Source organism: Lates calcarifer, unplaced genomic scaffold, assembly GCF_001640805.2.
Source record: "Lates calcarifer isolate ASB-BC8 unplaced genomic scaffold, TLL_Latcal_v3 _unitig_4509_quiver_412, whole genome shotgun sequence".
Taxonomy (NCBI): Eukaryota; Metazoa; Chordata; class Actinopteri; family Centropomidae; genus Lates; species Lates calcarifer.
Window position 1 is genome coordinate 26,164 of NW_026116942.1, and position 57,332 is coordinate 83,495.

The 57,332-nt window shown below is 39.0% G+C and overlaps 1 protein-coding gene across 1 annotated transcript; it reads left to right on the top strand.

The window, feature by feature from the left end:
• Positions 1-2,813: 2,813 nt before the first annotated feature.
• Positions 2,814-51,030, top strand: hlcs (holocarboxylase synthetase (biotin-(proprionyl-CoA-carboxylase (ATP-hydrolysing)) ligase)). The gene is made up of 11 exons (XM_018700887.2): positions 2,814-3,223; positions 10,485-10,625; positions 11,944-12,106; positions 12,908-13,947; positions 16,818-16,991; positions 24,141-24,421; positions 44,855-44,922; positions 45,105-45,265; positions 45,462-45,576; positions 46,422-46,635; positions 47,495-51,030. The coding sequence occupies exons 1-11, from the start codon at positions 2,960-2,962 to the stop codon at positions 47,664-47,666; spliced, it is 2,793 nt and encodes a 930-aa protein (XP_018556403.1). The 5' UTR covers positions 2,814-2,959; the 3' UTR covers positions 47,667-51,030.
• The last annotated feature ends 6,302 nt before the right edge of the window (positions 51,031-57,332 follow it).

Consider the following 57,332-nt stretch of genomic DNA (forward strand, 5'->3'; position numbering starts at 1 on the left):
AAAAGCTCACAAAATAAATATACATGAAACAAAAATATACAAAGAAAATAATAACTAAACAAGAAAAGGGATGGATTGTTGGTGAAATATAAACCTATGACAAACAAATGCTGCAATTACATTGTCTTTTATAACACCAGACAGCACCTCTCCACTTTCTGTAAAGCGCTGGTCCTCCACACACACACACCGACATGTGTATTGTTGGAGGGTCCAATGACAAATACATATACACCTTGAATTACATAACACAACAGCAATAAACGGCAATTACAACCCGCACAAAGTTATTTTCCTCCCATAATTACTGTTTTTCCCACGCTTTTACACTACTGCCAGGCAAATTTGTACAGTCTTACCTCTCCTCAGCAGAGCCCAATGCCGAGGGAAGAGGCCAGTCTCCTGGGAATCTACCGTAAGTGAAAGGGAAGGGAGGGGGAAGGGAAGGGAAAAAACCCATTAGTAAAATAAAAGCTCACAAAATAAATATACATAAAATATATGTATAGGCCACAAAAGTGGCTGAAGTTTAGCCACCTAAGGAGCACTGAGACCATGTTTTCCTAGTTTTAGAAAGAAAAAAAAAGGAAATATTTTGTGAAAATATATCTTTACTCTGAGATAAATGGCACTGAATAATGACTTTACATTACACATCAAGCTTCACAGGATGAGCACAAATCAAAAATTTTCATTACATAAACTTTTGGCTTGTTTACTATTCTACTATAATATTTTGGTGATTTATGTTTATTCATTTATTAATATTTTTAAAGCCATTTTCAAATATTAATACCCTTTCTCCCATAAACATAGTCACTGTGCCTACATCATTTAGAAAATCATTTCACCTCTAAATTAATGCTAAATGCAGAATCAAAAGTAGGAAGTTAAATTGTAGAAGAGGTAGAAACAGTTGAAAGGTAAAATCAGCTGCTGTGGGTTTGACTAAGTTAAAATGGACAGAAAGAGGTATGAAGTCTTAAACACTGCTTAAAGATAATTTACCAATCAGTGATCTCTGTGTAAGAGGAATCCAACAGAATGTCCCATGTGTTAATATATAGATGATAGCTGTGTGTGTGTGTGTCTGTCTGTTTGTGAATGTAAATGGTACATGTTGTGTTAAAGTGTCCTCCTCTTTCTCTGTGTATTCCAGTATCTGGCCTGATGTTTTACTTTGAAAATCTGTGTGTTGGTGTGTTTTTGTGGAACAGAGCATGGAAGGTGAATGATCAACCTTGAGGGTCATGTCCTACTTGAGGGCATTCAGGCAACATTTGTGATGGGGCTTGCTGTTCTGTTTTCAGTGTACTACATCTTTAATCCACAGTACCAAGAGGAGGCTTCTTGTACACTTGAGTTCATTTAAAGATAAGGCTTATCTTGTCCCATAGACCTGTTTCATAGCAGTCATTTTACATGAAATTGTAGGGTAATCACAGGTGTTTGTGATTATATTAATTATGGTTCCATTTCATTAACAGAGCCAGGGTCCTGGTATTATAATACTAGCTCAATGGGAAGACTCTTTAACTCTAACAGATACAGTTACAGAAAATGAACAGAGCCGCAACTAATGTCAATAGCAACACCTGGCTATTGCGCTCTTTATATTAGGGTTGGGTAATATATTGAATATATTGATTCTAGATATTATATTATTTTGATATTGCATGAGTGGTAATTGTAGGAAAAAGTGTTGCACACTCTGGCTCCATATTAATTTCTCTTTTATGTTGATGATGTTTTGTCCCTCTTACCTTCTTCGTTGAATACACTTCAAGACAGGTAAGTATCTGGATATACTGCATATTTAGATTACGTGGTTTAGGATGTTCATCTAGAGCTAATGTTTAACTTTCTGTAGATCTGCTAGAAATATATTCCTAATAAATGTATTTTTGGATATACTTCAGAATTAATAATGATGAGACATGATCTGATTGACTGTAGTTCCTGTCACTCTTTGAGAGTTTAGATTTTTCTTAAATCAGGATGGTATATGATTGCCTACTCACCATCAGATGTGACTTACAGTATATAAGTAGCAGTGCTTGTCCTACTACTATTTATATTATTTATCTTGAAGAATGTCTGAGGACAAAACATCATCTAAATAAAAGAGAAATTAATATGGAGCCAGAATGTACAAACCTTTCCCCCCATATTCTCAAGTCTATTTCCAATTATCAGCACCACTACAACCCTTAGTGTACGTTACTTTTCCATTATGCCTGATATGTTGCCTTTACTTAGGTTTAAGGGCTACAATTTTGAGGGCTACAATTTTTTTGACCTGTTGTTTGAACTGGTCTAGCCAGTGTAATAGTTGTCTCTAGCTGCTTGGCTATCATATCCATTTTACTTATAATTGTTGAACAAAAATCTCCTGTGTAAATGTGAAAGCACAGTCATCTCTAAAATATCTCCACAACATCAATATTGTGGTATTCTGTTAAAAATAATTTGATATATCATTTTGTTCATATCATCCAGCCATACTTAATATAATAGCAGACTTTATTTCTATTCAACCTCTAATCTCAGATCTCGGTGTTTTTCAGACGATTCGGGAGCCGAGCCAAAAGAGCCGAATCTTTGAAAAGAGCCGGACCTCTATCACTCGCATGATACAAATATGCAACTAATGGGCACAGTCAGTGATATTTTTTGCTCATTCGGTTTCAGAACCATGTTGTACGACCTGAACAATGTTGCTGCCAGCTGCTGGCAGCTTTACTTTTTATTTTTATTTTTTTGTCTGCACTCCAACATATAGGGGGCGGTAATGGTCTTTGACGTTTGTTACTATCCTCCATTAAAAAGAAAGACGGAAAGCCATCGTCGTTAGCTTGACAGCTGACTTCGACTGTAGTGTTGTGTTAGCTGTGGATAACCTTAATTTATACACCAAGAAGTACAGACAAGATGTCCCCCTTACTATATACTGGCTAAGATGTTAATAACGTTGTGCTACGTCTACATGTGGGTGCGCTTTCACAAGTGCTACTCGGTCCTGATCCGCAACAGTCTGTCCAGACTTAATAGCAGCAGCTTCAGTTTCAGCTTCAGCGTCTGCTCCAGCTCGGACTCAGCAGCAGCCACAGCACCGCGAAGTGGACACCAGACAGTCTTACGTCGGTCTTCCAGCACGCTTGCATCCGAAGACATTGTATTCCTTCAGCTGGGGGACAAGGCCGTCTACGTCACGGAGCCTAAGGTTGGATACCGCACCTAGCGTTTAGTTAGATAACATGATGTCAGAGTCTGTGTTAAATGCATACTGTTTGGGCCCGTGCTGTCTACATGTCTGAGTTCGCTCCATAACTATTTTCCATAACTAGAGCTGTTAAAGCAAAGCAGTGCTGATAAAATATTTAATTTACACAGCTCACAATTGTGAAAACGGAATCTTTTTAAGCATAGCATAATAAGATCATATTATGATCATATCACCATGACATAACTCCACTTAAAGACTTAGACCTTAAAAAGTAGTCAGTTGATTACTGGCGTGCGCACCCTGAAGAAGAACCCTTAGAGACAGACACAGCTGAGAAAAACTTTATGGGATTTTTCCCAGTATTGTGAAAATCGATATTTTGGTCAATTCTAAGTTAATGTTAAAGCTGATATCGTCTCTTCCCTGTTCTCATTCTCTCTCTCTGTCTCTCAACTCAACCAGACATAAAGTTGGTGTCTTGGTCATAACTGTCCATCTATCCTGCTGGACCTGACAGTGTGGTCAGCCGCGATGACACCATTAGTTTCCACTTTAGCTGTGTGCATTCCTGCAATGTGCATGCAGCTCTTGGCTGACAGGCAGAATTCATCTGACCCCAGAGCTGAGAGTATTGGAGCGACCAACAGATACAAGTCGCTCTGCCCTCCCTCACCCTGTTTGGTGCTGCTCCTCCTTCGTTTCCATTAAGTCTCTACTTCCATCACACTTTTGTTTTTTTTGGTGCAGGCATTTTAAGAGAAGATTTGGTTGTGGAGTTTAAAGCCTGCCACTCTGCTGCTCCTGTAGTGTTCTGTGTGTGAACTATAAAGGAGCTTGAGTTGCCGACTGACATTTTGTGAGTTGAATCAGGGTCGTCTCAACAGATGCATTGAATATTTGTCTTTTAGGAGGCAGCCTTTCTGTAAAGTAATGTGCAGCAGATAGAAATTGCTGTAAATGAGCTAAGACATGCAAAAAAAAAAAACCCTCTGACATGGTCCTTAACAATATTTCCCAGGTGACTTTCCAGTGAAAGATGAGACTCATCGTTCACCCCACACTCACACACAAAGTCCTGTCACACACAGTTCATTTATTCTACACTCTCTTCTATTGTCTTTTGCATTTTTGCTGTACTTTGCCCAGTGGTATTGTAAGTAGCCAACAATAGCAGTCGTGTGAGTTTGATATGTCTCTCACTGTCTTTCACCTCTGTGTATGGAGAAAAAGAAGGGTGGAAGGAACAGGGTTGTGGATAGATCCTACAACAGGACAAACTTTAATTTTAAAAAATGTAATCAATATGTTTGTATCAGCAAGGTTGTGTCTTGAGGCAATGTAATGTTTTTCACTATGTGGCAGCAACCAGCAGGAGGAGCAATTAGACTACAACAGAGAAAACAGAGCGGCCTTCAAGCTATCATTGGTCAAATCAAATCAAAGGTGAACATGAAGAGAGCAAGAGAGGTTTGGTTGAGAAATAACAAAGCTCAATTTACATTGCAATAACTGTGATCACTTTTTTGTGTTGTGTCTAAAAGGCACTCAGTTGACAAGCACCATAGCTTTGGTTTGTTAATTTGCTACTAGGGATAGGCATTGTAATTACTTTATAAAATTGATTAATCAAGCCAATTTAAATCAATTGGTCGATGGGTTGTTAGTTGTGACATCGTGCCTTCCACCCAAACCAAATGAATATGTTGTCATGTCGAGTCATGTCTTTTACACTGTAGCGTAAAGATGCACTAAGTTTACCTCCCAAGCCCCACCCATCAACAATGGACGTCAGACTAGCAGCAGTGTTCTCAATGCTGTGTGTCTCATCTGTACTGCGAATCTAAAGCACAGAACCTGAAATATTCCAGTCACCACCAATGTAATGGCACGGGACAGTGACCAAAAAAATCCAGTGTGAGAGCTGTCCATGCATTATTGCTACTTTCTTGGCTTCCGTAGCTGCATATTGTCTGAAATCAAAAGTCACCAAAGCTACTTGTTAAAGTTATTTGTGGCAGAAACAGAACCTTAACATTAGTTCTGCATCTCTGTGAAGTAAAACATATATCTCCTTCTACCTCCACCTGATTTAAAATTAGATAAAAATTTGTCAACTCTTAAAAATGGATGCTGATTATGTCAATCAACTAATTAATTATTCATGCCCATCCCTATTTGCTACAACTATGATTGAAAAGAAAACTGTAAACAACTATTAAAGTATAGAAAACACATGAAAAACACACAAGATGATGAAGAGTGACTCTGGCTGCCTGGGAAGAGGATTACTTTAATTTATAAGTAGTATTTTTCATTTCAGTGCCCATGTTAATGAGGTAGAGTATCCACAATCCCATGTGAGACTTGTGTGGCTCTAGAGCAGCACATCATCCCATCTCCACATAGGATCTCTGGAGCTCAGCCAGAGTGATCATCAGGTTCTTGGTCACCTCTGATATTAAGCTTTCTCCCCTGATTACTGTGTTTGGCCAGGCAACCAGCTCGGGGCAGAATCTTGGTTGTTTCAAACTTCTTCCATTTAAGAATTATGGGGATCGCTGTGCTCTTGGGAACCTTCAATAGAGCAGAAATATTTTAATAGCCTTCTGCAGATCTGTGCCTTGACACAGTCCTATCTCTAAGCTCTGCAGGTAGTTCTTTCTTCCTCATGGCTTGGTTTTTCTCAGATTATGAGTCCAGATCACAGATGATGAAGAGAAATTGGAGGAACCTGAGCTTGTGTCTGAGCAAGTGTCTTCTTACATAAAGCCCACTTTTATTCAGTGACGTATGGTCCTTGGCTCTTGTGCCACCACTTGAGCTCTCCTTGTAATAATCGGGGGCCACTTTTCCTCTCGCCACCACATCTACCTGCTGAGAGCTGCATGCCCATTGCGAGAATAGACACAGCTAAAGCGGAAACTGTTGGTGTTATGATGAGTTAAAACTGGCTGACGGTGTTAGCAGGCTGGCAAGAAAGATAACTGAGATATGACCAAGATTAGCAAAATTTTCAAATTAAAATGAAAATGGCCGACTTCCTGTAGGTTTGTTACATCATGTCTCCGAATCTCGTTCATGTCTGACAAATTAAGCCCAATGGCAAGGTGGTTTTGAGTGTGTCCAAGGGGGCGCTATGGAGCCATTTTATGGCCCTATCAGATGCGTGTGCAAAGTTTCGTGATAAATGTAAAAATGTGTAAATACAGAAATAAATAAGTAAATGTAGAAATAAATATATGTAGAAAATAAATAAATAAGTAAATTAAGAAATAAATACCAAATTTATTATTTATTTTTATTTATTTATTTATACTTCTGTAATTTTTTTTTTTACTTCATACAAGACGTGCTTGCAAAGAGTTGCTGCAAAAGGAGGCAATACTTCAAACTTGATTTTGCATCCACAGGAGCACCACCTATGTGCCAAATTCAAGGTACGGCTGTCTTGAAATGACCGTATGCAACAGCTACGAGAGTTAGCATGTCTAGCATTGATGAAGTAAAAATACTACAGGCTTGCTACTGCGGCAGATAACAATTAACTAGCTAGCATCAGCTAGTTTCCACAATAACATTACTTTACGAAGTTCAAAATCACAACACGTTTTTTGAAACAGTGTTGCGCTTGTGACTCAGGTAAACCTGTCATTGTGTTCAATGGAAAAAGAAATTGTTTCTCTTTCCTCCTAAATAACTAATTTTAGAGGTTTAAGTACAATACTGTGATACTGTGAAACCATATTTTTGCTCATGGTTATCATACCTTCAGAATCTCAGAATCTGGCCCATGCCTATTTTAGACTGATGAAGAGAGACCAAAAAGCAGAGAGCTAACTTTGCACAGGGAAAATATGACAGACTTGTATTAATTTTAAGCATATGAAGTAGTGAACACACCCGTATTGAATAGGCAATTCATGATGAAACACTGCTTCTCCTAATCAGCCGTAAGGAGTCATGTAATAGTAAACATTTTCATTAAAATTAGAGACTTAGAGACTAATTAATCTGTTCCTGCACTCTTACTTTGATCTTAAAAAATCTGATAATTTGGTCTGACTTTTGGACATTTAGGGTTGATGTCTGTCCATCTATGATTTACAGATTTGATTTACATTTACTTGCAATGCTTGCTGGAGCTTTTCTTACACTTAATGGCGAGCTGTCCACCTGTCTCTTCTGTGGCTCTTCTGCTCCTTTGCGTGGACGCATATGCAGAGATGTGAAATAGGAAATGGGGAGAAAAACGCAAACTTAAATGATCTTTTAATTTATGCATTTTTTTTTTCTTAGCTTTTCTTGGGATGGCGGTGGGTCCCATTGGGGGGGGTGGGCTGTCCTGCAAAGACGCTGGGGAGAGACTGACTGCTGTATGTCAGCCCTGTGATAGACTAGCGGCCTGTCAAGGGATGGATAGATGGCTTGCTAGACATTGTGACATATTGACATTCTTTATTTACTATGGTCCATGGTCTGATTTGCTGATTTAATTGCCAAATCTGGAAAACATATTTGGTGTTGTTTGATAATGTTTACTGGGGGTGTGCAAGAATAATTGATAAGTTGAAACAGTAACCATAGCTGACACCTTTTTTTTTTAAGAATCAACAAATTTTTATTTGACTAACTTTTATTTGGTTGGGGGTGGGAGGAGATTTATGTTTTACTTCATAGAGACGCGGAACTAATGTTTATGGTTCTGTTTCTGCCGGAGTGTGCATCCTCTCTCTTTGGTGCAAGCAACAACGGACATCGGCAATAAAGAGCAAAGCAGGCTGTTAAGACGAGCTGCTGCTAACGTTATCTCAGGTTGTTGCTAAGTGCTTAGTTTGTTTTTTTAGATTAGGATTCTGTCAGTGTTCATCGTTCAGGAGGTTTTTACTGAGAGCCGAATTATCCACAGTGGTCCCATTAACTCCAAAACAAACAAACCAAGTAATTAAAGTCGGTAGAAACTCAGAATAAAGCAGTTTCATATAAGAAAACCCAATGTTTCTCTGCAACATGGACACGGGATGTTGAGAGTGGCTGTTTACTCAGCATGTTTCTCTGTCTACTAAAGATCCCTCATCTGGTGTAAGATTATAGTTCTAACGTTATAAAAAGTGACACTAATGTGACTTGAAACATAAGAAAGTAGCCTGCTGAAAATGTTTTAATGTCTGGCCATCCTGCCGACAGCTGGCGCGAAGGGGAAAACATTGTGGATTTGTTGTACCTAAATGCTCAGGTGACAGCAAACAACTGGAACAAATAACTGCTTTGGTTAAATAACTGCTACACAAGTTGATGTAGTCTGTGATACAGTCCGTGATGTTGTTGATGTCTTCCCCATTTGGACTGCAGAGCATATCGCAGTCTGTGGTCTCAAAGCAGTCCTGCAGGGCCTTGCTGGCCTCCTGTGTCCACCTTCTTACAGTCCTTCTGGACACAGGCTGCTTTTGAAATGCAGGAACACATGAAGGTGTTAAAGACACCAGGTTGTGGTCTGAATTGCAGAGTGGGGAAAGGCCAGTGGCGCTGTATGCATCTGCAACATTTGCATACAGAAGATCCAGTGTTTTGTTTTCCGTGTGGTGCAGTCTACAAACTGTTGCAATGTTGGAAGAGTTGAGTTGTTGAAAGAGTTGGTTAAAATCTCCAGCTATGGCCACAAATGCCTCTGGATGTTGACACAATAATCTACCAACATGTGTGTATGGCTTCACATGTTGTATTCTGGTCACCTGACTGTGAAATGTAAACACCAACCAGCATGGCAGAGGAGAATTCCTGCGGTAAATAGTATGGGCGCATACTCATGGCAAAAATTCAACATCTGGGGAGCAGAGACGTTCCTCCACAGTAACATGCCCAGGATTGCACCACCTTTCATTCACAAAGATGGTAATTCAGTTCAGTTTTATTTATATAGTGCTCAATCACAACAAAAGTTATTTCAAGGCACTTTTCATATAGAGCAGGTCTAGACCGTACTCTTTAGATATGATCATTACAGAGAGAGACCCAACAGTTTCCACCATAAGCACTCGGCAACACTGGCAAGGAAAAACTTCCTTTTAAGAGGCAGAAACCTCGAGCAGAACCAGACTCAGGGTAAGCGGCCATCTGCCTCGACTGGTTTGGTTGAGAGAGATAGTGGGGAAGGGGGAGAGAGTGGGGTAGAAAATAGTGACAGGAGAACATAGATTCCAATGAAAAAATGTAAAGTGGTGTCAGTAATACAAAAGAGGTAATAATAGTATTGACAATTAAAGTTGTAAATACAAGAAGCAGCTAATGATTTCTAAGTAAAATAGCAGGTGTTGAGTGGGGTTGTAGGAGCAGCAGGAAGCTTGTCATCCCAGATCAGATTCAGGAGAGAGAGAGAGAGACAAAACTACGGGAAAGGGAGGCTACCAAGTTAGTAACAGGTATTTATGGGATGTGAATCCATACTGAGAGAGAGAGAGAGAGAAAGAAGCTCAGTGCATCATGGAAAATCCTCCAGCAGTCTTGGCCTATATCAGCATAACTAAGGCATGGGTCAAGCAAGCCTGAGCCAACCCTAACTATAAGCTTTATCAAAGAGGAAAGTTTTAAGCCAGCTCTTAAAAGATGGTGTCTGCCTCCCGGACCAAAACTGGTAGAAGGTTCTAGAGTAGAGGAGCCTGATAGCTGAGGCTCTGCCTCCCATTCTACCCCTGGAAACTCTAGGAACCACCAGCAAACCAGCATTCTGGGAATGCAGTGTTCTAGTGGAATTGTAGGAAACTATAAGCTCTTTAAGAGAGGAGGGCTTTGTAGGTGAGGAGGATTTTAAATTCTATTCTGGATTTGACTGGGAGCCAATGTAGAGAGGCTAACACAGGAGAAATATGGTCTCTTTTTCTAGTTACAATCAGTAATCGTACAACAGTATTTTGGATTTAGAGACTTTCGAGATTCCCTCCACTCCTTCCACCTTCTTACCACTCAGTGTAACATTCCTGTCTTAAAGCCGGTATGGAAGCACTGTGGTCCGGGAAACCCATGTGCAACCAAGTCTCAGTGAAGCACAATAAATTGATACAATTTGTCTTACTAGATCAAAATGGCTGCAACCTGAATGTCATTGTGTCACACTAATCATGGTACATAGGTTCTACATGGCTTGATGTTATTCTGTGTCTCTAACCAAAGCATTTGATGACCCCTGTCACTAACTACTACTAAGTTTCTAACAGCCTTGTAGTGTTTTTGGTTATTTTTTATGTGTTGTCTGTACTATCCCTAGGTATGTGATGACCTCAGCAAATGGACTGTGCTGTTCGGGTCCTCTCTGGTTTGTGGGCCACAAATAGAGAATATTTCATTCATCATAGAAGCTGCAGGACACAGAGTGGGCTACCATTCTCGTCACACATCGAATAAGAAAGTAGGCATCACACATTGCTCAATACGTAATATTATCTGAACTATAATTCTAATTTAACAAAACTGGCTTTGTGGGGGCAGAGAATAGGTTAAGGACAACATAGCATAAAGGATATTCCATATAGAGTCCGTATGTAAAGTGGTACTAATAATAGTAACAGTATCAATAATAACAATGTCAATTGTAGTAATAACAATAGCAATAAGACTAGAAGTAATACTAATAATTTGTAAGTGCTTTACACACACTCGTGATCTTCGGGCCCTCAGGCGGCACTGCATTAAAAACAGGCATGATTCTCTACTGGAAATCACTGCATAGGCTCAGAAATACTTCTAGAAAGCACTGTCTGTGAACACAGTTTGCCATGCTATCCACAAATGCAGCTTACAGCTCTATCATGCAAAGAAGAAGCCAAATGTGAACATGATGCAGAATCCTGTTTTTAATGGAGTGCAGCCTGAGGGCCCAAAGATCACCAGCATCCAGTTTTGACCTTCGGCCTTTTCCCTTGCGCACAGAGATTCCTCCTGATTCTCTGAATCTTTTGATGATATTATACATCGTAGGTGGGATCTTAATGTCTCAGTTTCAACATCTGATATGTTATTCATGTTCTATTGGGAATAATATATGGGTTCATGAGATTTGCAAGTCATTGCATTCTGTTTCTATTTACACTTTACACAGCGTCCTAGCTTTTTGGGAATTGGGGTTGTGTATATATAATTTCACACGTAAACATTTAGCTGTTTTAGCTGTTCTATATTTAAAGCTTTTTGTTTCCCAAAGTCAGCTTAATTTAATGCTGTATCTTGTTAGTGCACTAATGTGGGTATTCAGCAGTCAGCAATAGCCCACACTGCATACTTTATTTTTGCCACTGTATTAGGTTTATCTAGTAACAATAAATCTTTATAAAGTTTTTGTTGAGACTGTATTAGACAGATGTTAACTGATGTTAATGCAACCTATTTTTGAGGTTGGAATCAGTGAGGCTGTTGTTGGTATTGTATTGTTTACAGCACAGTTTTACTTTGATTATTATTGATCTTCTTAATTATTAATCAGTTTTTATTTACAATTTGACAATTGCATCTGAACAAATTGTACTATAGTACTCCATGCTCATGGTTGAAACAGCAGTTCACATACATTTCTACATCAGTATTGTTTCTCTACTGTTATGTTTCTTTGTACAAATCGCTCCTGACATCCAGTCCTGTTTGTGCAGTAGGCAGGACTTTATGAACACTGACCTTTCCTGTTCTCTGGATGAGAACAGTGTCAGCTAACCACTTGTGTGTATTGTGTACAGGTGCTGAAGTGGTCTGACTACTGTCTTCCTCTGGCCCGTAGTCCTGGCCAGCCATTCAGGGCAGTGGCTCAGGCTACTGTAGATAACTTCAGTCGGCTGGGAGTTGCTTTTATTGAAGATCGCCTTCAGCTAGACAATGGACTTATGCCTTCAAAGATAGTCCGTATGTTCCCTTCGATTACATTTCATATTTGCTCTTTTGATAATCAGTTGGTTTTTCATATCACCACCTCAGAGCATTATTTGTTAATTTATCTCTTGCAGTCCACATTTCATTTAATGCATGGCATTATGTTCTATTTTCTACAGTTACTTTGGTAATACTGGGGAGTAACTACATTTTCAGGATGTTACTTGTAATGGCAAACACAGAGAGTTATCACCTACTCTGTAGTTTCCCTCAGCTCTACTGAGCTGTCTAGCCTCCTTTAGTAATTTTTTGGTTTTATGACCCAAAAACTCTGTTCACCTTGTTTGCACCAGCAGTGGACAGTTGGTTATAGCAAAACTGTTCTGATAGATCCACTATACAGAATCTGCTCAGAACTAAACTGTAGCCCGGAAACGCCATCAACCAGCTGGTGAACGTAGTAAAGCTTTCAGCACTTGAAGAGCCAAAAATTTTCCTGGGAGTTGGTGGAAACCAAACCAAACCAAAAATGAGAGCGAATATTGAACTTAAATTAATCATGACTCCAAATTAATGTAAATGCGTTGTATATGCAAGATGTGTAAATTGACAGCTGTTATACCATCTTTGTTAGGTGAGTTCTTGTTCTCCTAATTGGGTAAAAAAACAAAAAAATTCAGTTAAATTCAGTTTGAGCTATTTTCACACCTAATTCACTATTCTCATTAGTGTGGTAAGGCCTTTTTTAATAGAAATACTTAATATAGTTTTGTCTGCAAAATGTAAATAAGATTGCACTTAATTTTTTTTTTTTTTTTTTTTTCAATCCTATAGCTGTTGTCCTCCAAGAATCTACTCTCAGTGAGCTTTTGGAGAAGCAGTGTCCACAAAGCCCAAAGATTGTACCATCACTATGGTTCTGCTGCACCCAAACTGAAAAGTGTGTCACTGAGCCTTTATATCGTAACCTGGTAACCGGCCACCAGCATCCACAGTGCCGTAAAGGCAGTCTTCTTCTCAACCCAGAGGCAAGGAGAAGGATTGAGGAAAGACGAGGATCAGAGCCACTCCACAGCACCCAGGATCTGGGACCTGTTGGTGATTCGGAAGACCACTCCTTGGGGAATCACCACCACATGGAGGGCCATGGACACCACCTCCATCTGTCCAGCTGCCATGAATGCTTGGAGATGGAGAACAGCACCATCCTCTCTGTCCAGTATGCTTCAGCTGAGAACATTCCAGACCTTCCTGATGATAACTCATTAGAGCTAGATAGTGGGGGTGAGACTCTGGATGAATTTGAGCATGACACTGAAGGATTATTTGGTCAAAGTGGTGGACTTCACTGTAATAGCAAACCACCAAATGTTCTGGTGTACACGGGTGGTTGCCAGGAGCGTTTTCAAGCAATTCGTCAGCTCTTATCAGAGTGTATAAACATAGAAAACTACATAATATATCCCCTCCAACCACAGCAGGCTCTGAGTGATCCATGGCTGGACAACACCAAGCTCCTGGTACTGGCAGAGGAGGAAACCCTGACCCCTCAGCTTCAGACCCGCTTTCTCACCTACCTGAGCCAGGGTGGCAAGGTCCTGGGGCTAGCTTCCACTCTGTGCCCTGCAGGCCTTTGTTTGGAAGGCAGGGAGGGGCAAAGAAGGCATGTCAGAAAGCTGAGCTTCACAAAGGAAGACAGCACAGAGCTGGAACTGAGCGTGATGGCAAGTGGGAAGGTCTACATCAGGGATACTCAGGGAGGAGGGGAAGTGGAACTCTGGGGGGAGCTGAAAGGGGATGTCCCTCATCAGAAAGATATGGTTATCGTAAGGGTAACCCACGGAGGGGACAATGGGGAGGCTGTCCTCTGTCAGGTAAAGACATATGACATTTCTGAAGATGATGATTGTAGTAGTGTACAGTGCTAAATATTGTTTAGAATGTTTTAAGATTCCAAAATTTATTTGTCTCATACCCGTGCAGTTCAGTCACCACTTAGGTGCACCTGTGAAATTTAATGCTATCCAACACAACAGATCAGCAACACATTCTTTCATAACAAAGATAATGATGTTCAGTTATGATGGACACTGCTAGAGAAGTATTCATTTAATCTGTGTGTTTTTAACTGGGGCTGTAATAGTGTAGATGTTGAACTTGACTGCATTATTTTGCCCACCCTGTTAACAGACATCAGGGGGGAAGAACATATGTCTGAATCAATCCCTCTTAAGGTTTTTAACAAAAAACACAAATACTACAAGTATTGTCAAGGTAGTATACATGGAAGAAGTTAGAGAAAGTGTATTTCTTGATGTGCACATGAAATGCAGGATTGGGATGCCCTAGAGAATGTCCTAAAAGGTTAGTGTGCAGCAGTAATAATAATATGGATTAAGGCTGCAATTACCATTCAATTAAATTCAATTTCATTTATATAGCGCACACAACAAAAAGTCCTCTCAAGGCACTTTTCATATAGAGCAGGTCTAGACCATACTCTCTAAAATAGGTATTTACAGAGAGGGACCCAACAGTTCCTACCATGAGCAGCACTAGGCAACAGTGGCAAGGAAAGACTTCCTTTTAAGAGGCAGAAACCTCGAGCAGAACCGGACTCACGGTGGGTGGCCATCTGACTCGACTGGATGGGTTGAGTACATTGGACCCTTGTACTGATTTGCACATCAGGGGTGTAGTAGTGTATGTGCCGGTTGACATAAATTGTGAACATGAGAGAACATACATGCGGACTGCACTTACAGCCTTAGAGAAGTCTGAAAAATAGATTTTTCCATATTGCATTAATGTGCAACAAAGGCACAACCTTTGGAATCTGTGCCAAATTTTACATGGAGCCTCAATGGGGCATGGATCAAGTTTGAATGAATGAACTTCATTTATAGCACATAGCACATTTGCTATCACCAAAGAATCACCAATGTAAAACCAAGTCAAAGGAGAATGAGAGCAGAGATATTTCCACTATCAGCATTTATTCTTAGATTATTTAAAACGTTGACAAGAGCTATCTCAGGACTATGGTTGGCCCTGAGGCCAGATTGAAGGATTTCAGGGATACCATGCTCAGAGAGGAGAGTAGTTGTTTTAAATACTTCGTTTTCTAAAGCCTTGCTTAGGAAAGTTGGATTTGTGATTTGCGGTACTTATTGAGAGAAGGATTGTGTTAGATTTTTTTTTGAGTAGTCTGTGAGTTTCATTCTTAAAAGGGTTAGGGGAAATGTCTGATTGTTGGGAGGAATTTCTAATGAGGAGTGTACGGACGTAATCTATCAAAAGTACTTTTGAAGAGGTCAGCTAGAATGGGGTCAAGGGAGCTGGTAGGTTCATACTGTAGACGGTTATGTAGTTATGTCATGGTACTTGATGTTGTAAATCCCCACCCCCATGAGACTAATAAAGGATTATTTTATCTTGATGGTGGAGGGATGATTTGAATGGAGAGTCTGCTGTTTCCTGGGGTGTCATTTATAAACCAGTGCGTAGGATCCATACTAAAAGTGTATGTACACTCAAAAAATTCTGATTTATAAAATTCTAAATAAAATATTTATTATGGCTGAGATAGTATTGGAAAAATAGGTTCATCTCTCAACCTGCACTGCTTTATTGTACTTAACGACATTTCAGGAAAAAAATTAATTGGACAGAACCCCAGTCAATTCAAAGTTTATCCAGTGGATGTGTTCGTGGTAGGTTGGTACTAGATTTGATCATACAGGGCCCTGGAGTGGTCATAGAAAGAGAAAAATATATACATAGAGTCTGTAATAAAATGAAATCAGTTATTCTGCTAATTATGACCATTATCAAAGATTGGGCTGCAGTAGCAGTGCCACAGCAACAATGCTGATGTTGTAGAAACACACCTCCCTGCTGCAGCAGGTCAGAGGTAGATGCACAGATGAACACTGTGAGCAGATTAGGAAGTTAATTGTAATGTGCTTGAGTTTTAAACTGTTGGAGCTTTTAACATCAAAAACTATAGTGTCACAACAGCATCAGACTCTCCTTCACCTCTGTATGCTGAAAACCACCGGGTATGTGCCTTTACCTGACGCTGAAGCACTGGTGTGCCAGGTGCATACTGGACCTTAAATTGAAGAGTGCTGGAGAGTGCTGACCGGCTCTTGAGCTTAAGATGAAGGAGAGCCCGGTGTGGTTGAGCTTGGACTACTAATAGGGTCCCTAATAATAAAAACATGAATGTACTAGGTTTGTAAAAACCTGAGCATGCTGGGAGTCACACTGTGTTGCACAAGTTGCATTGAATGCTTGGATCCCAGACCATTGGGGCTTGGACCCCTAATAATCAGAACAACAATAATAGGGGTCTTCCAGCTTCGTTGCTGGGACACCTAATAATAACAATCTGAGTAATTACAATAGGGTTCCCAGAACCACTGATAATAGTAGTTACACTGCATTGCATGTGTTTCTTGCATGGACCCCAACACACCCAGGCTTGTACCCCTTGAATTTTGGTGGGCAGATTTACATTTCAGTGAGTCTGGCTAGTGTGGAATCTGAATTTCTCTGAGTTTTGTTGTTGCTCTGAGCTGCTCAGAGCAGCTGCACAGGCAGTGGTTGGTCCCATAACTTGAGGCATTCCCAGATAGTCTGATAAATCACATTAATCTCAGGTATTAGACTAGAAAATGTTTAATTACGCTTTAAATCAATGTGAGTGTTGGTTGACCATTTTTATGTTTCCGATTTGCAGGTCCACCTGGAAATTGCACCTGAGAATTTGACATCAGAAGGTTTTGATGAACTCAAAGTCAGCAATACGCTGCGGTATGAAGTTTTGACAGAGATCCTTGTCTCTCTGGGCCTCAGCTGTGAACTAAAACATATTCCATCCCCAAGTCCAGTCTACTTGCTGGCCACTTCTCTGGTAAGAGCCACAGTGCTTATCTGTTCGTACTTTGTCAGGCTGCAGGATTAAAATTAGGTCACCAAGGTCACAGTCAAACAAGCACGGTGTTAGCCACAGTCTTGATAATCTTTGTCAGTCATGTAATTGATATATTTTCTGTGACTCTGTGACTGGATTTATTAAGTGTCATCTTTTCATCAACATCATGTCCAATCAAAGTTTGTCCACATGAAATGACCCATTATTACCTGTAACATCAAGCATGCAAACATAAGTAGGATTGCCTGGATAAAACTTGTCTAATGTGTTAAACCAGGAGCTGACAGTTTATTGTTGTTAGTAAGAATGTAAAAATCCACTTAATTCTGAGGATGAAAATCAAATGTCTAGTGGTATCTTTACATTTTTGCAGACATTCTTCCCCATTTGAAAACAAATAGCAGTTCCTTCATCATAAATCGGTTCAATTAATTCAATTCACCTTTACTTGTATAACACCAAATCACAATGTACATTATGTCAAGGCACTTAACAGAATAAGGTCTAGACCTTACAATATTACAGACTGAAACCCAATTGTTCCCACAATAAGGACTTGGCAACAGTGGAGAGGAAAAAATCCCTTTTAACAGGAAGAAACCTTTAGCAGAACTTGGGGTGGGTGGATGTCTACCTTGACTGGTTGGGTTGAGAGGAGAGAAATTCAATGCAAAGGAAAGTTTTTTAGCTTAATCTTAAATGTAGAGAGGGTGTCTGCCTCCCAAACCCAAACTGAGAGCTGGCTCCATCCATTATCCATCATCTAATCATTCATCCAGTCACTCACACACATGCAGCGAGCACCAGATTGTATGTCAGATATTCTACATACTACACATGGAAACAATTTGGTGTCCTAAATGTATGCAGATATATGAGCATATATGAGCAGTGGGGTTACAGCAGGTCTGTGACAGAAGGCCAGTACAAACATGCGAGGGCAGTAAATCAGTCTTTGATCAACCATCATCATGACTTTCCACAGTGAGTACTCCTCAGTTTGGGTACCATGTGGTTTGATTTTTGGAAAACACTGAAGTTCATTATATCTTGCGGCTATGACCATGGAAGGCAGACTAATTAAAAAGCCATAAGAATATTTTTGAAATGATTATAAAAAGTCATCGAAAGTGTGCATGTATAATATATACTCATGAAGCAGTGTATTAGGTACACCTAGCTAAAACTAAAGCAGTGCAATACAGCAGTCCCGCAATAAATCCTACCTTTGTGAGGGTTGTAATGTTCAGATTTGTTGAAATTGTTTTATAGAGGTGTTTATTTAAATTTATGGTAATTTTTGGAGGCTGCCGTTGATTTAAGTGATATCACAAAACCCTGGTCGTATACAGTATGTCCAGATAATAAACAGATTTAAAGTGAGCACAGCAAAACTTTCTCCCTTCACCACACAAATATGACAGACTTTTAGTGTCAAACTCTGTGAGAGATGGTTCTTATTTTGCTGACATTTCCTGTGTAAAATATTTGTATGGATGTGTAAAATATGACAATAGCAACATTACTTTTGCATTGTCACACAAGATTGAGAGAGTTTATCATGAATTGTGTGGTCATCATGGAACAGGAAGACTGTGTTTCAGCAACACATGTACAAGAACAACCACTAGGAGGAGTTGGAACTCTAGGTTGCTGAGAAGCAGAAAGCAAGGACCCAAGTCATTCCTCAAAGCCCCTCTGATCACATTCTCAGAAACTGATCCTTCCACTTGTGTCAATGAAGTGGGTTCTGTTTCAGCACAGAGCCTGGCGCTCTCATAAAAAAATCTTACATTTATATTAGTGGTAGCAACCGTGCAGCTGTTTTTGTATTCATTGTTGTATATTTGGATTACTGTGTGATCTTTGACCCTGTTGCCCCAGCCACTTTGTACCAACAAGCAGCAGGCTAATGGAACTGGGGGTTTCAGAATCGTTTCCAGATTGTTGTGTAGATTGAGGGGGAGAGCTGCTAGCTCTGTCCCTAACCATGTCTGCAGAATGGCTTCTTTAATCCTAATGTACTATGCTTGCCTCAAGTAGCTTTTATTCAGTCATTAAGTTTTGGAGAAGTTGATGAGAGACAAGGTTGGTTGGACAAGGATAAGTATGACAGTGGAGGTTTTCATTAGTACTTGTTCTCAGTTATTAGTCTATGCTCTCATCAGGTTGGAAGCTGCATAAGTAGAATTTTCTAGATTCCCTCTCATTTGTATGCCAGATATAAGCAATCTAACCAGGACTGTATCATACAGCTGTAACAGTATTTTTGGCACACAGAATCTAAAAAACGCTTATCTGTGCCACATTACATTCTTTAAGCAAGGAAAAAAAGAGAGACAAAAACAGGAACAATGCCAGAAACTTATAACTTAACATGTATATATTGACATATATATATATCTGTCTGATAAATAACAAGAAATTTCAGTGGAAATATATCAGTGTATGTTTGAGATAATGTAGAAACACTGTCTCGATTACATAGTTTGTCCACCAGAGAGCACTGACAACTTTATTTTTACACTATAAAATGTCCCACTCTGATCAAATAACCAAAGTTTGAAAATCCTCAACATGAGAAATGTTTAAGTTATGTATGTGATACTAATATCCATAATAAACATGTAAAACAACTAAGGAGGGACATCATTATAAAAGTAAAAGTGATTAGATCTGTCATCCCAAGATATACACTGATCAGCCACAACATTAAAACCACTAACAGGTATGGATGCTGGATCAGAGTGAGATCTGAGGAGTCTGGAGGCTAGGTCATCACCTTGGGCTCTTTGTTGTGTTCCTCAAGACATTTCTGAGCAATGATTCTGGTTTGATGAGAGTGTTGTCCTGCTGGGGGAGGCCCCTGTCACTGGGGAGTGCTGTTTCCATGAGAAGGATGTGCTTGGTCTACAACAATGTTTAGGTGGTGGTATGTGTCAAAGTAACATCCAGATGAATGTCAGGACCCAGTGTTTCCCAGCAGAACATTGTATTGTCACGAAATGATGATGTTATTCACTTCAACTGTCAGTGGTTTTGATATTGTGGCTGATTGGTTTATATGCACCGTGACCTCAAATACATAAGAACATTTGTTGTGCAGTATACATTCCATATGGATAAACTACATTTGAGCACCTTACCAGCTCAGTACTTAGTAACCATCCCTTTAACAACTGCTTACCATGGGGTGGAAATATTCTGCTTTGGGATTGTGTGGCAGCCAGTGGTACAGGAAACATTGCATGGATAGAAGCCAGTATGGATTCCACCAAATATCAGCAAATTCTGGGTGCAAATATCATGCTGATAGTCAAGAAAGTGAAACTGGAATGAGGCTAGTCTCCTACAACAGGACAATGATCCAAGGACTTCAAAATCCTAAAGCTTTTGGAATGGCCCTGACAGTCCCCTGATGTGAAAATTATTGAAACTTTGTGGGTTCATCTCAAATAAGATTGAGTGGAAAATTTAGATCAAAAATAGGACAATTAGCTGCTACAAAAACTGTTTGCACGCTGCCAAAAGGGGAGGTACTAAGTACCGACTTTGTAAGATGCTCAGACTTTTGCACATGCCACATTGTTAATGTTTTCTACTTTTTAGTTAATGAAGTAAATAATAAAAATTAAAAAATTTTTCATTGTTAATAAGAGGTTGTGTAGGGTTCACACCACTGTTACAACTGGGAGGTTGAGACGCTGTTATTTCGTTCAGTAGCAGGACCTCCTTTAGCACCTCCTTGTGATCAGTGTGGCCGACTTCCATCAGTGCTCAGTTCAGTTCCCTGGCATGAGGTGGCACACGATTTCCCTTTGTCTGGAAATTAAGTCTTTGAGTTAAATAGAATCAGGACTGGAAAGGATTTGCCAGAGTTCAATTTTTAGGATTTGTTCAGAGAAATACATAGGATTGTCATGTGTCAAAGCTTGTTGGAGTGTGTTGTTACTAGATGTTATTCTTCTTAACCGGGTCTCGAACCCTGAAAATTCTTGCTGGGAGGCAACAGTGCTAACCACTGCACCTCCATGCTGCCATTGTGAATATGTGGTGCATGTAAAAAGTGCTTGATTAATGGAGTTACTACTAGTAATTTCAGGTTCAAAATCTGTTTAATAAGGGCCTGCGGGCTGACGTTAGCTCACTTTTCTGGACGATCAACTTGTTTTTAGGTGAGGATTCCTTCAGTGTTCATTGTTCAGGAGGTTTTTACTTGGGGCTGAATTATCCACCAAGGCCTCATTGAATAAAGCACTTTCATATTTAAAAAAACAATGTGTCTCAACGACTCAGCCACAGCACATTGAGAGCAGCTTGTTTCTCTGATAACTGAAGATCTGATGACAAAAGTCCTCATCTGGTTTAACAGTAGAGTTGTAACATTATATAAAGTGACAGTGATGTGACTTGAAACATTCAGAAAGTAATCAGGTGAAAATGCCCATCCGTCTGGCCGACAGCCAATGCTTACAGAAAACACTGGATTTATAGTGTCTACGCTCATGTGACCGCAAACAACAGGAACAAATAACAAATAGCTTTGGTGACTTAAATGATTTCAGACAATATGCAGATACAGCTCTGAAAAAGAATCTGATGGAAGCCAAGAAAGAAGCAATAACAACTGATGCATGGACAGCTCTCACATTGGATTTTTTTGGTTACTGTCACCTGCCATTAACTCCACGGTGACTGGAACATTTCAGGTTCTGTGCTTTAGACTCTCAGCACAGATCAGAAACACACTGCTGAGAACTAGTCTGAGGTGCTTTCTTGACAAGTGGAGCTTGGGAGGTAAAGTTAGTGCATCTGTACACTACAGTGCAAAAAACATGACATGACGACATATTATTATTTTGCTTTGGGTGGAGAATTAATTATGACATGACTTGACTAATCAACTTAAATTGGCTTGATTAATCAACCTCAAAAAGTAATTAAAATGCTCATCCCTAATAGTAAGTATGTGATCATTTAGTGATAAACTCACCCTCAGAAGACCCTTTTGAGTAATCTTGGGTCATTTGTGAGACTGAATTTCTCATTAATGATTTTGTATTTTTTCAATAGTTTTGTCTTTTATTGGCTTCATGTCAAATTAAATGTGTCTCTCCTCTTGATGTATTGATTAGTACTTAATTCGTCATCAGACGATACACACATTTTTTTAAATGGTAAGCTCGCAGTTTGTGGCCAGTTTCTTCTTTAGTCACAAAAGGTGGGTTCTAACTTTAGAGCAGTTTGTATAGTTGGACTAAAACGCTCCTATTTGCTCACACAAAATTAAACTAATATGTGAAGTATTTTCATTATGTAAAACTAGAATATGGTGTTTATTTGATGAAGTTGAGTAAATATGACAAAAATTCACACGGACCTTTGATCTCAGTACTAAGACTAAGTCTAAAAATGAACACTGAGCAAACTGAAATTTAGTTGCGATTGCAAATCTCAATAGAAATCTTCTGGAATACAATACATTCAGTCAGTGAGGTCTGTCAGGCTAGTTATCTGTATAGCCATTGTTGTACTGGTTCTGTTGCATACAGTAACAATCCTTGGCTTGTATGAGAAGATGTTGGACACAGGGACCAATGTGTCATGCTCAGCGAATCATGTCTTAGGGTTTGTTGAAAAAACTGGCTCATCTAAACAGAGTTTATGATCCATCTGTGAAATGTCAGTATCATCCTCTCGACAAATCATATCCTGTTACATCTTGTGAGTATGACTTAATGTCAAATCAAATTAAATTGAATTAAATCAACTTTTATTCCTATATAACACTTCAGACAGAATTGCATAATACAGTGCTTCCCATTATATCACATACATACAATTATAAACAATGAAAGCAATGAAAGATTAAAGTAAAACTTTAAAAGAGAGGTGAAGGAAGTCCATATCAAAATGATATATTCTCCATAGAAAGAACAGTAATGAAACACAATACTACAGCATTTTCGGTGTGTGTAGGGACACAAGAGAGACACCTTAATGACAGATAACATGAATAGAGCACACTGATTACATTTCGCTGATTAACCATCCACACTGATTAACTCATTCAGCATAATTATTTCACACAGAAATCTGTCACAATTATATCAATTCTTATTTTGGATAGCTAATTCTAAATATGAAATGTCTCTAAAATGAGAATGAGAGAAAGTACCTGATATGAAAACCCAGACATATCATATTCACCAGTGAGCCACGAATAGGCTTGGAGCTGACCAAGATAACACATTGACAAACAGACAAACACGTTATTGGCTATGGTCTTTTAATGAGTTGTTTAGTAATGCAGTGCATCACTTTGTTAAGAGGCGATGAAATTAAGCCCATAAGGAAAGTAATACCCTAGCTAACAGTGAAAGCATTGTGGAAGTGCTATGCTGCTTCTGGTACTGGGGGTGCTGAATTTATCAAAGTAATGATGAAATCAGAAGATTACAAAGGCATTTTACAGAAAAATTACCCAGTGTCAGAAAACTAGGTTTGAGGCAAAGGCTTAGTGTCTTTCAGCAGCACAAAAGCATGGTTGCAAAGGAAAAGATGTACTATTTTAAACTGACCAGCAATGAGTTCTTACCTAAATCCAATTGAAAACCTTTAGAGAGAGCTGAAATCTGTCTTTGCATAAGGACTCATGCAAACTTACAAGCGCTTGAATGCATAATGGAAGAGTGGCAGAAACTGACAAGTGCAACAAGATGGCTGCAAGACATGTTTACAGGCTGTCATTGTTGCCCATATACAAGTGAGGAGCCAATAACTGTGTCCAGGGTATACCTGCATTTTTGATGTCACAATATGAAAGCTTTTTTCCAGTAACTGTGGACACTGGTTAATTTGCATGTGTCTCTGAAGATATCCTGAAGTATGCACTTGAAATTCAGGGATGCCAATACTTTTGACCATGACTGTATATTGTAATGCAAAAGCAATTCAAAACCTTGCTAAGAGGCAGTGTGTCTGGTGGTAATTCAGTAACATATTAGACAGTTACTGTGTGGACTTGACTATAGACCGTGTGTATGTAGAGAAATGGCTACCATGTTTAATAGCTAGAAACAAATGATGGTGTTCTTGTCCTTCTGTGCTTCTCTGTCCTCCACAAAGAAAGCCAAGGCCAGCTTCCTGAAGTGGCTGGAGACACAAGTAGATCAAAATGGCCTCCTCTCATTGTCCAAGCCCTCCCTCAGGATGGTGTCCTTCTCTGAGCTCCAGGATGGTCCTTTGCTGCCTGACGGCTCTCTGGCCCTGGTCACTGACTCTTCAGAGTCTCAGAGCTCGGCGCAGTTCAGTATGGAGACCTACAGCAAGAACCTGAAAACCAGCCTACTGGGGCATACCCTGCTGTACGCAGAGATCGTCACATCTACCATGGATCTGTTAGAAGGGTAACACATGTTCCTCTGAGTGTTTAATGTTTGAAATACATACTGATGCTGACAGCAGAGTGTTGTTATAGACAAAATTATGACTTTGTGATCAAAAGAAGCACATCACAGCAAGCAAAACTGCAACAGTTGTGACTGCTGTAATGTGCACAGTAGGGCTGAATGATTTTGGGAAACTATCTAATTGCAATTTTTCTGACAGGTATTGCGAGTGCAGTTTGATTTATGATCTAATTATTGACTATCAAGCTTCAGGATTCAGGATTCACTATATACATGTAAAACTTGATGGAGCATTAGCTTTTAAGAGATCATTAAAATAGTAACTGCTCTATGCACCATCTTAGGATGAGAATAAAAATATACAAATCCAAAATGTATTCATTCTAACAAAAATGTCATAGAACATACACATAATGAACCATGGAGCAATTCTCACAAAACAAACAGTAGCAGTATGTTTCCTTGCCTTGGCCAACTTGACATTGGTCAAACTGCTGCCTGTAGTGATTTTTCAAATGCTGATACATTGAGGGAATGACAGGAGACTGACAGGCACAGTCTAGTAGAAACAGACACGGCTCATAAAAACTCTATGGGATTTGTCCTGATAGAAAATACAAAATGCAAATACAAATCTAACTTAATGTTAGCTGGCTCACTCTCTTCTGTGTGTGAACTGTGAGGCAACTAAAAAAGTGTAACGACTTGTGTCAGAAAAATAAAATAATCACAGTCTTGTGGTTTGCAAATCACATTAGTTCAAATTACAGTTTTGGTTAAAATTCAATAAATCATTCAGCCCTAGTGCGCAGGCTAACCGACTGCAATCTTACACAGTGCCTTTCACATTAATTCGTTCATTCATTCATTCATGACATTCATGTTTTGGTTTTACTAATGTACTGTATGTATGTATGTATGTATGCACCAGGGTCAGACTGCAATAATAATTCAGGTCAGGAATCTAACTTCAGCTGAGCCAAATCTCCACACACTGACAAAAGACCACTTATACTGTAAACATTTTGTTGATATTTTTTCTGTTTGCGGTTTATGCCAGTAACATATCTTTTAGTTTTGTTACTACACTCAAAAATTGTTTTAAAAAAACATATATATATATCATCTTCTATAATTAAGGCTATAACTATTGTGCATTCTTGTGTTCGATCCTAGTATTTCCTCAGTGCTCTGACAGGACTTGTCTTGATTAAACTGTGGAGTAGTCCCAGTGTCCCCTAAGCCAGTAAACTTAGAAAGAATGTGTATTTCAATTGTATTTCAATTTTTTCGAAAGATTAGCTTTGCAAATGCGTACAAGGAAGGAAAACTACACAACGTGTTTGATAGACCTAAGGCTGTACACAATGTCATCTTGGTGAGTAACAATGGATGTAAACAGAAACTTTGTTTATAAGAAGAAGGTGAGGTGATGCATACTACTTTTCCAGCACTAAGCTAAACCTCCTTTACCCATCCAACAAAGCCCCTTTACACTGAGTGAGTGTGTGTGTGTGTGTGTGTGTGAGTGAGAGTGAGTTAGAAAAACACCAGCCATATGAAGGAAAGATACCAATACAGCATAAAAATCATACAATGAATCCAGCATTTGGCACTTAACACACTTCTATGTGCAACTATGTGTGTGTGTGTGCACACTGGGGTGGGAGGGCAGGCAGGCTGGAACTAATTTAATGCCTTAGTGACTTCACTGCAGCAAAGTCAAGTTGCACCTAATAGACTTCTTTGTCTGCATCCACACATGTGAGTAAAAGTGGCTCTTGAGCAGGTCGATCAGGCAGCAGGTGGGAGCAATTAAAACTGTCATAAAGTTTGAAAAATGGATTGTGGAGCAGCACTGAGCTGATTGGAACAGACAGTGTTGTCATTAAGGTTATACAAAAACTAAAGCTGGGTGAATGAGTAGGCCATCTTACCCCCAGACTTCTTGCTGCAGTTTGATTTCCCTGCTAATGTTTGAGTTTCCAGATGTCCCACTGGAGCAGCCTTGATTAATGTTATTATTAAGGAATTCCTGTTTTATTTCTTCAAGCTTTTGCGCTCATTAAGTATTCATTATGCCGTATCATACCAAATATTTTCAGGAAAAAACAATGTTTTTGGTAGAACTGACAGTTGTAAACAGCTTTAGAGGAATGCTAGTGGGAGCTAACTGAGAACAAGTTGTATTTTGCATTTTTTCTTGGTGCTCACTGATGTTTTAGTACTGTACCATATGGCAGTAAAACATTTTGTTCTCTGTGTGTTTCCACACATTTTTCATATACTATCCACATACTGTTGCAAATGTTTTGTTGGATAATACTCAATTAGCTTGTAGATGTACTCTAGCTGAATAAAAGGGGTACACCATTTTTGCACATGAAAATCTGTTTTATAGTCATGATTACTAGTACTCTGCACAGTTTTATAATGTCCTCTATGGACATTGAGAAGTTTTTTCAGCTTTTTAACTTGAATCAATTCAAACTAGGGCTTGGAAATATATTTGTAACTAAAATCCTGCATCTCAGAATCTAGTATTTGGAGTTTGACCTGTACTCTGGGCCAAAAGTGAGGATAGTCAGATGGGACTGAGGGCCACTCATGCAAAACAGGAATTAAGCTGAATTTGGTGTTGGTCACACCCATTTCTGGCTATAATTTTTTTTTGGAACTTTTTTGAAACAGGTCTGTGTGTCCAGTCTTCACAAAACATGGTACATAGAATGTATGGAAGCTAATGATCTAACTTAATATGTTCAGTTTTAAAGAAAAGTTACACAGACAATATTTCTTGTGGAAAACTTCCTGTAGGAAAACAGGAATTGTTGCATATCTTGACAACAATTACTAGTAACATGAACATTGGTCCAGCAGTTTCTCATGCCCCACTGAGGCTTTGTGCAAAATGTGGCGTCAGTCATCCCCTGGGTGGCACTGTTGTTCCAAAATCAGTTATTGTAAGATTTTTGAAACTCCAAAAAGCTGCAAGTTTAACACAGTGATGTCTTAACCTTACATTGGTCTTTTTGATTAACACAAAACTTGTTTGCTGTATGACACTGAGGTTCTGTACAAAACTTGTTGCATATTGGCCACTAAGTGGCACTTTTACACAAAGTTGGAATTTGTCCTGTTTTTTTTTTTTTCAAACAGAAATATTCCAACTTTGGTGCAATGTTAGCCAGTCTCTTTACTGCTGTCACCCTGAGACTTGCGTTGTGTCTGTGCGCCCTCGGGTTGGCAGGTGTTTGTATGATGTATACACTATGAGCAAGAACAATAGAGTGATTTGTGTGTTACTAGTTGAAATTGACAGAAAAATCAGAATTGCTGATATTTCAAAGGGATTCACTTACTCATTCTTTGCTTTGGTCTAGTGTTAGTGTACAAACTTGTCCAGTTGTAGAGAACTGATATTGTCATTTTTATCATGCGTTTCGTGTGGACACCCATATCTCCAGTTTCTCAGTGATCTGAATAGAATAGAATATAGTGAAACAAAATGTATATTCACATTATAAATTATGAATAAATAAGATTATGTTTAAGCAAGGCTGAAATACAATAGACTTGGCACTAATTTACTGTCACTTGGTATTATTGCAGTTTCCTGTGCTCCCCAATGCAGAGCTTAAAATGGAGACATGTTCATTAAAATACTGTTAACTGTCTTGGCTTAGCTTGAGCAGTTAAAACATTAATTGTGCAGGCATCCCTGTCAGCAGTCTTTACACCTGAGAGGTTTAAAATTAGATTACTTTTTCACATCTCTGATGTTCTGCCTCCATGTTTATCTCAGCTGTTCAGTTGATTCCTCTCATCTAATTTTTCTGCTTATTAGTGGAACGTGTCAAACAGCTAAGTCAGCTTCTAAAGAAGAGATAGATTTGGATGATAGAAGACACTTACAATTACACATTATTATCTACAGATGCATGCAGATCTTGTGAATAAGACTGCAATAAAAATGAGTTAATCAGTTCATTCATCTATCAAATTATATCAAATCTTCTATAGACTATCACATTTTATTCATTGATGAAAATTTGAAATACATTGTCCGAGTTTTCTTTGGAAAAAATGATAAAGATAGAAGCTTCATACTGTTCTGATTTAGTTCTACATTACAGAGGATGTCCATTTTACACTGTTGATTGTTTTTTAATCTAAAGAATATATGTACATTTTGAGTTTTCATGGGCTTTCATAGGGGTGAGCTATATGGCTTTAAAATAATAACGCAATATTTCAGGATAAATTGCAGTAACAATATTCAAGATGATGACAAAATACTTTTAAACTGCAGATCATCAATTACAACAGATAGACTCTTCATCATGCTATGGTTTTGCTTCAGGTGGTGAAACAATTTGGTTGCCTTGCCACCTTTAGTTGTGACTGTTTTTTTGCAAACCTTGCAGCAAGTTGTGGCTTGCTGGATGTCTGACTTCTTAGCCAAAACCACTCCAGAGTTTTCCATAACTGCATACAGTGTTCAGTGGGGTGACAGAAGTAGTCAGCTTGATTGCATTGTTAAACAACTCATACAACTCACTGCATTTCATTTGTAGGTTAAATTTCCTTCAGTGGTCATACTTCAGGAAGTTTTTACTGGGATTATCCTCAGAGGTATCCTTTCCGAAATTAACAGACCTGATAATTAAAACTGGAGAAAAGCATTGGATAAAGTTGTTTCATGTTAGTTTCACGTTTTTCTGGTGCTTTTCAGTGGACACAGGCTGTTAGCTGAGCTGCCGCTACATTAGCTCAGCTTGTTTTTAGGTCAAGATTCCTGAAGTTCAAGAGGTTTTTACTGGGAGCCAAATTATCCACATGGGTCTCCTCCTCTCCAAAACAAGTGGACCAAGTGATAAAAATTGGTAACACAAAAATTGGTAAATATAAATAGGTAAAAACTGAATAAAACAGTTTCACATTAAAAATTGATGTACTCTATGATGCTCTTGGGCGGGCATGGGACATTGAGAGGAGCTGTTTTCCCCAGCTTGTTTCTCTGGTTACTAAAGATCCAGACAACCAATGACAAAAAGCCAGTTTAAGACTATAGTTATAATGTCATAAGTATAAAGTCATAAGGTGATGTGACTTGAAACAGTGAGAAAGTAGACAGCTGAAAATGTTTTAATGTCCAGCCATGCAGCTGACAGCCAGCACTTAGAGAAAACCCTACTTCCACACAACAGACATAGCTCCCCTTTTAGGGACCAATTTGTCATCAGAGGCTGATGAACTGCTCTGGCTTCCCGCCATTGTTGTGGTGAGTGGAAGACTAGATTGTGCCCTACGGTATGCAAATGTGCCAACATTTCATCACGCTGCTATGTCAATGATAGTGTGATATGGAACTTTTTTTCATGTAAAAATTTGTACTGGTATTATCGTGAACAATATGATATGGTACAACTCTACTGTTTCGGTTCCTAATTGAAATTTAGAATGTAAGACTTTGACTTGTAATATAGTATATTTTACACTATGGCATGGAGACTTCAGTAAAAGATTTGAATACTTCCTCCACATGTTTCCCAGTTGAACAAACAAAAATGTCCTCGTTTTATACAGCTCTAGCTTGACCAATGCCTGATACCCGAGTTTTGGTATACACACCGGAAGTATTTTTTCTTATACAAAACCTTTTTTTTTTTTAAGAAAAAAGGTCAGTCATGTCAAATGCTTTACTGTTGAATGATAAATTAAATTAGGTAATATCTTTAGGTATGAGAAGTAAGCAGACACTTTTTCATACTGACACTGTAAATAAATATTTTAAACTGACCTATATATTGACATTATTGACTCCTGATATCATAATGTCACATGACAGTGGTCCAGGTTTAACACCCTCTAGTAAGTGTTTATCTATAGCACCTTTCAAGAGCAGAATGTCACAAAGAGCACCATATAAAAAATGAGGCAGACTTACAATACAGACTTAGGAAGAGTAAAAACACTGTAAAATATAAATGAATAAAAATAGGAACAAATAAAAAGCTACACTAAGGAAGGTCTGTATTAGTAATAAGTTAATTAATTCATAATAATAATTAATTCAAGGTCATTTGTGTACAGTGCACAAACCAGTAAATTGCAGAGTCAGGGGTTTCAGAGGTGTGAAGACCTATGCTTGGCTTTAACGTGCGTGTCTTTCTGGCATCTGATATAGCAGTCTATAGCAGAGTTATGTTTTCTGCGTAGCAGCAAATATAGTCACAGCTATTGTAAAAGGCATGACTATTTATATGCAATTAGTAGAGTAATTAGAATTACAATATTGCAAAGTTGTTTTTTGTTGTCTTGAAAAATAGGGTTATGTAACAGTCAAACAGATGATAAAATATCAGATTAGTCAGTGATTAGAGTGTCTTGAAATGAGATTGACAGGGCTTTTCTCATATCTGGAAGATAATTAAAGCACTGAGATAGATTATAATAGGCAAAGAGGGAATTGGTTTGAAAGCAAAGTGCCTGCAGGTCAGCAGTGCCTGAAACTGAGGAACTCCTGTAAACACAGGTTTAGCCGCTTGAGTGCAGAGGCTTGAAGCTGAGGCTCAGTGGCCAGCAGACTATGTGTTTGTTCAGGGTATTACTGCTTTGTTTGGCTGGGAACAGCCAATAATGGCCTGTACTGAAATAGTGTTCCCCCAAGGTCACAGCAAACTAGAATCTCAATGCTTTGTAGTGAGGTGCTTCACAACCAGCAGCCTTTTAGATATAGTGAGGTTCCTGTCATGTATCCACCACAAGGCATTTTAGTGCAGTTCCAGTGTAAATGATTTGTTATTAAAGGAACAGTTTGTCATTTTGGGAAATCACATATTTACTTACTTTTACTAACAGTGTATTCAGAAAATATTCAGACCCCTTCAATTTTTTTCACATTTTGTTCTGTTGCAGCCTCATGCAAAAATTAAAAAAAAAGGTTAAAAGTAAAAAAGTTTTAGATTTTACCATAAAACTGCAACATATCAAAATGTGAAAAAAGTTAAGGGGTCTGAATACTTTCTAAATACAATGTATTTAAAGACTGAAAACAAGGGGACACAGCTACCCTGACTATCCAGCAGTAACAAAATCCACCTACTACCACGTTTTTTCTTTGATTCTTTAATGATCTTTTAAGTGAGAAGAAGTTAAAAAAATAATTAATTAAGCTAATTGTAGTAAGTGCAGACGTTTGTGCACGCTACTAGGTCAGTGCTTGGTAAAGCATGAAAGCCATGATAGAATGTTTGCTCAGTTTCTTATTTGCTAATATGTTGATTTGTGATTTAAATGGTCTTACACTCTTATTTAGTGCTTGTACAGATGCTGTAATTTAGGCAGCATTTTAGTTTTGAATTTTTCTCCGGTGTGTAAGACAAAAAAATAAACAGTGTGTCCAAAACAAAAAAAAATAATTATTTTAATATCATACTGGTACTACTTGAAAACACCTAGAATTTCATGTCAGTAAAAACAGTATTCAACGTGACCAATATTTAAGTACTCAATCAAATGCAGTAATAAACAACATGCACACATAGTTCTACACAGGTAATTCCAGACTCAAGACACAAGACATGCTGTTTTTCTGGCTTTCTCGTGAATACAATGACATGACAAAACCCGATTTTCTCCTGTATTGAATTTTGATTGCAGCTGTTATGTGTGCCACTGTTGAAATTTCACATGGTTCCTGTAATATTCATAGTGGAATGTAACAACCACAACTTGCACTTTTTATACTGCATACAGCTGACTGAGGTTAGTATGGGGACCCTACCACACATTTCACAGAGTACATCTTGTGTCAAAATCTCCCAGGGAATTAAGACACACACGAGAAGGCAAACATAAATGACCCTATATATAATTTCTATGGTCGTTTTAAGCTATTCCCCCACCTCGTTGTATAAATACGTGCACGTTGGCATTGTGCTCACTTATGTGTGACACATAACACATACTACATATATATGTTGTGGTTACTTTATGCAGTTTTCTGTCTTTCACAATAATAATAATAATATATTAATGATTTAAAATGGATATTTAGATATCTGGAAGAGATCATATTGAAGAGATAGTTACCCCACTCTATCTTCTGTATGTTGCATTTCCATGTTTAACACTGAATGTGGTAAATAAGATATAATATAGGCTATTATAAATTATCCCAGTCTTTATCCATTTTGCTATTTTGCAAACAGAATGATGATCAAAGAAACTTGTTTGTGTGGATTTGTGTGTGAAGAAACATTTAACAACACAAATTCTTACTTAGGTTACTTAGATTATCAACATTTCCTCAAAATTCTTGAAAAGCATCTGCTGTTATCAGTCAGTATTTTCCTTATACAGTAGTTGATTCAAATTTTTTCCTGACGAGTGTGTGTGAGTTAGAAACAAGCTGTTGGTGTTTAGTTAAGAACAGTTAACAGTGTGGAAGTGTCTATTTGTGAAAAGGTTGGAATGAGAGACTTTAGTTTTTTTGTGTTTTTTTTTTTTTTTTTTTTCTAACGCCACTTAACTGGTCTTGAGAGCATAACGATTCTTTTCCTGCTCTGCTAAACTTGATCCCTGTGCCTGGAGCAACACTTCCCACTTGTCAACTTCAGGCTTAGACATGAAAACCCAAAGGCCCACTTTTACATTTGTATTCTTTTTTAAAAACTCTTATTTGAATATTATTTACATCTTATTTATTTATTACCATATATCTTATTTTTCCTAAAAGAAGGAGATTCATAGAAGAAACAGCAATGCATTGAAATGTAATTGTCATTATTTTCCTTTCGTTTTCAATGCCATCCCCACATGCGGAAAGTATTTTTGGCATTTACCCAGTTTTTTAAACTCCATCAGTTTCTTACAGTATTATATAATTGCAAATTCTATGACTAAGTTTTTATTATTTTTGAAATTAAAACAATCAGAATTAGGAGCATGATCAGAAAAACAGAATAGTGCACAGTTACTGCAGTGCAACATCCTCATACTAAAACTAATCTAAATAGAAAAATAACCTTAACAAGGGGCTCTTCTTCTTAAGGCTGTTCCAATTTTTGGCAAAAGCTCTGGCATTCTCTGCTTATTTTGACAAGCAATCCAATATCCAAACTGAGACTGTATGGAATTAGACTCCTGTTTCCTGTTAAAAATACAAACCACAGTTCATACAGGGGGGTTTGGTGTAGAGAAAATGAAGCCCTCACAACCATCGCAACAGGTTTAGCCATAAAAATCTAATTGGCTCAATTGGCCTTGCATGCTCCACCTGCAATTATAAAAGATTGTAAGCAGATGCCTAAATGTCTTCATTTCTAATTCTGGGGAACATATGGTGCAGTGTTTGACATTAACTTTTTATGTTCGGTGGAAGGTATGTTGTACTCCAGAGCCCTTAGCCCTTCACTGCTTTGGAGTCACCAACATGGGGAAGTCATGCGGGGTCCAAGGGTTTTCATTACAGCTTAATCAAGACTATACAAACCTGCCAAGAAGCATTTTAATATGTTCAAAGAGAGACTACATTTATTATGAGGAGGGAAAACTGATCAAATCTGTTCAGAACTTTTGATCCCGCGCAAGCAAACAGCTACATTTTTACAGGCTGATACAAGCCCTCTTAAAAACTTATTTGTACTCAACAGTTAAAGAAAAAAAGAAAAATGAATTCAAGGAGCTACTGCTGAAACACCTGCTACCATATTGCCCATAGCCTATAAACAGCATTGGCTCATTGAGTTATTAAGAAGAGCTGGTTTTTACTAATGACTACTTATCTCACTGGAGCTCTTGAGTAAGAGGGATATATACTCAAGTTTATTAGATACACCTAGCTGAAAGTAGTGCAATCTAATGCAACAGTCTAAATAATAAATCCTTCCTTCATGATTATGATTAGTTTGAGAAAGGTGCTAATTCAACTTTATGATAATTTTAGGGGATGTAGTTTATAGGGCTGTTGAACTGTATTGCGTAGATGTTTTTGTTATTTAGAGGATGTATTTGTACCCTCTGTAGGTTTCACCACTACGTCTGGTAATTGCTGATGTCCATAAATATCTCCTGATGGTTATAGATAGACGATTAAATATTTATATATTTGTGCAGTTTTTTCATGTGTCTGGCATAGTGAAAATTTACTTTGTTTAGACTGTTGTGAAATTTGCAACCTCAGTGATCAGTGTTAATGCATCGGCATGCTAGCAGGGCAGAGAAATGCATAGTTTCAGCCTTCCAGTATGTCTGCTGTTAGACTTAAACAGCAGGACCTCAATAAGAAGGGGACATTTGGTTTTTCAGTCTAATTGCTGATCTTATATTGTTGTCTAGGATCTCTGTCTGACCAGGCAGACAGACCATCCATACAAGCAGTTGGCAAAACAAGGTCATTCATTTGTGCCTCAGCTGCCCCTTGGTAATGGAGAAGCCATCTCTTATTGATCAGTTACAATAGTGCTATTTGGAAATGATAATTTCTGCTCTTCCTCAGTAAACAGGATTAGCTCAATTAATCACATTTACAGATTAGCTGGTCGTTATGTATTGATCAACCTTTTGATGCTGCTGAATGATCAATGCAAACACACTTATGCACAGCAAATCCTGTTTCAAAAATCATCGATGGCAAAAAATAATCTTTTAATCTGAGGTATTTTAATCTGGGAAGTGAGGGGTTTTGAAGGAGAATGGTAGGGGAGATAAAAGGCTTTCAGAAAAATAGTATCTTAACTGAACACATCAAATACACCCATTTAGGTAGTTTGATAATGTGTATATTAGGAAATATGGTCCATGCTTTTGGCAGCTTACAAGGGTGCTTTGAGGAAAGCAGAGCCACATTTTCTTTTTGCTTGGTGATGTTTGTCTGATTGTTGCTGTGTATGGGTCTAAGTGTGTGAGAAAGACGGTCACATACCTATAGCTCATGATCACTGATCCTCTGCCATCTTTAGTCTCTCACAGATGACTCGGTAGGTGTGCATTTATCCTCCTGACATGCAGTATCTGGAAGGATGACCCCTGTGGGTTACTTGTCCATTAAATCAAAGAGTCCTGAGCAGGGATTTAGAGGCTGATGCTTTTCCTTTTGTCACAATGCCTCCTCTATCTGTCAGATATGATACCTTGTATGTTCTTGTTCTGGTCTTCTTGTAATGAGAAGATGACAATGAAATGGATCTGAGAATAGCACCACAGAGGGTCCACATTTACTCAGTCTGTGTGGTTTTGATCACTCTTTCTCAAATAACCTGACTTTTTATTTTTTCTTTCACATTACTACAAACCAACTCCAACTAAAGATACAAGTAGTAGATTAAATTAGTTGATCACCTGAAAATTAATCACCAACCACTATGATAACCAGTGAATCAGTTAAGCATAACTGGCCTTGATTAAACTCACTGACAAAAAAATAGCAAAGCAAAGCATGTCAAAGAGTGCTACACTTTTTTTATTCAAAACATGAATTAATTTTGAGGCATGTTACAGTCTTCTGCATATATGGAGATAATGAAATGAAAGTGTAATCTACTGTCATTCAATAGCTAAATCTCTTTTGGAAAAAAAAAGTGGAGTGCTCCTGCAGTGGAAAACACTACCAATGAAACATGTCTTTGTCCACAACGCTGTACGAGCAGGGGGCTTTTGAAATGAAACAGACTTTTCTGTGCAGTGAGAAATTATTACCCATAATTATTTCAGGCAGGGCTCTACAGTATGAGCATTTCACTCATGCCTGTGAAAATTAGATTGTGAGAATGTGAAAAATGTTGAGTTTAAAGCCAGATGAACATAGCATTTGGCTCTACTATGTTCCAGCTGTGCTGTGTTCTGTCAGGTTCAGTCATGGTTTCATTGTCCACTGAAAATGTTTCAGAAGCGCAACATCTGTTATTCAGCAGCCACACTAATATAGTTTGAGTTAGGATTTTCTTTGAGTTTTTTTTTTCTCTCCCTAAGCGTAAAAATTTTAGTAATGCACTAGGTTACTGTGTATGTTATTTTTAATGATAAATAAAATATATCATTAAAAATAACAAGTCAACTGCTAATATACAGAGGCAGCATTTATATACATTAACAAGTGATTTTCACTCTTGAAGACACATTTTTATTTGCAAATATAGTTGATCAGGTAGCATTTTTATCATTTTAAACAAGCACTGATCATTGCTTTCACCAGTTAGAATAACAAATGCCGCTGCTGAAGGTCTTATCAGCTGTCCCTAATTAATATCAATTCCATGACTAACTTGATGACAGGCCAAAATTAAACTTGGCTGTTGTCTAGAGGGTGTGCTCTCTGCAATCCAGTGTCTGTACTTGACCAAAGATTGTTTATAATTGTTAATAAAAGAATCATCACTGTTTAACACCACTGAATTTCATAGTTAGACTTAGACAGACTTTTATTGTCATTCAGTATGCAGCAAGTGTATGCAGAACGAAATTTCGTTTGCATAGGCCTCAAAGTTAAACTGATCTATATCGTATAGGACATGATCAACACATCAATAGTTTGATCCCCAGCTCCAGTCTGCATGCTAAAGTATGCTTTGTGCAAAATGCAAACCATTGGTGTGTGCATGTGTTAGAGCGCTCTATATACATAGAACAAGCATTGTACAAATGAATGAATATGACCCACAGTGTAAAGTGCTTTTAGTGGTCTAAATGACTAGAAAAGCACAGTCAACTTACCATTTACCATTACATCAATAATTTAGATTTATGAATTTCATTGTTCTGAATCATCTCCGTATTTGGATAACATAGCTTGTGAAAAATAAAGCATGTCAGTAGTGTTTATTTCAATGTTTGGAAAAAAAAACGATAATCGATATTTGTAATTTTCTGCTACTATGCGTATATGTATTGTAGTTTGTTTACTGAACATCTTTACAGTTGTAGAATATTGTGGACACAAATTTGACCACCACTCGAAACGTGTTTTGTCCTCTCAACCAAAAAGATTTCAGCTAAATGTAACCGTGGCTATAATCTTTGAGTGGGCTCCTATCCGGTTTGTTCCAGTCCCAGAGAGGCAGCCCAGAATCTACATCTGGCAGCACCTCATCTTGACCTGCTCTGAGAGAGCTGATGCAACTACCATGCAACTACCTCATGAGAAAATGATATGATTAAAATGCTGGTATTTGCAACAATTTGTGGATCCTTCCTCTGCAGACCCATCAGCAGTACACAACTTGAGTGGAGTGTGACTGAGGGTTTTCTTTTAACTCAGTAATGGCCACAAAAAAAGGGCACAAATAAAGTTAAACATTAAGTCTGGCATTTAAAATAAACCTTTAAAAATGGCCTTCAAGTTTACATTTTATTAGGAACAGCAATCATTCTTTTTGGTATAGATTCCTTTAGGAATTTTGGAAACATTACTTTGAGATTCTGCTCCATGTTGACATGACTGCATCACATTAATAGAAAGAAAAATAGAGAGTGATTACAGTTTAGCCCAAACATACAAGATTTGTGAAGAGGCATGTACCCACACATGCTTTTGATCATGCTCCTGACCTGACACTCCTTCAGTCAAAGACTGCTTTTTGGTCTCTGGGTCATGGCCGAGTTGTAGCCATACACCCAGCTCTCATCACAGGTGATAATCCTTGACATTAAGGTTGGGTCATCCCCGGGTCTGTTGATGGAGGTCCTCACAGACTTCGATATGGTGCTTTTCCAATATGGAGGTGGATAATTTTAATAAAAATTCCCCCTTTCCAAGGAGTGTTCCATGTTAGGCTGCAGTGGGAGGCTAGTAACAAAAAGAGGGAATATTGTAAAGGCTGCAACTTTTGAAGATATCCTTTTGATTTCTCTAACTCGGATGGCTTAAGCCTAGCCTCAGATCAGTTTTTGAATATAGAGGTCTGTGGATTTTCTCATCATTATAAGGACATTAGGAAGGGATGTTTTTCATGACCAGTATGAACAGAAAGAATGATTACAGCAACCATGAACTGTTTCAGTACATATGAGCACCTGTCTGTCATTTTAAAACCTACAAGAAAAATGGTAAACTTATCCTGTAAGTTTTTAATCAATTATATTAATCACCGACAAACTCATTGAGTCTGGAATACAAAGTTACGAGCTTTTCACATCAAAATTTGTCATGTTCAGAATCTAGATTGAGCTATCAATCTATCTCTCTGAGAAACAGCTCTTAGAAAAGTCTAAGAACTGTTTATCAACTTACGGAGCTCTTTCTGGCCAGAGTTAGGGCACTCTCACACTGGAACTGCACTTAAGCTGGTTTATCACTGACCAGCTTTGCATCACAATGGCAGAAAAGGTCTGCTCTCTTGCTTTGGCAGCCCAGCAGTCTTTGTTCACAAACACCAATAGCAGGCAGTTGCCATTGGATCACTGAATCAGTTTTAATTACATTTGGAGATGAGAAAATGAGCAAACATTTTTCTCTAGTGGGTTTTGGTAGTGACAGCCCTCAGCTCTCAAATCAGCTTTTCAATTACTGACACACTGTGTAATAAGTGCAACCTTGCAGGATGATCATGGCATTACAGCTGCATTTTAAAATAAAAAGAATCTAAAATCTTTTGAATCAATCTACTATTGAGCAAGAACAGTATACCCAGCAACCACGAACAACTACTGCAGTGTAATCCATGTCAAAATACATCCACTAAAATGCTTGATTTTGCCACTGACAGGGTCAGATTGTTTTTACATATTAGCACATAGCACAGAGACAAGCCTCAAAACATCTGGAACAAAGTTATTTGGAGTGATGAGACCAAAATGTAACTTTTTGGCCACAACCATAGACGTTACATTTGGAGAGTTAACAAGTCCTCTGATGAAAGGTTACTGTGAAACACAGAGGTGGTTTCGCTGATTTGGATGTGTGAGCTACAAAGGCACAGGGAACTTGGTCAAAATTGATGGCAAAATGAATGCAGCATGTTATCAGAAAATACTGGAGGAAAATTTGCATTCATCAGCCAGGGAACTGCGCATGTGATGTACTTGGACATTCCAACATGACAATGATCCAAAACACAAGGCCAAGTCAACCTGTCATTGGCTACAGCAGAAAAAAGTGAAGATTCTGGAGTGGCCATCTCAGTCTCCTGACCTCAATATCATTGAGCCACTCTGGGGAGATCTCAAACATGCAGTTCATGCAAGACAGCCCAATAATTTACAGGAACTGGAGGCTTTTTGTCAAGAAGAATGGGCAGCTTTACCATCTGAGAAAATAAATTGCATCATCCACAACTACCACAAAAGAGTTCAAGCTGTCATTGATGTTAAAGGGGGCAATACACGGTATTAACCCTTGTGTTGTCCTCTGGGTCAAAGAAACCCTGTGGCCGACAATGTGCCTTCGTGTGTGCGTGTGCGTGTAGTAGGATTTGTTGTTGTGCATGACATTTGTGATTCTGAAGCGGTTATCTTTTGTTTTTGAATAATAGTAAGAAGAAAAAAGTATACGGAATACAAAGGGCAACAGGACGGTTAAGAACTAGGGTATGTAAACTTTTGATCTTGGTCATTTGGGTAGTTTCTGTTGTCATTATGATTTATAAAGAGTAAACACAATTGTTTGATAATAAATGGCTTCACCCAATCACTACCCATGAGTGCTGCCAGGGTATGTAAACTTATGTGCACAACTGTATGAACTAAAAATATCCAGAATTACAAGCAGAGGTTTGCATACTTTTGTTACAAAGACAGTACGTTTGGTCCCAGAAACCAGGGATCATGAGAAATGTACAGTGTTTGTGTATATTCTATGGATGGGACTACGCAGTCGGAGCTCTGGTCATGTGATTATTATGCTTAGTCTTCTGTACATAGAATAGAATGAATAGAATGCCCTTTATTGTCATTATACTAAAAGTACAACGAGATTGGAGATTGGAGGTGTTAGCTTCGACATGTACGATGTCCTTATCCGCTTGGACTTGGAGGCCAACAGAATAAAATGCGTCAGCATCTTCTATCTATTTACCACTAGTGGCTGCAGGGGTCTGCTGTTGCTCAGTAAAGGTTATTGTATGTAGTGCTTCTTTAAAAGACCAAGAGAATGCTAAATCTTTTAGGGCTGCCAGTTATAATTGTTTTCGTCATTAGACTCCAATGTTACAACCTCAAATATTTAAATTTGTCCAATTTGTGATAAATTTCAGGTAGATTACGTCTTTGGTTCCTTACATTATTTGTGCTTTGCTTAAGAAGAGATTCCAGTACATCCTTAGTGAGAGTATTCATGGTATGACTGATAATGTTTTTTATAAAGGTTTAACAGGTGATTTATGCTAACTTTACTAGCAATTTTGTCACATTAAGTTATGGTGTCACATTAAGTTATGGTGTATTTTTGCATTATTATTTAAACTACACATGGCACAACATTACTAATGACATTTTCAGCGTGGATAATAACAATACAGTGATAGATTATGTTTGTTTTAACTTGAGTGAAGATCTGAACATTTTTAAGACAAATTTATACATAGAGATCATTCCAAAGGGTTCACTTACTTTTTCTTGCCACTGTAGTAACAAAAGATACTGTTTCTCCAATTCTTTATCTTTCACATACCTAATGAGCAGGCTGTGCCTCAGGAGGTAGTGGGGGTCATCCAGTAATGGTAAGGTTGATGGTAATGAATGTGTGTATGAATGGGTAAATCTGACTTACAGTGTAAAGCACCTTGAGTATGGTTGCTCAGACTAGAAATGCGCTGTGTAAATGCTGTCCATTTACCAATTTACCAGAGCCTAGGGACCCATTCTTTCAACGGGTTGACATGGTTTCCTCTGAAGGGACATAGGCAACAACATGAACAGATTCTTTACTCCCCTGGCCTTCCAAATTAGCCATACATTTACTTCCATTTATCCGGGGTCCAGTCTCAGTGGCAGCAGGCAAAGCAGAGTATTTCAGACATCCCTCTCTCTGGCAAAGTTTTCCAGCTCTTCCTGTAGGATCCAGACCAGAGGATCCAGACCAGATTAGATATGTGAACAAGACCCCAGGATACCTAAACTCCTTCACTTTGGGCAGCAACTCACCCTAAAACCAGAGGGAGTAATCCACCATTTTCTACCTGAGCACCATGCCCCCAAATTGGGGGGGGGGGTTTCACACTCAGCTGCAAACTGCCCCAGTGTGTGCTGAAGGTCAACGTCTGATGAAGTCAATAGAACAACATCATTTGTCTGCGCCTTGAGATCAGATACATCATCAGAGACAAGGGACAAGGTGTGGATGGAGGTTAAGTCTCATGGGTAAGGATCTCAGGACTGCATTGTAGGTGGCTGAAAGTTAGTGTCGTAAGCCACCACCTTTGTTTAGAGATGGACGTTCCAGGTGGACATAGATAGAATTTCCGGACCTTGTTGGTGAAATCCATGGAGTTTCGGATTTGATGCGGGGTGTTTCCCACCAGCGACACTAAAATGGTGGCTTGGCAATGTTGTATGTGGCAAAGTTGATACTGTTCACAATGGGTCTAAGAGGGGCTCCCTCTTTGTGTATCATCGGGAGTCCATAAATACAGGGAGTGAGTATCACCAGGGTAGCGGCGGTAATATGCTGGGCGGACAATGGCTTCATCCTTTTCCAGTTTCTGTAGGCAGTCTATGACTTTCTTCTTGTAACCAGTTGTGGGGTCTCGTTTTAGGATCTCATAGGTGTTGCTGTCGCTGAGTAGTGCAGTTACTTTAGCATGATAATCCGCTTTGTTGAGAACGACAGTGCATCTCCCCTTGTCAGCTGATAGGATGGTGATGTTTTGGTCCTTACTCGGGGAAGTGATGGCATTCTTTTCCTGGGTGGTGACGTTGGAGGGAGGTATTTTGGCAGGGCTATATTTGGAGGGCTGCGGATACCTTTATCCTAATTGTTCTGCCTCGGACTGTGTCAGTTTGTTGGTTCTTATGTCTGATTCTGTAGCTGTAATGTGATCCACTATGGGCAGTTGTTGTGGAGATATGGTGAAATTGAGTCCTTTGGCTAAAACATCCCTTTCTGGTGAGGTCTCTGGTAGGTTTTTAACCCACTTGTCCTGATTGTCTGCAGTTGTGGCAACATCCTGTGGAGGTTTTCGAGTGATCCCAGAGTTCTTGACGTAACATATGTCCTGGCTTGAAGAGTTAGAAATTTGCAGGTTTGTCACTCCTTGCCTTTCATGTGTTGAGCCTGTTGGGCCTTGCTGACGAAGTTGGAAACTTCCTCCAAGATGGAGGAAGGCAGGAGTGACATCAGCTTCTGTAAGGTCTGGTTGATCTTGTCTTGTCTCTTCACAAAGTGAAATAGATTTGTCTAATCCTTTTGTTCAGGAGTTGGGACTGGGCTCTTAGTAGGATCTGCTCCGGTCTATGTTCTTTGACAGTTGATCCAAGGCGCAAACTCTTGGGGGCCATTCTGGCCTGTTGACATCTCAGGTTGAATCGAAGGTGGTTCCTGTAGTCTGCAAGCTTCCTTGAGGTTCTTTCATACTCCCACACCAATTGAAGGGTTGTCCTCCCAAAGTGCAAGGCAATATGTCTGCAATGGTTCTCAGTCATCCAGGTCATGGTAGTCTTAATTGCTGAGGTTGAAGACAACTGGACTTCTTTTAGGCTCTTAAAGAGGTTTCACCTCTCATCTGAAAGGCTTCTTCAGTTCTGAAAACTGGTTGGGGAGTCCCAGGTATTTAGCCTCTGGGGCTAGTTATGAGAGTCATTGACCCACCCAGTCGTTATGCAAGTCATTAGGGTCACATGAGCCCAGGTGTGACTCGGGATCATTGAAAGGTGCAATACTGTGTAATGCTGTGTCCCCCAGATGCTTTCACACATAAGCTATGATTAGGTTGTTACCTGCTCCAGAGCCAACATAAGGGGATATCAGACATATGTGGCAGGGAATCCAGGCAATAACTGATTACAAGACCAGGCATCAAGTGATCCCTCTTCCAGTCATGCTCAACAACTTCTTTGCACATTTTGGAACATGAAGCACCACACCCAGGGAGGTGGGTGCATGCTACCTCACCAACTGAATAGCAGCTTCTAATTATTGAGACAGCAGAAATACAGAGGACCCTAACCAGGGTCAACCCACAGAAGACAACAGGACCTGACAACATCTGAGGACATATGTGTTTACCGCCCCATCTACAGAGGATGCAATATCCTCCACACTAAACACAGTACTCACTCATCTAGATAATATAGACACCTACGCTAGAATGCTGTGCATAGATTCCAGCTCAGCATTCAATACTATTATCCGTCAGAGACTAGCGGAGAAACTTTCTCTACTTGGCCTCAGTACCTCTGCCTGTCACTTGAGAGACCACATTCAGTTTGTGTTGTCAATAGAGCCTCCGGCTCCATCATACTGAGCACTGGAGTCCCTCAAGGCTGTGTGCTTACCCAACTGCTGTTTACATTGCTAACGCACAACTGTGCTGCTAGATTCAGGGAAAACCATATCATCAACTTTGTTGTTTGTTGTTCAGAGGGTTGCAGTTTAAGCTCACACGCCTCAGCACCGGTAGCCCTACAGTGGAGAGAGCAGAGAGGATCAGGTTTCTTATAGTGCAGATCATGGATAGATTCACTTGGCCCAGCAGAGATTGCACTCCCCCTATCATTCTCATACCATTTTACAGACGCACTGTTGAGATGGTACTGACATATTGCCTCACCACAGTGATATTGAAGAGGGTAGTCAGGGAGCTTGCAAGATCATCTGAGTCATTTGATGAACTCCTGTTTCAGTTAATTGCATTGTAGGTATTTATGTTTCATGTTTTCATGATTATAAATTTCTGTAAATCAACATCCTGTTTTTATATTTATAAACTGATCTCCAATCTAATCCCTAAAACGTCAAATTTACTATCTGATTTATTAAGCCTGTTGACAGGGCTACACAATCTGCGAGTAGTCATTAAATGTCAGTTCTAGTCCAGGGCCAAACAGTCCTTAAAGAATTCTCAACTTCATGGCTACAACTATGTACAAATAATATTACAGAGTTGTACAGGAATGCTAACCAGCTTCTACATTAGTAAATTAAAACTTTCTGCACCAAATCTGCTGGAGATGATAATGGTTGTCAGTGAAGTTTTTAAACAACCAGAACTGAAATGGAGTATACAACAGACATAATAAATGATGCAAACTGCATCAGAGTTTTTCATGAAAGCAACTGCAACAGTACTTCCTTATTTCCTGCTGAGACTTTTAGTTTTCAAAATTGTTATGATGTATTATTGTTTGAATTTGTCAAGAGGGACAACAATAAGGGTAAGACTAAATTAAAAGCACCAACTAAAGGTGTAAAAAAAACTATATGATTTTAACATGTTGTCCCTATGAGGAACTTTGAGGTTTTAACATGTTTTCATTACTCTTGTGTTCCTTCAGGCTGACTCTGCACTTACCAAACGATGTGGGTTTAATAGCAGTAGCTGGTCGACAAAGCCAGGGAAGAGGTCAGTGCTCTAGCTCACTGTATACCTGCATACACAACATTTACACCTCAAATACATCATGCATCAAAGTTTCAATCAAGTTATTTTTTGTTTTTATTAATCGTATTTGTCAGAAGTATGCTATAGGTCTTGGGTACCACTCTGCATTTTTTTTGTATATTTTGTGTTTGTTACTGTTTCAGGTCGGGGCAGGAACGCCTGGCTCAGCCCTCTTGGTTGTGCCATGTTCACTCTGAGGGTCCAGGTTGAGTTGAGCTCCAGACTTGGGCAGAGGATTCCATTCGTTCAGCATCTGGCTGCTTTGGCAGTAGTGGAGGCTGTTCGCACTCTCCCTGGATACCAGGTATCAGTTTACACACTTCCATTTATCAGACTTTATTAGCCTACACATCTGTTGTGATTTTGCCCATTCAGTTTTTACACCCTAACCACTGAAATACACATTGTATCGTACCATATTAAAGGTCAGTGCATTGGGTTTTAAGTGAAGATTTATTCTTTTAATAACTGATGTTTGAACACATTTCAATCTTCGTCAGGACATAGACCTGAGAGTGAAGTGGCCCAATGACATCTACTACAGTAACCTGATGAAGCTCGGGGGTGTACTGGTGACTTCCACTGTAATAGGATCAACCTTTTATCTGCTCATAGGTAACAACCCTTTAGTGCAGCTTATGAGACTGGAGGCTTTTACTGACAGTTTGCATGTCTACGTGAAAAACAATTTCACATATAAATTACCAGTTTGCCTATGATTAGAGAGTAGAGCTATAATTTCTGAACTTTTCCCCCAATATGAAGGTGTCTGCCTTCAAACTCTGTGAAAGCCAGAAATCTTGTTCTTTAAACTCATAGTTACTGATTAATTTAAAATCGAATCTGCTGTTGTTTAGAGCTGAACAGAGGAAAATGTGTAAGCGTGGATAGTCACACTATACATATGTACATATACATACATGTATATTAATAATATTAATATGAGTTTCTGGCTCATTTAGACCATCTTCCACTTTCCCCTTGATGAAATTGTAAAGGTTTGGTCTCATAACTGGGTAATTCCCCAAGTCACTTGTACATAACAGCCCCAAGACTTTAAAGAGTTAAATGCACTTTTCTTAGCCTTCCTAGCACTACTCTAACAAATGTATCACTTAATTATCATCTCTTGTGCAAAAAGTTGTTCAAATATAATGATTGCAAAGGGAAAATAAGTTTAAAAAGTTATCAGTGATTCAGCCTAATAAAGAACATTAAATACTCTTCTTCCTTCTTATCATTACTTTAAGCGCTGCTCTCCAGCAGTGACAGTGCTAGTGACAGTGGTCATTTAGTCTGCTTTCACCTTACACCTACTATATTAGGGGTATGACAAATCAACAGTAGTAAAAATGCAATCTTTTGCAATACTTTATCCAGCATGCATCAGTGAAGTACAGCCTCATGTTGTTTGCTCAAAATAACATTATATTATTTCTTGAACATATTGTGTCCTACAGGCTGTGGGTTCAATGTGACAAACAGCAACCCAACAGTATGTATCAACGACCTGATCCAGCAGTACAACATACGGCATAACTGCAGTCTGCGGCCACTCAGCTGTGCTGAGCTAATCGCTCGCACTGTCAGCTGTCTGGACGCCCTCATCAGCAGTTTCCAACAAGGAGGACCAGATGCCGTCCTGCCCACCTACTATAAGAGATGGCTTCACAGGTGAGTATTGCAAACATCCCCCTGGGCTTTGGACTCATATTTTACTTTCTCATTGAAAATCAGAATCAGAAACTTGATTCAGCTAGTACATGCATACAAGAATTTGTTTTGGTTCCACTGACAATGTGGGGGATGCATCAATTCAAGTGTTTCTCTCCCAGTACAGATTCTGTACTAATTTTGATACCTCAGCTCATGAAAAGCATGCAATACCAAAGCTGCTTTCTTCTTTTAGGGGACTAGCTGAACGGAGAGGAATATCAGATCATTTGTTTCCTTCTCTTCCTGTCCTCTCCATCCTCCTCTGTCATACCAACCTTCACTTGACCTTCCTCTTTTCCTCTCATGTAGGAGCTTCATCTTCAGCATCTTTCTGCCAATATATCCACCATCTCTTCTCTGCCTATGTCTAAACTATGTCAATTTTGCCTCTCTTGCTTTGCCTCTGAACCATCCAACCTGAGCTGTCCCTGTAATGTAATCATTCCTAGTCCTGTACATCCTTGTCACTCCCAACCAAAGTCTTAGCGTCCTCAACTCTGCTACCTCCAAATTCACCTTTTGTCATTTTGTCACTACCATCTTGTAACCTTCCCTTTCACCCTTGCTGGTGCCCTTCTGTATGGCCCTCTCCTTTGCTTTGCAGAGTTCATAACTCTGTCTGACATTCTCTTTATTTCCAAAGCACTCAGGTTTTTCTTTTCATTTGTCACCGGTCATTCTGTTGTGTACTGCATTTTAGTTGATCAAGGGATGTAGCAGCTCTGCAGAAAGTGGAGAGTTCTGTGGAGATTCCTGAGCCCCACAATAACACAGTGAATCAGAACTGTGACAGTTGCTCTCTGTGCTTTGACCTCAGTGGGACCCAGGTGCATCTATGGACTGAGGATGGACCGGAGACTGAGGTGGTAGGTCTGGACCACAACGGTTTCCTTCAAGTGTACAGCAAGGAGCATGGCGTGGTGTCGGTGGAACCTGATGGAAACTCCTTTGACATGCTGAAAAACTTGGTGGTCATCAAGCCACGTTAGGACCAAACTCAATGAACTACAGTATCATAATTTCTTTCAATACATTGAACCAAGAGTTATTTAGTCTGTCAGAAAATTGTATAGCTACACAAATGTATCCAGGTTTTCAAATTGATTAAATTGACTAAATATGTTATTGGGTACTAGTTTAGAGTGGGTTTTTGGTTAGTTTCTCCTTATATTAACCTGACATACATTTTATTGAGGTAATTTGTTGGAAGACATACTTAATTGAAAACTGGGTTTAAAGGCAGCTAAATAAAGTGATATCTGCATCAGTGATGGGTCTCTAGCGCATATCAGTATAATTATGACCTGCTGGTTAGGTAGGAACTTGTACTACTATCTGGAAAAAAACAAATCTTGTAACCATCATCTGAACATCTAACCTGGTTTCGCTGTTGAGAAAAGTGATAATTACAGCTTTTGCTGTTGCTAAGCAAAGAGATCACCACAGAAATATATGGCATATGTCTTTAAACTAACAAGCTTTTTTACCTGATCACAGTAGTCTACAGAATTCTGACTATCAAGGAAAAAAAATGACCTTATGTCAAAAGGACTCTTGACTTACAGAGTGTCCTGAAATTTCTGTGGATAATGACGTGCTAAAAGTCTAGAAAAGCAGAAAAACAGTTGTCAGTCCAAATGGGTAAAAAGAAATAACTTGTGGAGGCAGTGTCTTATATCATTAAGACACTTGAACAGTGTTTTGCACACTTAATATAATGCAGCATAGGTTTGCGACCCCTTCCACCCCCACCCCCACCCTGCCCATCATGCATGCATTTGTCACACAATTAAATATACATGTCATTGTAATTTATTAAACGTTCAGAATAAGAACTAAATTAACAACACAGCCTCCATGACTAACTGTCAAATTACCTGTTTCTGACTTAATACAAAGATCAGCTTTTGCCAAACACAAATTAGACACACCTGGCTGCTACGTACAGCTGCCATTCTGGCCGGTTGGCCAAGCTTATGTAAGTTTCAATCCCCAGTGTATTGGAAGGATTGGTGTCACAGGACTGGGATCCACCAATCAACAAGCAGGACACATGCAAGGGAGGCAGAATTTGAGGTGAGGGGGTGACCACACCTTCCCAGCTAGAGCCAATCATGCACTGGGGGTTGCACATCTGATTTAGCATACAAAAACTACAAGAAGGCGTTAAACTCACTGGACAAGCCAGCGGCTGAAATAGATTTTACTAATTGCGTTAATTGGCTACTGTATAAGTCCACTATTTGATAGTTTCCCTCGCATCTTCACTCTGGTGGGGAGACCAGAGGTCAACCAATCCCCAACCACCTCCTCATCTCTCACCACATCTGTGAGATTTTCCCAGCAAGCAAAATTGTGATGCGCACAAACTGGTAGGGCGCCCACTCCAACCCACATCGTGAAATGATATCATTTAGAGGACGTGAAAATAGAGAGCCCGTGCCACCTCCAACAACTATGCTCTCCTTATATACCTAAATCTGCCAGTACACACATAGAAGCCAAGTGTCTTTTTAAATCCTAAACTTTGGACACTATAATATAAAACCTGAGAATTAACACTTTGCTTTACTATACCATTGTTTTACTTCAAATTAAATGTGTGTGTTTGGGGGAAGGTGTTAAGTTCTTTAGTCTAGGACCCCAAAGCAGAGACGCACACACACTGGTGAGTGGGAACTGAAGTTTCTTTAAATTACAAAACGGACCAAAACCAGAACAAAAGGCAGATGGGTGGCAGGGAGCTGGTTGGCAGGAGGAAGTCTTCAGCAATGGAGCACAGGAGAATCTAGCCGCAGGTAACGCTGGGTAAACTGCATGCAGAGAGAGAGCATGGAATATTCTGGCAGCGAGCAGGAGTGAAGGCCAGGCTTATGAGGTAGAGGGAAATAGACTGAGTGAATTCAGGTGTGCCTCTGCTGCCAACAGGAGGAGCCAGCCACACCCCCTGCCACACACACGTCATAAAAATAGAATAATAACAAGATCCATCCACCCCAGAGCGACATCTTGCCTAGGGAGACAGAATGTCCAGAAATGGACATTATGTGGCTATAGTAACCAGTGACAATATAATGTAAACATGAGCTGGTTAATATCACACTAGCATTTTCCTCTTCTCACTTGTGTAGTTGGTTAAGTATAATATCATAGATAACCATTCAAATCAGACCACACAGTGACACTGCTGAAATTCAGTTTTTTGTTGGTGTTTATGTCAACCTGCAGCAGTAAACAGATCACTTGCCCTTTGAAAACTAGGTCTGTAGTTGCTATAACCGGAACATACATCCATTCTGTGTGTGGATCTCCAATAACCTAGCCATAAACATACATTACAACAAAGCTTGATGAATACATTGAACCAAGTTAATCAGTCCTGTGTTTAGCAGTGCTACGTTATGTTATGTTATCCTGGAGGAATACAGGCTGCTCTGAGCAGGCCTGCAGAGAGGGGCCAAGAGCCAAGCTGCTAGGGCAGCTGTGACTCAGGAGGCAGAGCAGGTCAACCACTAATCGTAAGGTCAGTAGTTTGATCCCTGGCCCCTCCAGACCATGTTCTGAATTATCCCAAGTTGCCCCCCGATGTAGCATCAGGGTATGTGTGTGTGTGTCTGTGTGTTAGAGCGTTGTGTATGAATGTGTGTGTGAATCGGCGAATGTGACTTGTTGGTTCAAGTTGGTTTAAGGTAGTCAACCTGATCTGGTTTCCTGGTATGATAATTTTGTGATTGTATTTATTAAGAATTGGATCAAAGGGTTAAGAACAAATGAAAAAAATCACTCATAAATCATTTTTAAAAATCACGTAAACCCTACTGGGATCAGGATTTAGATGTTGTGGAATAACTTAAGAGAGGCTGTACCTTCTGGCCCCTTTCCTGTTGTCTGTGGATTCTCACATTCCTCTGCTTGGACTGACTAGTTATGTCTGTAAGTTTTGTATTTAGTTTCATTTATCATTAAAATCAATTATATAATCTGAACTGCACTGTATGCCTGCTTTTCTGCATTTGGGTGCTTTCTTGTTGCCCTGTGCACACCCATGACATAATAATTACTTTAACTGGGAACTTTTGAAATAATTTATTTGTTTAAAAATGGAGAGAGAAATTGTAATGAATGATGGAATTAGCAATTGTCATTATTTACTCCCTATATACTTATAGTGGCATTAGCCTCATCAGCACTGTGAAAAAATTGTATTCATCACTCCTAATGCAGAGACTGGTAGATGAGCAAAGTATGAGTATGTATCAATCACATATACTGAAAGTAAGTTTTAAAGCAGTAAATGCAGACTTCAGGGTGGATAGGATGTTATAATGTCATTAAATATTTTTATTGAGTGCCTATTGCCTGTGTTCATGTTAATGGGCTTAGAACAGGAGTGTGGTGGAAGGAAGGAGACATGTTGTCACCAACACTGTACTTTATGTTAATCATTACATTTCAGTATGGTGTGTTGAACTGACGATACAATTTTACTTGTGGAGCTTGAAAAAGATCGTGTGTCGAATGTTGTGGTTGAATGGTGTTGGAAGTGGAGAGCAAGATCAAACAAATATTATATTCCAACAATATAAATATTCAAGTTTTAGTTTGTATGAGCATCTTATTTTTAATTTAAAGAGGGTTTTAAAGAGGGTATTAGTGTTCTAGTGAATTAAGGAGGTAGAGTACTGGGATGAGTGCCTACCACCCCCCCACCCCACACACACACACACACACACACACACACACACACACACACACACACACACACACCCACCCCACCCTCTACCCCCGATTACTGAGGTGAAATCTCTATTTTGTATGTCTTGATTTAGATTTTTTCATTTTTCAAAACAGTAATATTTATGATGCTCAGCACAAGCTGTTCCTTATGTGTAAGGATGACCTGTTAATTTTTGGTACAAACCTAAATTACAATTATAATTTAGGTTTGTATAATTAACATTTTTAATGAAAAACAACTACAGTGTAGATCCTTATGTGAAGCAGATGGATGAACAATTTTAAGATTGTGGATTTTATTTTGCATGGAGACAAAATTCTTTGTTTAACTTAGATGTTTTATTTGCTTATTTTTTCTTTGTTTTTTGAATCATTTCCAATTCATCCAGTAATGCTTTTTTGAATTATTTTTTGGGGCCTTTTTGCCTTTATACATTAAGACAGTGGACAGAGATGGAAAATGAAGGGAGAGAGAGCAGGGGAATGACATGCAGCTAGTTGCGCTGGGGACTCGCTGTTCAGGGCACTAAGGCTCATGTGGTATAGACCCTAACCATTCAGCTAATAGGTCACTCCAGCAATGTTTTTTTGTGTTAGTTTAATGGGGAGTTTAATGACAGATTGGACTGCCTGTCAGCCACAGTGGTGGCCACAGTAATGAGGAAATAAGGGGGAGGTTCTCTTCTCCAGGTGGATGTTGTGGGGAGGGAAAAGACCTGCTGACTAAAGAATTTCACCTGTGTTAGGAGGTGTAGAGGGTCACACTGACAGAAAAGTGTGCACTGAATTCCTGAACGGTGTGTGTGGCTGTGTCCATGGCACTGTGGGAGGGTGCTGTTGCTTGCGCCTCTATTATTAAGCCTGCACCAATCACCTCACACCACCACACCATCTCAAGCCACCTGTATGCTGTCACCGTCTGACAATCCTGGCTGCAGTGAATGTTTCTGTGAACACTTCACGCCAATCCCAGCTGACATTTTGATTCTGAATATAAAATGATCAATGCAACTTTGTTTTCAGTGCCACATTTTAAGTGTCAAAATTTTAATGTCACTGTTTTTAGCTCCATACCAATACTACCTGTAAATCTTGAACTAAAGTTTATTACAATAGCCCAGAACACACATCTAAACAAGTTCCCCCCTTTTGCCCCTCAGTGGCTACATTAAATGTATCACTTTTTAAAATGAAACACATTTTAAGTCAAAAGTCTTGTTCTTACAGAGCCAATCCCTGCTGACATTGGGTGATAGGGTGATAGATGGCCAGTATATCGCAGGGCTTACATATAGAAACACCATTCACACCTACTGGCAATTTAGAGTCACCAAGTAACCTGCATGTAATTGGAGGGAACCCACATAGGCACAGTAGGAACATACATCATCACAAACATAAAATGTATAAAAAAAACTTGCTTAAGTTTTGTATGACATAATTCAGCCTGTAGCGACTGGCACCTTTTTCCTCTGGACTTACTGTACCATTCAAAACCAGTCAGTGCCATGATAAAAGCTGGAACTTCAATGTTTACTATCTCATCTCCTTTAGCTTAAAGTCTGTGTAAAGTAAATTCAGGTTTGTCTCTAACGTAACACATTATCTGTGTTAGAAAATAGTTCCTGAAAACATGTGAAGTCTTTAAACTATGTGTTACTGCATTGTGGAGTTAGACCATTTCACAGTTTCAGGATTTTATGGGCGGGTCTGAGAAGGTGGCTTGATGATGCAGTGGAGCCACCACTCAGCATAACCCCACCCCAAATACTGTGACCGTTATACATAGCAGCACTGCATCAGCATTAGTGCTTCTCCTCCGACAACTAGGTCGTTGCTTTATTGCTTTATTAAAATTTTCAAAGGCATCAAGAGGAGGTGGATTAATTTTGTCAGGAGCCACACTGATAGAGAGCTGAGGAAGACCAGCAACAGCCGTCTCTGCAGTGACCGTTTCACTCTGATTAGTTTTACAAACTTTAATTGGAGACAACAGGAATTCACCAATTATCCGGTGGCCCTTTTGAATGAAGCTGAACCGTCTGTCTCCCTCCGCCGGCCTTCACCCTCCTGTCCCGCCAACATTGCTCAATGACTGTCTGTCTATCTGTGTGTGCCTATCTCTGTATCCTCTTGAGGATGAGGGATTGAACTGTTTAGTGTGATGTTTCATGCTTGTGATAGCATCAATAAATGGACAGACAACGACTGTAGCGAACACTATAGTGAAGCTTTGCAGGATGAAAACTATAGGCTACATGACAGGCCGCTTTCTAACTCTGTTCCATGCCTAACTCCTAGCTGATGTATATATATCGTTCCCCTACCAGCAGGGGGTGCAAACAGGTTGCTACGCCATCTCAGACATTACAGTTAAAGTAAGGCAGTAACACACTTGTTGACATAGTAACACACTAGTTATCACAAAGTTAGTTTATTATTAGTGTGACATCATTAGACTTTGTTTTCCTGTATTGATATATATATTATATTGATCAGTAATATGACTGTATAAACAGTGCGACTTGTTTCTTGAGTTCTTGAAAAACAGACAAACCATTTGATCAACAAAACTGTCATTTCCACACATTCCAAACCTGCACTGAGGGAGAGTGGTTTCTGCGCCTTCAGTGGACATGCCCCCAGCACTGCAGAGCAGAGAGCTCATTTTGTGGTTTTTTTAACCATTCAGATTTAGCTGGGTGGTTAACAGCACTTTTTCTGTGGTGTGAGTGACTCAGAACACATAAGTATTACTGCTTTACACAGACTTTAAGGAAAGGATTTAGTGCCGTCACACAATTCCTTCCAGCAGTAGCAGTTAAAGCAACGCACCATTGTAGTTTCACCGTGACCCATGTAGACCCATGTACATGAAGAAACAATAGAGCGCTTCTTTAATGCTAGTGACATGCACGTTTCTTGGGACCACATATTGGATTTCTAGATATTAACATCATCGTAATAATAATAGCATACATAGGCAATTTCACTAAATAAAATGTGGAATGCACTAAAAAATATTTTCTCTACTTCACAAATATATAAAAAGAAGCCAAAGAAGGCATATGTATTTTGTTGTTACTTGCTATGAGTAATTGATGGTTAGATGTACCCTATGTATACATTTGTAGACTCCCCTCTATTAGATGTGATTCTGTTTTGGACAGGAAACCTCACATGGACTGTAGCTTCCAGCACTGAGATTGTCCCTGTGCTTAAACAACTGGAGTGCAGAGCATTGCAATTAAGCACATATAATCTCAGAACAGAAATTAAAAGAAAAAACAGACATTGTAGCAGTCAAATCGGTTCATCATTTAAATCTTCATTTTGTATGTCATTATGCTACAGGAAAAAAAGACCTGTTTCTGTTGGCCTCTGTAATACTCTCAGCTCTGGGTGAGTTCTTTCTGCTGAGATGACCCCCACCCCCTCCATTTATATTGTAATAAGATGAAGTGTGTGCCTCTAACCATTACCCTTCTGTTAAGTTCTCTTTCAAATCTATTTTCCATGCCAGCAGGATGTTTTGTAATTTATTTATAGATTACAAGCCCCTAACTCTAAACCCTTTAAAAGGTTGTCTACTTAGTTGGACATAATAAAATTTAAAATCTGAAGATATTTGGAGAAGTTTATTTTGTTGAAATTTTGGCTTTATTTTTTTCAAATGACATATGTTTATTTTGATTATGAAAGTCAGACAGCTTAGCTATAATTTTGACAGAGCAGAATTTAAAGCCTGGGTCTTCTGGATCTGTAAATTAATCACTGTTGTATCTCATCCATATATACGAGTGCACTATGCAAAAATAGTGTAATTGGTTGTTTGTCATTCTTTGTCAGCCCTGTGATAGACTCGTGATCTGTCCATTGCCTCTTCCCCACTGTCAGCTAGTATCTCTATAAAACTCTGTTTTCACTGTGTCTGGAATAGTTTTGAGGTTTTTAGCATACACTCAAAAACTTAGCATCTAGTTTTTAAGATAATACATTTATTACAGTTGCAGAGAGATAAGAGATAAAGTATTAACCCCATTGTTGTATTTTAATATTTTACTGAACTGGATCAGTAGAAAAAAATATGGATGTTTTTGATGCTGAAAAAGAACACCACCAACAAACCCTAATGTAAAAATGAGAGCAGTATTCAGCAATGATTAGCACTGTTGCCTCACAGCAAGAAGGTTCCTAGTTTGAATCTGCATTTAGCCGGGGCTTCCCTGTGGAGTTTCCCCTGGGTACTCTGACTTTCAGACATGCAGGTTAATTGGTGACTCTAAATTGTCTGTAGGTGTGGATGTGAACATGAATAGTTATTAGTCTTTATATGTCAGCTCTGTCCAGGGTGTACCCCACCTCTCACCCAGTGTCAGCTGGGATTGGCTCCAGCCCCTCATGACCCTCAAAGGATAAGTGGTATAGATAATGGATGAATGAAGTGTGTAATTCAGGGCAACAGAGTTATCCTGAGGTGGTTGGGGTGTGTAAGTCTGTCAAAATGCAACAAAAATGCTTTGGTTAGGGATAGGAAAAGAAGGCGGTTTTGTTTACATGTTAATACGCATGTTGTGTCTAAGTTGCTGTGGAACTAAACCAGACTGTGATTTTTCCCTGACCTCCCTTACTGGGAGTGCCTAAACATAACCATATAAGATCACTTATTTCTAGTTCACTAAACATTGTCTCTGGACATAATCCACCCAGCAGTTATGAAAAAAAATGTATTGGCTATTTTAGTTTATAATACTTATAATTAATTATTTATAAATACTTATAAATACTTAATTTCTATGAGACATGCAGCGATATAACAAGCACAAAGGGGTGAAATGGTTTACAGATGCTGCACAAATGTCTCTCAGTGCCAAAAGCATTCAGAGGGTGATTAAGCAAATGGCTCACTGTTGGATCCATACATGTCATCCTATTAAACAATTTGAGTGGGCTGGTTGCTAGGGTCAAATCTATCCTTTTTTGTATTGACTGCCTATAGCACATCTACAGCCTCCTCGGGGGAGTTCTTTGGCTCACCCTAAAACAGGATCTCCACTTAGAGGAAGAGACTGCAGTCAAACACTGTTTATCTAGTTGTTGGAATGACCATTGAGCAGATGGATATTACAGTAAACACAAATGCCAAGACATGAATAAGGTGCACACAGGTGCACATTCAGAAAAGCAACTTAAACCAGTGTGACAACACAAGTAGTGATTTGTCCAGTAGCACATAGAGATGGAAGTAGGTGCCTTTCATACTGTGTGACTAATGGACTACATTGGATGCTATAGGTATGTTAGATATATTATATATTACCCTCTAATTGATATGTGATTTACACATAATATTTTCAAAGATCTCCTCCATACTATTTACTCCTCTCAAAATAAACACACAAAACACAAGCACAATAAAAATAAACCCAACCACCCAAATCCCCTTTCTCCTATCCTATTACTTGGTCCCTTCAGAACATATTGAGACAGTGTTTGTACCATGGGGAATTCTTTTGGCCAAACATCCAGGAGCAGACACAGGACTGGGCAGGTGAGTATTTCCACAACAACTTAAGTGTTGATGTTTGCTAAACTAATAGCACGCTCACCTTATACCACAACATTATGGCACCTGGATATTATTACACAAACCTAATTTCATGACTGTTCATCTGTTATGAACAAATGCTTGCGTAACGGTGTTGTCTCAGCTCCAACCACCTTCAGGCAGAGCCAAGTACCCACTATACCACCAGCTAGATGACAACACAATGGTTAACGTGTTCAATAAATATGCCAAAAATATTCAGTAATCAGAGTCAATAAATATTTGATGTAAAATGTGCAAATATGCAATGTGCAAAATGTTCTGTGCAAATTGTCACGATTTGTTTGACCTGAACCCCAGAGCAGACACA

Bases quoted from the DNA above. Each gene is read 5' to 3' on its own strand.
- hlcs (XM_018700887.2), top strand. From the start codon at position 2,960: ATGTTAATAACGTTGTGCTACGTCTACATGTGGGTGCGCTTTCACAAG. The intron at 3,224-10,484 runs GTTGGATACCGC...TACTATCCCTAG, and splicing joins TCTACGTCACGGAGCCTAAG to GTATGTGATGACCTCAGCAA. The intron at 44,923-45,104 runs GTCAGTGCTCTA...TTACTGTTTCAG, and splicing joins TCGACAAAGCCAGGGAAGAG to GTCGGGGCAGGAACGCCTGG.